This window comes from Coregonus lavaretus (genome assembly GCF_964263955.1).
Source record: "Coregonus lavaretus genome assembly, contig: HAP1_SCAFFOLD_2943, whole genome shotgun sequence".
Taxonomy (NCBI): Eukaryota; Metazoa; Chordata; class Actinopteri; order Salmoniformes; family Salmonidae; genus Coregonus; species Coregonus lavaretus.
The window spans coordinates 1-71,169 of NW_028156399.1; the positions used below are offsets into that span (position 1 = coordinate 1).

At 47.1% G+C, this 71,169-nt stretch overlaps 1 protein-coding gene across 1 annotated transcript; it reads right to left on the reverse strand.

Moving 5' to 3' along the window:
- Positions 1-22,116: 22,116 nt before the first annotated feature.
- cfap299 (cilia and flagella associated protein 299) lies at positions 22,117-59,360 on the reverse strand (the record flags this gene model as incomplete). Its single annotated transcript, XM_084200408.1, has 3 exons — positions 22,117-22,212; positions 27,649-27,778; positions 59,218-59,360. Coding segments are annotated over 3 exons (369 nt in total), but the record flags the coding sequence as incomplete, so codon positions are not given.
- Between the last annotated feature and the right edge of the window lie 11,809 nt (positions 59,361-71,169).

Here is a 71,169-nt window from a genome sequence, read left to right on the forward strand (position 1 = left end):
GAGAGAGAGAGCGAGAGAGAGAGAGAGAGAGAGAGAGAGAGAGAGAGAGAGAAACTGAGAGAGAGAGAGAGAGAGATTTCCTCACTTGTTTCTATAATATAGCCAGTCAATTATACATTTACATTTTCCTTTTTTCATGAGCAATTCCATTATTTATCTAAATTCTCAAAAATCTTACTTTTTTGGTTAATAGTAGCATAGGTTATTGTGGTGTTGAAACGGTCCTGGTAGTTGTGATACACCAACAGAGAGTGTCATCATGTCATCTCAACTGTCAACGTGTGAAACGTACTTCTGCAAAGCGCTGTGTGTCTGGGCGGCGCGCGGAGCTGAATGAAACGGCTTATTGTCGGGTATTAAAGGCTCTCTCCCCTATTTAGGCCAGTTCAATAGAGCTAAGCACACGCATCCTGTATATCACAGTGCAATCCGGATGCTGCAGTGCGACCTCTACACACCAGAGTCATGTAAGGGCTTTAGATGGGGCTACCCAGCCCACCCTGCCCCCCTACCCATCCCACCCTGCCCCCTACCCATCCCCCCCTGCCCCCCTACCCATCCCCCCCTGCCCCCTACCCATCCCACCCTGCCCCCCTACCCATCCCACCCTGCCCCCCTACCCATCCCATCCCACCCTGCCCCCCTACCCATCCCCCCCTGCCCCCTGCCCCCTACCCATCCCCCCCTGCCCCCCTACCCATCCCACCCTGCCCCCCTACCCATCCCACCCTGCCCCCCTACCTATCCCCCCCTGCCCCCTACCCATCCCACCCTGCCCCCCTACCCATCCCACCCTGCCCCCCTACCCATCCCCCCCTGCCCCCTACCCATCCAACCCTGCCCCCTACCCATCCCACCCTGCCCCCTACCCATCCCCCCCTGCCCCCTACCCATCCCACCCTGCCCCCCTACCCATCCCACCCTGCCCCCTACCCATCCCCCCCTGCCCCCTACCCATCCCACCCTGCCCCCTACCCATCCAACCCTGCCCCCTACCCATCCCACCCTGCCCCCTACCCATCCCACCCTGCACCCCTACCCATCCCACCCTGCCCCCCTACCCATCCCACCCTGCACCCCTACCCATCCCACCCTGCCCCCCTACCCATCCCACCCTGCCCCCCTACCCATCCCACCCTGCCCCCCTACCCATCCCACCCTGCCCCCTACCATCCCACCCTGCCCCCTACCCATCCCACCCTGCCCCCCTACCCATCCCACCCTGCCCCCCTACCCATCCCACCCTGCCCCCCTACCCATCCCACCCTGCCCCCCTACCCATCCCACCCTGCACCCCTACCCATCCCACCCTGCCCCCTACCCATCCTCCTGTGATGTCACTGTGGTCTTGTTCTGGGTCACTCGGCAGGAACTGTTTATTTCCCTGTCCGTTCGTCCCATGCTGGACATCTGATGGTAATAATATTAGCTCTCTCTCTCTCTGTTAGGATACACATGCTCTCCATTCCAGATTAGAGAAATACCAGAGGTATTATTGTCATGGACTTACAGTGGAGAAAAAAAGTATTTAGTCAGCCACCAATTGTGCATGTTCTCCCACTTAAAAAGATGAGAGAGGCCTGTAATTTTCATCATAGGTACACGTCAACTATGACAGACAAAATGAGAAGAAAAAAAATCCAGAAAATCACATTGTAGGATTTTTAATGAATTTATTTGCAAATTATGGTGGAAAATAAGTATTTGGTCAATAACAAAAGTTTCTCAATACTTTGTTATATACCCTTTGTTGGCAATGACACAGGTCAAACGTTTTCTGTAAGTCTTCACAAGGTTTTCACACACTGTTGCTGGTATTTTGGCCCATTCCTCCATGCAGATCTCCTCTAGAGCAGTGATGTTTTGGGGCTGTCGCTGGGCAACACGGACTTTCAACTCCCTCCAAAGATTTTCTATGGGGTTGAGATCTGGAGACTGGCTAGGCCACTCCAGGACCTTGAAATGCTTCTTACGAAGCCACTCCTTCGTTGCCCGGGCGGTGTGTTTGGGATCATTGTCATGCTGAAAGACCCAGCCACTTTTCATCTTCAATGCCCTTGCTGATGGAAGGAGGTTTTCACTCAAAATCTCACGATACATGGCCCCATTCATTCTTTCCTTTACACGGATCAGTCGTCCTGGTCCCTTTGCAGAAAAACAGCCCCAAAGCATGATGTTTCCACCCCCATGCTTCACAGTAGGTATGGTGTTCTTTGGATGCAAATCAGCATTCTTTGTCCTCCAAACACGACGAGTTGAGTTTTTACCAAAAAGTTCTATTTTGGTTTCATCTGACCATATGACATTCTCCCAATCCTCTTCTGGATCATCCAAATCCACTCTAGCAAACTTCAGACGGGCCTGGACATGTACTGTCTTAAGCAGGGGGACACGTCTGGCACTGCAGGATTTGAGTCCCTGGCGGCGTAGTGTGTTACTGATGGTAGGCTTTGTTACTTTGGTCCCAGCTCTCTGCAGGTCATTCACTAGGTCCCCCCGTGTGGTTCTGGGATTTTTGCTCACCGTTCTTGTGATCATTTTGACCCCACGGGGTGAGATCTTGCGTGGAGCCCCAGATCGAGGAAGATTATCAGTGGTCTTGTATGTCTTCCATTTCCTAATAATTGCTCCCACAGTTGATTTCTTCAAACCAAGCTGCTTACCTTTTGCAGATTCAGTTTTCCCAGCCTGGTGCAGGTCTACAATTTTGTTTCTGGTGTCCTTTGACAGCTCTTTGGTCTTGGCCATAGTGGAGTTTGGAGTGTGACTGTTTGAGGTTGTGGACAGGTGTCTTTTATACTGATAACAAGTTCAAACAGGTGCCATTAATACAGGTAACGAGTGGAGGACAGAGGAGCCTCTTAAAGAAGAAGTTACAGGTCTGTGAGAGCCAGAAATCTTGCTTGTTTGTAGGTGACCAAATACTTATTTTCCACCATAATTTGCAAATAAATTCATTAAAAATCCTACAATGTGATTTTCTGGAGAAAAAAATTCTCAATTTGTCTGTCATAGTTGACGTGTACCTATGATGAAAATTACAGGCCTCTCTCATCTTTTTAAGTGGGAGAACTTGCACAATTGGTGGCTGACTAAATACTTTTTTTCCCCACTGTATGTCGCGCAATAAAATGCAAATTAATTACTTAAAAAATCATACAATGTGATTTTCTGGATTTTTGTTATAGATTCCGTCTCTCACAGTTGAAGTGTACCTATGATAAAAAATTACAGACCTCTACATGCTTTGTAAGTAGGAAAACCTGCAAAATCGGCAGTGTATCAAATACTTGTTCTCCCCACTGTATATATACGTGTTTGTTTTGGGCTTCGTCCCCGTCGTTGTTCATGACGAAAAAACTGTGGAGAACGTTGAACACTATTATGGGTAGGAATTGGAACATGTCCACCTCTTTTGTTGAATCAGAGGGTATATTTATTACAAAACCACACGACATCGCAAACTACTTTAATGAATATTTTACAGGCGAAGTGGACAAGTTGAGGAATGCCACGAGTCCGACTGATGGCTCCATGTCATATACCCTTATAAAAGACTGTTTCATGAAGGAGGGGCAATGCATGTTCGAATTTCACCAAGTAGAAAGGGAAAAGGTTGAAAGGATGCTGTTGTCTCTTCCCTCTCATCTAGTGTTGCTAGATTTCAGTGCTGCTGATATACAGTTGAAGTCGGAAGTTTACATACACCTTAGCCAAATACATTTAAACTCAGTTTTTCACAATTCCTGACATTTAATCCTAGTAAAAATTCCCTGTCTTAGGTCAGTTAGGATCACCACTTTATTTTAAGAATGTTAAATGTCAGAATAATAGTAGAGAGAATGATTTATTTCAGCTTTTATTTCTTTCATCACATTCCCATTGGGTCAGACGTTTACATACACTCAATTAGTATTTGGTAGCATTGCCTTTAAATTGTTTAACTTGGTTCAAACGTTTCGGGTAGCCTTCCACAAGCTTCCCACAATAAGTTGGGTGAATTTTGGCCCATTCCTCCTGACAGAGCTGGTGTAACTGAGTCAGGTTTGTAGGCCTCCTTGCTCGCACACGCTTTTACAGTTCTGCCCACACATTTTCTATAGGATTGAGGTCAGGGCTTTGTGATGGCCACTCCAATACCTTGACTTTGTTGTCCTTAAGCCATTTTGCCACAACTTTGGAAGTATGCTTGGGGTCATTGTCCATTTGGAAGACCCATTTGAGACCAAGCTTTAACTTCCTGACTGATGTCTTGAGATGTTGCTTCAATATATCCACATAATTTTCCTTCCTCATGATGCCATCTATTTTGTGAAGTGCACCAGCCCCTCCTGCAGCAAAGCACCCCCACAGCATGATGCTGCCACCCCCGTGCTTCACGGTTGGGATGGTGTTCTTCGGCTTGCAGGCGACCCCCTTTTTTCCTCCAAACATAACGATGGTCATTATGGCCAAACAGTTTTATTTTTGTTTCATCAGACCAGAGGAGATTTCTCCAAAAAGTACGATCTTTGTCCCCATGTGCAGTTGCAAACCGTAGTCTGGCTTTTTTATGGTGGTTTTGGAGCAGTGGCTTCTTCCTTGCTGAGCGGCATTTCAGGTTATGTCCATATAGGACTCGTTTTACTGTGGATATAGATACTTTTGTACCTGTTTCCTCCAGTCTCTTCACAAGGTCCTTTGCTGTTGTTCTGGAATTGATTTGCACATTTCGCACCAAAGTACGTTCATCTCTAGGAGACAGAACACGTCTCCTTCCTGAGCGGTATGACAGCTGTGTGGTTCCATGGTGTTTATACATGCATATTATTGTTTGTACAGATGAACGTGGTACCGTTCGGGCATTTGGAAATTGCTCCCAAGGATGAACCAGACTTGTGGAGGTCTACAATTTTATTTCTGAGGTCTTGCCTGATTTCTTTTGATTTTCCCATGATGTCAAGCAAAGAGGCACTGAGTTTCAAGGTATGCCTTGAAATACAGCCACAGGTACACCTCCAATTGACTCAAATTATGTCAATTAGCCTATCAGAAGCTTCTAAAGCCATTACATAATTTTCTGGAATTTTCCAAGCTGTTTAAAGGCACACTCAACTTAGTGTATGTAAACTTGTGACCCACTGGAATTGTGCTACAGTGAATTATAAGTGAAATAATCTATCTGTAAACAATTGTTGGAAAAATTACTTGTGTCATGCACAAAGTAGATGTCCTAACCGACTTGCCAAAACTATAGTTTGTTAACAAGAAATGTGTGGAGTGGTTGAAAAACAGGTGTATGTAAACTTCCGACTTCAACTGTAGTAGCCATATCTAGGAAAACCACAGTTCCAAAGGCTGGGCCTAATATTTGTTGGTCCGTGGTGTGTAATGAGGAGCAAACAGACACATTTATGAAATTGCTTATTCCAGTTACTAATAAGCATGCACCCATTAAGAAAATGACTGTAAAAACTGTTAAATCCCTGTGGATTGATGAGGAATTTAAAAATTGTATGATTGAGATGGATTAGGCAAAAGGAATGGCAAATAAGTCTGGCTGCACAACCGATTGGCAAACGAAAATCTCTCATGTCTCAAAGTGGAAGAGGGATTGACTTCATCACTACTTGTTTTTGTAAGAGGTGTTGACAAGCTGAATGCACCGAGCTGTCTGTTCAAACTACTATCACACAGCTCAGACACCCATGCATACCCCACAAGACATGCCACCAGAGGTCTCTTCACAGTCCCCAAGTCCAGAACAGACTATGGGTGGTGCACAGTACTACATAGAGCCATGACTACATGGAACTCTATTCCACATCAGGTAACTGATGCAAGCAGTAGAATCAGATTTAAAAAACAGGTAAAAATACACCTTATGGAACAGGGGGGACTGTGAAGAGACACACATACAGGCACAGACACACATGATAAGACATGCACTCTACACACACGTACAAATTGATTTTATATTGTAGATATGTGGTAGTAGAGTAGTGGCCTGAGGGATGACACTTAATGTGTTGTGAAATGTAATATCATGTAATATTTTTAATTGTATATAACTGCCTTAATGTTGCTGGACCCCAGGAAGAGTAGCTGCTGCCTTGGCAGGAACTAATGGGGATCCATAATAAACCCCAGGAAGAGTAGCTGCTGCCTTGGCAGGAACTAATGGGGATCCATAACAAACCCCAGGAAGAGTAGCTGCTGCCTTGGCAGGAACTAATGGGGATCCATAATAAATACACATACAAATACAAACAAGTTTAAAATATATCCCAGGTCTAAATCAGAGCAGAAAGCCTCTCCATCCCAGTATGGAAGTTGTAGACTTTCTCTTCAATTCATCTCCAACTAGAAGTCCTTCTCTGACCTAAATTCACCTCTTCACTTGGTGACATCTAGTAGCAGCCACCCTGCATCTTAAACGTCCAATAAAAGAGAAGGGAAACAGCCATTTAATTCAGACTTTATTGTTACAATCATTGCTATTTTAGTAAAAGCCTCGTGACCAATATTTAATGGAATATGTGATGACCCATCCTGGTTGTTGTTCTTTGGTAATTAAACATCACAGCCACATCTCCTACAGGCTGTTTCAGAGTGATCTACAATCAAAGCTAAGGAAACAGCGAACTGAAAACACTTCAAACTAACAGAACAAACAGCGAACTGAAAACACATCAAACTAACAGAACAAACAGCGAACTGAAAACACATCAAACTAACAGAACGGGTGCAGCGAACTCAAATGAGCCACCCGCCCGCCACCGCAACAAATATTTCTCTAGTCAATTATTTGTAAACTCCCCATTCTCTCTCTCTGTGGACTGGAAATAGTCATTAAATGAGTGATTTGTAAATGATAGAGGGCTTTGATGTAGCTAGTAAACGAGTGGTCTGTCCCAAATGGCACCCTATTCAACAGTAGTGCACTATATAGGGAATAGGATCCCATTTGGGACGCACCCAGGTCTGCCTGGCATCTGGGAGGGATGGAGGGATGGAGGGAGGGAGGGAGGGCGTGAGGGAGGAGGAGGAAGAATGCCTGGAGCATTTCCCTCGCTTCCTTTCTCGTTGTGGAGATGGGCAGGCAGCATTCTTCAGATCCGATTGGATCAGCCTGAGGGGCTGCCCCGTCTCTCAGAGCTCTTCCGTCTTTAATTTGTTTAGACAAACAGCTATAAACATGTAGAGAGCAGCAGAGCAGGGTGAAACTAAACTAAAGTAGAGTAGACTAGCCTCCAGGCCTCATGTCCTCTTACAGCAGGGTGAAACTAAGCTAAAGTAGAGTAGACTAGCCTCCAGGCCTCATGTCCTCTTACAGCAGGGTGAAACTAAGCTAAAGTAGAGTAGACTAGCCTCCAGGCCTCATGTCCTCTTACAGCAGGGTGAAACTAAGCTAAAGTAGAGTAGACTAGCCTCCAGGCCTCATGTCCTCTTACAGCAGGGTGAAACTAAGCTAAAGTAGAGTAGACTAGCCTCCAGGCCTCATGTCCTCTTACAGCAGCAGGGTGAAACTAAGCTAAAGTAGAGTAGACTAGCCTCCAGGCCTCATGTCCTCTTACAGCAGCAGGGTGAAACTAAGCTAAAGTAGAGTAGACTAGCCTCCAGGCCTCATGTCCTCTTACAGCAGGGTGAAACTAAGCTAAAGTAGAGTAGACTAGCCTCCAGGCCTCATGTCCTCTTACAGCAGCAGGGTGAAACTAAGCTAAAGTAGAGTAGACTAGCCTCCAGGCCTCATGTCCTCTTACAGCAGGGTGAAACTAAGCTAAAGTAGAGTAGACTAGCCTCCAGGCCTCATGTCCTCTTACAGCAGGGTGAAACTAAGCTAAAGTAGAGTAGACTAGCCTCCAGGCCTCATGTCCTCTTACAGCAGGGTGAAACTAAGCTAAAGTAGAGTAGACTAGCCTCCAGGCCTCATGTCCTCTTACAGCAGGGTGAAACTAAGCTAAAGTAGAGTAGACTAGCCTCCAGGCCTCATGTCCTCTTACAGCAGGGTGAAACTAAGCTAAAGTAGAGTAGACTAGCCTCCAGGCCTCATGTCCTCTTACAGCAGGGTGAAACTAAGCTAAAGTAGAGTAGACTAGCCTCCAGGCCTCATGTCCTCTTACAGCAGCAGGGTGAAACTAAGCTAAAGTAGAGTAGACTAGCCTCCAGGCCTCATGTCCTCTTACAGCAGGGTGAAACTAAGCTAAAGTAGAGTAGACTAGCCTCCAGGCCTCATGTCCTCTTACAGCAGGGTGAAACTAAGCTAAAGTAGAGTAGACTAGCCTCCAGGCCTCATGTCCTCTTACAGCAGCAGGGTGAAACTAAGCTAAAGTAGAGTAGACTAGCCTCCAGGCCTCATGTCCTCTTACAGCAGGGTGAAACTAAGCTAAAGTAGAGTAGACTAGCCTCCAGGCCTCATGTCCTCTTACAGCAGGGTGAAACTAAGCTAAAGTAGAGTAGACTAGCCTCCAGGCCTCATGTCCTCTTACAGCAGGGTGAAACTAAGCTAAAGTAGAGTAGACTAGCCTCCAGGCCTCATGTCCTCTTACAGCAGGGTGAAACTAAGCTAAAGTAGAGTAGACTAGCCTCCAGGCCTCATGTCCTCTTACAGCAGCAGGGTGAAACTAAGCTAAAGTAGAGTAGACTAGCCTCCAGGCCTCATGTCCTCTTACAGCAGGGTGAAACTAAGCTAAAGTAGAGTAGACTAGCCTCCAGGCCTCATGTCCTCTTACAGCAGGGTGAAACTAAGCTAAAGTAGAGTAGACTAGCCTCCAGGCCTCATGTCCTCTTACAGCAGGGTGAAACTAAGCTAAAGTAGAGTAGACTAGCCTCCAGGCCTCATGTCCTCTTACAGCAGGGTGAAACTAAGCTAAAGTAGAGTAGACTAGCCTCCAGGCCTCATGTCCTCTTACAGCAGCAGGGTGAAACTAAGCTAAAGTAGAGTAGACTAGCCTCCAGGCCTCATGTCCTCTTACAGCAGCAGGGTGAAACTAAGCTAAAGTAGAGTAGACTAGCCTCCAGGCCTCATGTCCTCTTACAGCAGGGTGAAACTAAGCTAAAGTAGAGTAGACTAGCCTCCAGGCCTCATGTCCTCTTACAGCAGGGTGAAACTAAGCTAAAGTAGAGTAGACTAGCCTCCAGGCCTCATGTCCTCTTACAGCAGGGTGAAACTAAGCTAAAGTAGAGTAGACTAGCCTCCAGGCCTCATGTCCTCTTACAGCAGCAGGGTGAAACTAAGCTAAAGTAGAGTAGACTAGCCTCCAGGCCTCATGTCCTCTTACAGCAGGGTGAAACTAAGCTAAAGTAGAGTAGACTAGCCTCCAGGCCTCATGTCCTCTTACAGCAGGGTGAAACTAAGCTAAAGTAGAGTAGACTAGCCTCCAGGCCTCATGTCCTCTTACAGCAGGGTGAAACTAAGCTAAAGTAGAGTAGACTAGCCTCCAGGCCTCATGTCCTCTTACAGCAGCAGGGTGAAACTAAGCTAAAGTAGAGTAGACTAGCCTCCAGGCCTCATGTCCTCTTACAGCAGCAGGGTGAAACTAAGCTAAAGTAGAGTAGACTAGCCTCCAGGCCTCATGTCCTCTTACAGCAGCAGGGTGAAACTAAGCTAAAGTAGAGTAGACTAGCCTCCAGGCCTCATGTCCTCTTACAGCAGGGTGAAACTAAGCTAAAGTAGAGTAGACTAGCCTCCAGGCCTCATGTCCTCTTACAGCAGGGTGAAACTAAGCTAAAGTAGAGTAGACTAGCCTCCAGGCCTCATGTCCTCTTACAGCAGCAGGGTGAAACTAAGCTAAAGTAGAGTAGACTAGCCTCCAGGCCTCATGTCCTCTTACAGCAGCAGGGTGAAACTAAGCTAAAGTAGAGTAGACTAGCCTCCAGGCCTCATGTCCTCTTACAGCAGGGTGAAACTAAGCTAAAGTAGAGTAGACTAGCCTCCAGGCCTCATGTCCTCTTACAGCAGCAGGGTGAAACTAAGCTAAAGTAGAGTAGACTAGCCTCCAGGCCTCATGTCCTCTTACAGCAGCAGGGTGAAACTAAGCTAAAGTAGAGTAGACTAGCCTCCAGGCCTCATGTCCTCTTACAGCAGGGTGAAACTAAGCTAAAGTAGAGTAGACTAGCCTCCAGGCCTCATGTCCTCTTACAGCAGCAGGGTGAAACTAAGCTAAAGTAGAGTAGACTAGCCTCCAGGCCTCATGTCCTCTTACAGCAGCAGGGTGAAACTAAGCTAAAGTAGAGTAGACTAGCCTCCAGGCCTCATGTCCTCTTACAGCAGGGTGAAACTAAGCTAAAGTAGAGTAGACTAGCCTCCAGGCCTCATGTCCTCTTACAGCAGGGTGAAACTAAGCTAAAGTAGAGTAGACTAGCCTCCAGGCCTCATGTCCTCTTACAGCAGGGTGAAACTAAGCTAAAGTAGAGTAGACTAGCCTCCAGGCCTCATGTCCTCTTACAGCAGGGTGAAACTAAGCTAAAGTAGAGTAGACTAGCCTCCAGGCCTCATGTCCTCTTACAGCAGGGTGAAACTAAGCTAAAGTAGAGTAGACTAGCCTCCAGGCCTCATGTCCTCTTACAGCAGGGTGAAACTAAGCTAAAGTAGAGTAGACTAGCCTCCAGGCCTCATGTCCTCTTACAGCAGGGTGAAACTAAGCTAAAGTAGAGTAGACTAGCCTCCAGGCCTCATGTCCTCTTACAGCAGGGTGAAACTAAGCTAAAGTAGAGTAGACTAGCCTCCAGGCCTCATGTCCTCTTACAGCAGCAGGGTGAAACTAAGCTAAAGTAGAGTAGACTAGCCTCCAGGCCTCATGTCCTCTTACAGCAGGGTGAAACTAAGCTAAAGTAGAGTAGACTAGCCTCCAGGCCTCATGTCCTCTTACAGCAGGGTGAAACTAAGCTAAAGTAGAGTAGACTAGCCTCCAGGCCTCATGTCCTCTTACAGCAGCAGGGTGAAACTAAGCTAAAGTAGAGTAGACTAGCCTCCAGGCCTCATGTCCTCTTACAGCAGCAGGGTGAAACTAAGCTAAAGTAGAGTAGACTAGCCTCCAGGCCTCATGTCCTCTTACAGCAGGGTGAAACTAAGCTAAAGTAGAGTAGACTAGCCTCCAGGCCTCATGTCCTCTTACAGCAGGGTGAAACTAAGCTAAAGTAGAGTAGACTAGCCTCCAGGCCTCATGTCCTCTTACAGCAGCAGGGTGAAACTAAGCTAAAGTAGAGTAGACTAGCCTCCAGGCCTCATGTCCTCTTACAGCAGGGTGAAACTAAGCTAAAGTAGAGTAGACTAGCCTCCAGGCCTCATGTCCTCTTACAGCAGGGTGAAACTAAGCTAAAGTAGAGTAGACTAGCCTCCAGGCCTCATGTCCTCTTACAGCAGGGTGAAACTAAGCTAAAGTAGAGTAGACTAGCCTCCAGGCCTCATGTCCTCTTACAGCAGCAGGGTGAAACTAAGCTAAAGTAGAGTAGACTAGCCTCCAGGCCTCATGTCCTCTTACAGCAGGGTGAAACTAAGCTAAAGTAGAGTAGACTAGCCTCCAGGCCTCATGTCCTCTTACAGCAGCAGGGTGAAACTAAGCTAAAGTAGAGTAGACTAGCCTCCAGGCCTCATGTCCTCTTACAGCAGGGTGAAACTAAGCTAAAGTAGAGTAGACTAGCCTCCAGGCCTCATGTCCTCTTACAGCAGCAGGGTGAAACTAAGCTAAAGTAGAGTAGACTAGCCTCCAGGCCTCATGTCCTCTTACAGCAGGGTGAAACTAAGCTAAAGTAGAGTAGACTAGCCTCCAGGCCTCATGTCCTCTTACAGCAGGGTGAAACTAAGCTAAAGTAGAGTAGACTAGCCTCCAGGCCTCATGTCCTCTTACAGCAGGGTGAAACTAAGCTAAAGTAGAGTAGACTAGCCTCCAGGCCTCATGTCCTCTTACAGCAGCAGGGTGAAACTAAGCTAAAGTAGAGTAGACTAGCCTCCAGGCCTCATGTCCTCTTACAGCAGGGTGAAACTAAGCTAAAGTAGAGTAGACTAGCCTCCAGGCCTCATGTCCTCTTACAGCAGCAGGGTGAAACTAAGCTAAAGTAGAGTAGACTAGCCTCCAGGCCTCATGTCCTCTTACAGCAGGGTGAAACTAAGCTAAAGTAGAGTAGACTAGCCTCCAGGCCTCATGTCCTCTTACAGCAGGGTGAAACTAAGCTAAAGTAGAGTAGACTAGCCTCCAGGCCTCATGTCCTCTTACAGCAGGGTGAAACTAAGCTAAAGTAGAGTAGACTAGCCTCCAGGCCTCATGTCCTCTTACAGCAGCAGGGTGAAACTAAGCTAAAGTAGAGTAGACTAGCCTCCAGGCCTCATGTCCTCTTACAGCAGGGTGAAACTAAGCTAAAGTAGAGTAGACTAGCCTCCAGGCCTCATGTCCTCTTACAGCAGGGTGAAACTAAGCTAAAGTAGAGTAGACTAGCCTCCAGGCCTCATGTCCTCTTACAGCAGGGTGAAACTAAGCTAAAGTAGAGTAGACTAGCCTCCAGGCCTCATGTCCTCTTACAGCAGGGTGAAACTAAGCTAAAGTAGAGTAGACTAGCCTCCAGGCCTCATGTCCTCTTACAGCAGGGTGAAACTAAGCTAAAGTAGAGTAGACTAGCCTCCAGGCCTCATGTCCTCTTACAGCAGGGTGAAACTAAGCTAAAGTAGAGTAGACTAGCCTCCAGGCCTCATGTCCTCTTACAGCAGCAGGGTGAAACTAAGCTAAAGTAGAGTAGACTAGCCTCCAGGCCTCATGTCCTCTTACAGCAGCAGGGTGAAACTAAGCTAAAGTAGAGTAGACTAGCCTCCAGGCCTCATGTCCTCTTACAGCAGGGTGAAACTAAGCTAAAGTAGAGTAGACTAGCCTCCAGGCCTCATGTCCTCTTACAGCAGCAGGGTGAAACTAAGCTAAAGTAGAGTATAGCCTCCAGGCCTCATGTCCTCTTACAGCAGCAGGGTGAAACTAAGCTAAAGTAGAGTAGACTAGCCTCCAGGCCTCATGTCCTCTTACAGCAGCAGGGTGAAACTAAGCTAAAGTAGAGTAGACTAGCCTCCAGGCCTCATGTCCTCTTACAGCAGCAGGGTGAAACTAAGCTAAAGTAGAGTAGACTAGCCTCCAGGCCTCATGTCCTCTTACAGCAGGGTGAAACTAAGCTAAAGTAGAGTAGACTAGCCTCCAGGCCTCATGTCCTCTTACAGCAGCAGGGTGAAACTAAGCTAAAGTAGAGTAGACTAGCCTCCAGGCCTCATGTCCTCTTACAGCAGCAGGGTGAAACTAAGCTAAAGTAGAGTAGACTAGCCTCCAGGCCTCATGTCCTCTTACAGCAGCAGGGTGAAACTAAGCTAAAGTAGAGTAGACTAGCCTCCAGGCCTCATGTCCTCTTACAGCAGGGTGACTAAGCTAAAGTAGAGTAGACTAGCCTCCAGGCCTCATGTCCTCTTACAGCAGGGTGAAACTAAGCTAAAGTAGAGTAGACTAGCCTCCAGGCCTCATGTCCTCTTACAGCAGCGGGTGAAACTAAGCTAAAGTAGAGTAGACTAGCCTCCAGGCCTCATGTCCTCTTACAGCAGCAGGGTGAAACTAAGCTAAAGTAGAGTAGACTAGCCTCCAGGCCTCATGTCCTCTTACAGCAGGGTGAAACTAAGCTAAAGTAGAGTAGACTAGCCTCCAGGCCTCATGTCCTCTTACAGCAGGGTGAAACTAAGCTAAAGTAGAGTAGACTAGCCTCCAGGCCTCATGTCCTCTTACAGCAGCGGTGAAACTAAGCTAAAGTAGAGTAGACTAGCCTCCAGGCCTCATGTCCTCTTACAGCAGCAGGTGAAACTAAGCTAAAGTAGAGTAGACTAGCCTCCAGGCCTCATGTCCTCTTACAGCAGGGTGAAACTAAGCTAAAGTAGAGTAGACTAGCCTCCAGGCCTCATGTCCTCTTACAGCAGGGTGAAACTAAGCTAAAGTAGAGTAGACTAGCCTCCAGGCCTCATGTCCTCTTACAGCAGCAGGGTGAAACTAAGCTAAAGTAGAGTAGACTAGCCTCCAGGCCTCATGTCCTCTTACAGCAGGGTGAAACTAAGCTAAAGTAGAGTAGACTAGCCTCCAGGCCTCATGTCCTCTTACAGCAGGGTGAAACTAAGCTAAAGTAGAGTAGACTAGCCTCCAGGCCTCATGTCCTCTTACAGCAGCAGGGTGAAACTAAGCTAAAGTAGAGTAGACTAGCCTCCAGGCCTCATGTCCTCTTACAGCAGGGTGAAACTAAGCTAAAGTAGAGTAGACTAGCCTCCAGGCCTCATGTCCTCTTACAGCAGGGTGAAACTAAGCTAAAGTAGAGTAGACTAGCCTCCAGGCCTCATGTCCTCTTACAGCAGCAGGGTGAAACTAAGCTAAAGTAGAGTAGACTAGCCTCCAGGCCTCATGTCCTCTTACAGCAGCAGGGTGAAACTAAGCTAAAGTAGAGTAGACTAGCCTCCAGGCCTCATGTCCTCTTACAGCAGGGTGAAACTAAGCTAAAGTAGAGTAGACTAGCCTCCAGGCCTCATGTCCTCTTACAGCAGGGTGAAACTAAGCTAAAGTAGAGTAGACTAGCCTCCAGGCCTCATGTCCTCTTACAGCAGGGTGAAACTAAGCTAAAGTAGAGTAGACTAGCCTCCAGGCCTCATGTCCTCTTACAGCAGCAGGGTGAAACTAAGCTAAAGTAGAGTAGACTAGCCTCCAGGCCTCATGTCCTCTTACAGCAGGGTGAAACTAAGCTAAAGTAGAGTAGACTAGCCTCCAGGCCTCATGTCCTCTTACAGCAGGGTGAAACTAAGCTAAAGTAGAGTAGACTAGCCTCCAGGCCTCATGTCCTCTTACAGCAGGGTGAAACTAAGCTAAAGTAGAGTAGACTAGCCTCCAGGCCTCATGTCCTCTTACAGCAGGGTGAAACTAAGCTAAAGTAGAGTAGACTAGCCTCCAGGCCTCATGTCCTCTTACAGCAGGGTGAAACTAAGCTAAAGTAGAGTAGACTAGCCTCCAGGCCTCATGTCCTCTTACAGCAGGGTGAAACTAAGCTAAAGTAGAGTAGACTAGCCTCCAGGCCTCATGTCCTCTTACAGCAGCAGGGTGAAACTAAGCTAAAGTAGAGTAGACTAGCCTCCAGGCCTCATGTCCTCTTACAGCAGGGTGAAACTAAGCTAAAGTAGAGTAGACTAGCCTCCAGGCCTCATGTCCTCTTACAGCAGCAGGGTGAAACTAAGCTAAAGTAGAGTAGACTAGCCTCCAGGCCTCATGTCCTCTTACAGCAGGGTGAAACTAAGCTAAAGTAGAGTAGACTAGCCTCCAGGCCTCATGTCCTCTTACAGCAGGGTGAAACTAAGCTAAAGTAGAGTAGACTAGCCTCCAGGCCTCATGTCCTCTTACAGCAGGGTGAAACTAAGCTAAAGTAGAGTAGACTAGCCTCCAGGCCTCATGTCCTCTTACAGCAGGGTGAAACTAAGCTAAAGTAGAGTAGACTAGCCTCCAGGCCTCATGTCCTCTTACAGCAGGGTGAAACTAAGCTAAAGTAGAGTAGACTAGCCTCCAGGCCTCATGTCCTCTTACAGCAGGGTGAAACTAAGCTAAAGTAGAGTAGACTAGCCTCCAGGCCTCATGTCCTCTTACAGCAGCAGGGTGAAACTAAGCTAAAGTAGAGTAGACTAGCCTCCAGGCCTCATGTCCTCTTACAGCAGGGTGAAACTAAGCTAAAGTAGAGTAGACTAGCCTCCAGGCCTCATGTCCTCTTACAGCAGGGTGAAACTAAGCTAAAGTAGAGTAGACTAGCCTCCAGGCCTCATGTCCTCTTACAGCAGCAGGGTGAAACTAAGCTAAAGTAGAGTAGACTAGCCTCCAGGCCTCATGTCCTCTTACAGCAGGGTGAAACTAAGCTAAAGTAGAGTAGACTAGCCTCCAGGCCTCATGTCCTCTTACAGCAGGGTGAAACTAAGCTAAAGTAGAGTAGACTAGCCTCCAGGCCTCATGTCCTCTTACAGCAGCAGGGTGAAACTAAGCTAAAGTAGAGTAGACTAGCCTCCAGGCCTCATGTCCTCTTACAGCAGCAGGGTGAAACTAAGCTAAAGTAGAGTAGACTAGCCTCCAGGCCTCATGTCCTCTTACAGCAGGGTGAAACTAAGCTAAAGTAGAGTAGACTAGCCTCCAGGCCTCATGTCCTCTTACAGCAGGGTGAAACTAAGCTAAAGTAGAGTAGACTAGCCTCCAGGCCTCATGTCCTCTTACAGCAGCAGGGTGAAACTAAGCTAAAGTAGAGTAGACTAGCCTCCAGGCCTCATGTCCTCTTACAGCAGCAGGGTGAAACTAAGCTAAAGTAGAGTAGACTAGCCTCCAGGCCTCATGTCCTCTTACAGCAGGGTGAAACTAAGCTAAAGTAGAGTAGACTAGCCTCCAGGCCTCATGTCCTCTTACAGCAGGTTCCTGGTTCCCGCTCCAAGGCATCCTATTCTCTATGTACTGTAGTGCACTACTTTTGACCAGAGCCCTGGTAGTGCACTACAGAGAAAATAGGGTGCCATTTGGGACGTGCCCTTAAAACAATCTGGGACTGCCTTTACTACGGGGAATACAAACAATCTGGGACTGCCTTTACTACGGGGAATACAAACAATCTGGGACTGCCTTTACTACGGGGAATACAAACAATCTGGGACTGCCTTTACTACGGGGAATACAAACAATCTGGGACTGCCTTTACTACGGGGAATACAAACAATCTGGGACTGCCTTTACTACGGGGAATACAAACAATCTGGGACTGCCTTTACTACGGGGAATACAAACAATCTGGGACTGCCTTTACTACGGGGAATACAAACAATCTGGGACTGCCTTTACTACGGGGAATACAAACAATCTGGGACTGCCTTTACTACGGGGAATACAAACAATCTGGGACTGCCTTTACTACGGGGAATACAAACAATCTGGGACTGCCTTTACTACGGGGAATACAAACAATCTGGGACTGCCTTTACTACGGGGAATACAAACAATCTGGGACTGCCTTTACTACGGGGAATACAAACAATCTGGGACTGCCTTTACTACGGGGAATACAAACAATCTGGGACTGCCTTTACTACGGGGAATACAAACAATCTGGGACTGCCTTTACTACGGGGAATACAAACAATCTGGGACTGCCTTTACTACGGGGAATACAAACAATCTGGGACTGCCTTTACTATGGGGAATACAAACAATCTGGGACTGCCTTTACTACGGGGAATACAAACAATCTGGGACTGCCTTTACTATGGGGAATACAAACAATCTGGGACTGCCTTTACTACGGGGAATACAAACAATCTGGGACTGCCTTTACTACGGGGAATACAAACAATCTGGGACTGCCTTTACTACGGGGAATACAAACAATTAAGGCCCCACCAAGAGAGGACAGCGGGGCTTGACTGGCTGCACTCAAAACACTCTGACTGGCTGCACTCAAAACACTCTGACTGGCTGCACTTTAAAACACACTGACTGGCTGCACTCAAAACACACTGACTGGCTGCACTCAAAACACACTGACTGGCTGCACTCAAAACACACTGACTGGCTGCACTCAAAACACACTGACTGGCTGCACTCAAAACACACTGACTGGCTGCACTCAAAACACTCTGACTGAGTTAGTATAACTCTGCATCCCAACATCATAACACTCGGCCCCTAGGTTTACCTGCAGTGTTGCTGGAGTTTACATCTGAACAAGGAGACGAGACCAAGCTCCCCAACTGTCTGTCTACCGAACACAAATCTACATAACAGCTCATAAAGTCTCCGATGGATTGGGATTATTTGTATATATTGATGAACTATCTCTAACTGGGGATAGACTTGATCATAACATCTGACTGGGGATAGACATGATCCAAGATAAGAGTTTACCAGCGGTGAAGTCTACCACAAGGTCTGATTGTATGTTATTTTGTTGTTTGGCTTTTCCATGGGACATTCAGTGTGCAGCCTTTCTCCCTCCAGGATGGCTCCACCGTCATCAGTCCCAGATGGAGAGGCTTTATAGCAAGAGGCAGGAGTAGCAGCACATCATGAACCTTTATTACATCAAATTAGAGGCTTCCAGTGAGTTACAATATGTGTTTCATAGCAGTGTGAGGTGAGGTGGTGGTAGCAGGGAGGGGGACAGGGGAGCGGTTAGGTCTAGGTGATTAATAGCAGTGTGAGGTGGTGGTAGCAGGGAGGGGGACAGGGGAGCGGTTAGGTCTAGGTGATTAATAGCAGTGTGAGGTGGTGGTAGCAGGGAGGGAGACAGGGGAGCGGTTAGGTCTAGGTGATTAATAGCAGTGTGAGGTGAGGTGGTGGTAGCAGGGAGGGGGACAGGGGAGCGGTTAGGTCTAGGTGATTAATAGCAGTGTGAGGTGGTGGTAGCAGGGAGGGGGACAGGGGAGCGGTTAGGTCTAGGTGATTAATAGCAGTGTGAGGTGGTGGTAGCAGGGAGGGGGACAGGGGAGCGGTTAGGTCTAGGTGATTAATAGCAGTGTGAGGTGAGGTGGTGGTAGCAGGGAGGGAGACAGGGGAGCGGTTAGGTCTAGGTGATTAATAGCAGTGTGGGGTGGTGGTAGCAGGGAGGGGGACAGGGGAGCGGTTAGGTCTAGGTGATTAATAGCAGTGTGAGGTGGTGGTAGCAGGGAGGGGGACAGGGGAGCGGTTAGGTCTAGGTGATTAATAGCAGTGTGAGGTGGTGGTAGCAGGGAGGGGGACAGGGGAGCGGTTAGGTCTAGGTGATTAATAGCAGTGTGAGGTGGTGGTAGCAGGGAGGGAGACAGGGGAGCGGTTAGGTCTAGGTGATTAATAGCAGTGTGAGGTGAGGTGGTGGTAGCAGGGAGGGAGACAGGGGAGCGGTTAGGTCTAGGTGATTAATAGCAGTGTGAGGTGGTGGTAGCAGGGAGGGAGACAGGGGAGCGGTTAGGTCTAGGTGATTAATAGCAGTGTGAGGTGAGGTGGTGGTAGCAGGGAGGGAGACAGGGGAGCGGTTAGGTCTAGGTGATTAATAGCAGTGTGAGGTGGTGGTAGCAGGGAGGGAGACAGGGGAGCGGTTAGGTCTAGGTGATTAATAGCAGTGTGAGGTGGTGGTAGCAGGGAGGGGGACAGGGGAGCGGTTAGGTCTAGGTGATTAATAGCAGTGTGAGGTGAGGTGGTGGTAGCAGGGAGGGAGACAGGGGAGCGGTTAGGTCTAGGTGATTAATAGCAGTGTGAGGTGGTGGTAGCAGGGAGGGAGACAGGGGAGCGGTTAGGTCTAGGTGATTAATAGCAGTGTGAGGTGAGGTGGTGGTAGCAGGGAGGGAGACAGGGGAGCGGTTAGGTCTAGGTGATTAATAGCAGTGTGAGGTGGTGGTAGCAGGGAGGGGGACAGGGGAGCGGTTAGGTCTAGGTGATTAATAGCAGTGTGAGGTGAGGTGGTGGTAGCAGGGAGGGGGACAGGGGAGCGGTTAGGTCTAGGTGATTAATAGCAGTGTGAGGTGGTGGTAGCAGGGAGGGAGACAGGGGAGCGGTTAGGTCTAGGTGATTAATAGCAGTGTGAGGTGAGGTGGTGGTAGCAGGGAGGGGGACAGGGGAGCGGTTAGGTCTAGGTGATTAATAGCAGTGTGAGGTGGTGGTAGCAGGGAGGGGGACAGGGGAGCGGTTAGGTCTAGGTGATTAATAGCAGTGTGAGGTGGTGGTAGCAGGGAGGGGGACAGGGGAGCGGTTAGGTCTAGGTGATTAATAGCAGTGTGAGGTGGTGGTAGCAGGGAGGGGGACAGGGGAGCGGTTAGGTCTAGGTGATTAATAGCAGTGTGAGGTGAGGTGGTGGTAGCAGGGAGGGGGACAGGGGAGCGGTTAGGTCTAGGTGATTAATAGCAGTGTGAGGTGAGGTGGTGGTAGCAGGGAGGGGGACAGGGGAGCGGTTAGGTCTAGGTGATTAATAGCAGTGTGAGGTGAGGTGGTGGTAGCAGGGAGGGGGACAGGGGAGCGGTTAGGTCTAGGTGATTAATAGCAGTGTGAGGTGGTGGTAGCAGGGAGGGGGACAGGGGAGCGGTTAGGTCTAGGTGATTAATAGCAGTGTGAGGTGGTGGTAGCAGGGAGGGGGACAGGGGAGCGGTTAGGTCTAGGTGATTAATAGCAGTGTGAGGTGGTGGTAGCAGGGAGGGGGACAGGGGAGCGGTTAGGTCTAGGTGATTAATAGCAGTGTGAGGTGGTGGTAGCAGGGAGGGGGACAGGGGAGCGGTTAGGTCTAGGTGATTAATAGCAGTGTGAGGTGAGGTGGTGGTAGCAGGGAGGGGGACAGGGGAGCGGTTAGGTCTAGGTGATTAATAGCAGTGTGAGGTGGTGGTAGCAGGGAGGGGGACAGGGGAGCGGTTAGGTCTAGGTGATTAATAGCAGTGTGAGGTGGTGGTAGCAGGGAGGGGGACAGGGGAGCGGTTAGGTCTAGGTGATTAATAGCAGTGTGAGGTGAGGTGGTGGTAGCAGGGAGGGGGACAGGGGAGCGGTTAGGTCTAGGTGATTAATAGCAGTGTGAGGTGGTGGTAGCAGGGAGGGGGACAGGGGAGCGGTTAGGTCTAGGTGATTAATAGCAGTGTGAGGTGGTGGTAGCAGGGAGGGGGACAGGGGAGCGGTTAGGTCTAGGTGATTAATAGCAGTGTGAGGTGGTGGTAGCAGGGAGGGGGACAGGGGAGCGGTTAGGTCTAGGTGATTAATAGCAGTGTGAGGTGAGGTGGTGGTAGCAGGGAGGGGGACAGGGGAGCGGTTAGGTCTAGGTGATTATTAGCAGTGTGAGGTGGTGGTAGCAGGGAGGGGGACAGGGGAGCGGTTAGGTCTAGGTGATTAATAGCAGTGTGAGGTGGTGGTAGCAGGGAGGGGGACAGGGGAGCGGTTAGGTCTAGGTGATTAATAGCAGTGTGAGGTGAGGTGGTGGTAGCAGGGAGGGGGACAGGGGAGCGGTTAGGTCTAGGTGATTAATAGCAGTGTGAGGTGAGGTGGTGGTAGCAGGGAGGGGGACAGGGGAGCGGTTAGGTCTAGGTGATTAATAGCAGTGTGAGGTGGTGGTAGCAGGGAGGGGGACAGGGGAGCGGTTAGGTCTAGGTGATTAATAGCAGTGTGAGGTGGTGGTAGCAGGGAGGGGGACAGGGGAGCGGTTAGGTCTAGGTGATTAATAGCAGTGTGAGGTGAGGTGGTGGTAGCAGGGAGGGGGACAGGGGAGCGGTTAGGTCTAGGTGATTAATAGCAGTGTGAGGTGGTGGTAGCAGGGAGGGGGACAGGGGAGCGGTTAGGTATAGGTGATTAATAGCAGTGTGAGGTGGTGGTAGCAGGGAGGGGGACAGGGGAGCGGTTAGGTCTAGGTGATTAATAGCAGTGTGAGGTGGTGGTAGCAGGGAGGGGGACAGGGGAGCGGTTAGGTCTAGGTGATTAATAGCAGTGTGAGGTGAGGTGGTGGTAGCAGGGAGGGGGACAGGGGAGCGGTTAGGTCTAGGTGATTATTAGCAGTGTGAGGTGGTGGTAGCAGGGAGGGGGACAGGGGAGCGGTTAGGTCTAGGTGATTAATAGCAGTGTGAGGTGGTGGTAGCAGGGAGGGGGACAGGGGAGCGGTTAGGTCTAGGTGATTAATAGCAGTGTGAGGTGAGGTGGTGGTAGCAGGGAGGGGGACAGGGGAGCGGTTAGGTCTAGGTGATTAATAGCAGTGTGAGGTGGTGGTAGCAGGGAGGGGGACAGGGGAGCGGTTAGGTCTAGGTGATTAATAGCAGTGTGAGGTGGTGGTAGCAGGGAGGGGGACAGGGGAGCGGTTAGGTCTAGGTGATTAATAGCAGTGTGAGGTGAGGTGGTGGTAGCAGGGAGGGAGACAGGGGAGCGGTTAGGTCTAGGTGATTAATAGCAGTGTGAGGTGAGGTGGTGGTAGCAGGGAGGGAGACAGGGGAGCGGTTAGGTCTAGGTGATTAATAGCAGTGTGAGGTGGTGGTAGCAGGGAGGGGGACAGGGGAGCGGTTAGGTCTAGGTGATTAATAGCAGTGTGAGGTGAGGTGGTGGTAGCAGGGAGGGGGACAGGGGAGCGGTTAGGTCTAGGTGATTAATAGCAGTGTGAGGTGAGGTGGTGGTAGCAGGGAGGGGGACAGGGGAGCGGTTAGGTTTTCCTCCTGGTGATGTGGTCATAGATGATGACCTGGCTGTAGAGGTCAGACTGGAGGGGAGTCCTGGAGGAGTTGTCCCCTGGTGAGGCCTAGAGAGGAGAGTAACAGAGTTAGAGAGGAAACAAACAGCAGGTGAAGCCTACAGACAGGAAGGAGAAACACTGTTGGGAAATATCCGGAAGATCTTTGAACTAGCATCCTTTGTTTATTACCTAAATTATTAGATTATTCAATTAACTAAATGATCTCAACATAATTGTTTTAGAATGTACAACGTGTGTGTTTAAAATCCAACAAGGTCCAAAAGCCAGAAACAACCTGTATCCTAGTTAGAGGATGTCATCGGACACGGCTCTAGTTTAACAGAACATCCCGCTTTTTAAAGACTTAGGAGTTTCTGGGCGTGCCTGAACTTACATTCCAGTCGGACTGCGGCCCTTCCACCAAGATTACACAAGGCGGTGTGTGCGTGGGAGCAGCTGTGGTTCTTTATTAAAGGCTCACTCTGTCAGAAGGTTTCAGAGGGAGTGGACACTCAGCCCAGCCACCCATTACTACCACAACACTTTTACCTCAAATGACACTTACGTAGGTGTCTTATTCAGTACCACAGCCTTCTGGTGGCCAAGTTCAAAATACCAAATAAGGACCAATTAAAATGGCTGCATCATACAGATCTCATGAGAGGTGTATGGGAAAAAAATAGAACATGTTTCGCATGTATTTTTACGTATGAAATTAAACATATATAATTTCTTCCATTACATCTTCTGGACTGTTCGACATTTTCGCAGGTTTATGCTAAAATGACTAATTCAAAAGGGAGAAATACTTTTTAAAGCACACATCGAAAACATTGAGAGAAAACAAGATTGTTTCATGTCAACGAAATTACTTCCAAACTTCAGTAAAATGCCAAAAGCCAAAGATTATTGGCTTGAGCAGACACACTGGTCATAGTATGACAAAGAGAGAACAAGAAACAACCCAGCAAACCGAAATTGGTTCTCTGAAAGTTCCCAGAACATTCGTTAGGTCGCGGCGAATGTTCTCATAACACAAAAACTGTCCAGTCGTGCTAATTATTGTAGAATGTTCGTATAAAACATTAGTCTGATGTTAAAAGAACGTTCCCAGAACACATTTAATCCGTTTTTTAAAGTTTCCCAGAATGTTTCATTAGGTTGTGGCAACAGTTTGGTGAGAACATTGTGGGGACATCACAAAAGATATGTTCCCAAAACACAAAAACTGTCCAGTTGTGCAGATGATTCTACAATGTTTCTTTTAGGGTGCAAAAAACATTCACCTGATGTTACAAGAACGTTCCCAGAACACATTTTGTCTGTTCTTTAAAGGTTCCCAGAATGCTTCTTTAAGCAACATTGTGGGGATATGACAAGAGATATGTTCCCAAAACAATACAACTGTCCAGTTATGCTGAATTTCAGATAATGTTTGAATCAGGGTGCACAAAACATTTATTTGATGCAAGAATGCTGACAAAACAGCCTTTCTGAGTTCTTTAAAGGTTCCCAGAACATTTAATTAAGTTATGGGAGTTGTCTGGGATGTTGCAAGAATATTCTTGTGATATTCACATAAGTTGCACAGAACATTCCCACTAACCAGATTTCCATCCAACCTTTCTATGCGAGTAAAGTACGTTGGATACAAAATGTCACGACAGGCCTGATAAAAACAGCAAATTTGTCAGTAAACTTCCAAATGTCGACAAAACAAAATACACTAGAAAAGGTGGGCTCTGTTTGTGTCAGTAAAATTAATTATGTGAGAAATGACAGTTGAAAACTCCTTTATACACAAATATTGATATAATAACCATCATATCGTTTTAAACTTGGGAGTCACGCGATGACATGTTGTGTGGTCTTCCCAATATGACTTGGGAAAGCATGCAGTTTATAAAAGGCTACAGATGAAATAAGTTATGATGAACTTCACAGGGTGGTGAAAGTGCCAAGGTTAAAACAGGAAGCATAGAATTCCTGATTGACCGTCCTGCCATGGCAACCATACTGCCATGGCAACCATACTGCCATGGCAACCATACTGCCATGGCGACCATAATGTCATGGCTTTATGGTTGCCATGGCAGTATGGTTGATATAATAACCACATTTGTGTATAAAGGAGTTTTCAACTGTCTGCTAAATGACGTTAATGTGCCCTTGAGCAAGGCACTTAACCCTAATTGCTCCTGTAAGTCGCTCTGGATAAGAGCGTCTGCTAAATGACTAAAATGTAAATGTAAATGGCTATATACTGAAAAAAGACAATGCAAGAGAGCATCCCTGGTGACGCAGAGGATAGAAGACCTGGCTTGGGAACCAAACATCGCAGGTTCGAACCCCAGATTGTCAATAAATGAAGTGTAGAAAGTATGGTTGCGTTTGTGTCATTAAATGCTGTTAAAATGTCCTGTGAGTGAAATAAAAGTGCCATGTGGCTCTATGTCACCTGCAATAAAGTCCTCAGATGTGAATTGCCATTTCAATCTAGAGAGAAACACAGTGGGGAAGTATTTCATCCTGCTTCCTGATGCTTTAAGGAGCTACACGCTGAGAATGTTGTGGTAATATTAGGTCAAACTTAAATATAACATTTTCTAAATGTTCTGAGGACCTCCAAGACAAGGTCAAATGTAGATTGTGTGAACATTAATGGGATATTATGTTAAACCCAAAACAAACATTCTATGAATGTCATAAAAATGGCCTTTTTTGGAAATTGTGGAACATTGTGCAACACTGTGGGAATGTTCTCCGCAACCTTCATGAATATCACACAAATATTCTTGCAACATCCCAGACAACTCCCATAACTTAATTAAATGTTCTGGGAACCTTTAAAGAACTTAGACCATGTGTTCTGTCAACATTCTTATAACATTAAGGGAATGTCCTGTGCAACCTAACTTAAATATATGAATGTCATCACAACTGAGCATATTTTGTGTTTTGGCAACCTATCTCTTGTAATGTACCCACACTGTTCCCACAACCCATTACATGTTCTGGGAATCTTTAAAGAACTCAGAAAGGCTGTTCTGTCAACGTTCTTGCAACATCAAAGGAATGTTGTGTGCACCCTGATACAAACATTATAAATATTAGCAAAACTCGACAGTTTTAGTGTTTTGGGAATCTATCTCTTGTCATATCTCCACAATGTTCCCACAACATAAAGAAACATTTTAGGAACTTTAAAAGAACATAAAACATTTGTTCTGGGAATGTTTTTGTATCATCAGGTAAACATTGTTTGCACCCTAAAATAAACATTGTATAATCATCCACACAACTGGACAGTTTTTATGTTTTGGGAACATATCTTTTGTGATGTCCCCACAATGTTCCCACCAGACTGTTCCCACAACCTAATGAAACATTCTGGGAATCTTTAAAGAACAGACAAAATGTGTTTTGGGAACGTTCTTGCAACTTAGACAAATGTTTTATACAAACATTGTATAATCATCAGCACGACTCGGTGGTGCTTTGCCAGGGCTGGGTCTGTGCTTTGCTGGGTTGAGCTGGGCAGTGCCATGCTGTTCAGGGCTAGGCTGGGTTCTGGGCATGTGGGTGGTTGCGGGTTGCTCTGTCTGGCTTCCAGTGCCTCCTCTAGTGTTTTTAATTGGCAGCCTGGTCTGCTCTACTCTACTCTACGCTGCTCTGCTCTGGTCGGGGCTGGGCGGTGCTCGACCGCAGCTGGAACGCACAACTGAGATTTTGATTTCGCCCTCAACAGCGCAGCAGAACTCAATATGTCCCCAAAGCTCAGTTTGCAACTCATGTTCAAAATAGTTCTGCTACTCCACAAAGCTCCTTCTCTCCGACACCGCCCCCAGCAGAGAGGACAGAGATGTGAACACCCAGAACTAGCAGCCACTGGATTAGGCTGTTGTTAGTTTGTAGAACCCTTGTCCCTCCTGTTCAGTGTTTAATGAGAGTCAGCAGGTGAACTCTGACAGCAGCACCATCTCTCTCTCTCTCTGTCTGTCTGTCCGTCTGACAGCAGCACCATCTCTCTCTCTGTCTGTCCGTCTGTCTGACAGCAGCACCATCTCTCTCTCTCTCTGTCTGTCTGTCTGACAGCAGCACGATCTCTCTCTCTGTCTGTCCATCTGTCTGACAACAGCACCATCTCTCTCTCTCTCTGTCTGTCTGACAGCAGCACCATCTCTCTCTCTCTGTCCATCTGTCTGACAGCAGCACCATCTCTCTCTCTGTCCGTCTGTCTGACAACAGCACCATCTCTCTCTCTCTGTCCATCTGTCTGACAACAGCACCATCTCTCTCTCTCTCTGTCCATCTGTCTGACAACAGCACCATCTCTCTCTCTGTCCGTCTGTCTGACAACAGCACCATCTCTCTCTCTGTCCGTCTGTCTGACAACAGCACCATCTCTCTCTCTGTCTGTCCATCTGTCTGACAACAGCACCATCTCTCTCTCTCTCTGTCTGTCTGACAGCAGCACCATCTCTCTCTCTGTCCGTCTGTCTGACAACAGCACCATCTCTCTCTCTCTCTGTCTGTCTGACAGCAGCACCATCTCTCTCTCTGTCCGTCTGTCTGACAACAGCACCATCTCTCTCTCTCTGTCCATCTGTCTGACAACAGCACCATCTCTCTCTCTCTCTGTCCATCTGTCTGACAACAGCACCATCTCTCTCTCTCTCTGTCCATCTGTCTGACAACAGCACCATCTCTCTCTCTGTCCGTCTGTCTGACAACAGCACCATCTCTCTCTCTGTCCGTCTGTCTGACAACAGCACCATCTCTCTCTCTGTCTGTCCATCTGTCTGACAACAGCACCATCTCTCTCTCTCTCTGTCTGTCTGACAGCAGCACCATCTCTCTCTCTCTGTCCATCTGTCTGACAGCAGCACCATCTCTCTCTCTGTCCGTCTGTCTGACAACAGCACCATCTCTCTCTCTCTGTCCATCTGTCTGACAACAGCACCATCTCTCTCTCTCTCTGTCCATCTGTCTGACAACAGCACCATCTCTCTCTCTGTCCGTCTGTCTGACAACAGCACCATCTCTCTCTCTGTCCGTCTGTCTGACAACAGCACCATCTCTCTCTCTGTCTGTCCATCTGTCTGACAACAGCACCATCTCTCTCTCTCTCTGTCTGTCTGACAGCAGCACCATCTCTCTCTCTGTCCGTCTGTCTGACAACAGCACCATCTCTCTCTCTCTCTGTCTGTCTGACAGCAGCACCATCTCTCTCTCTGTCCGTCTGTCTGACAACAGCACCATCTCTCTCTCTCTGTCCATCTGTCTGACAACAGCACCATCTCTCTCTCTGGGAAACAACAACCAAAAGGCCTTGCAGAGGAGAGCACACACACACCATCACACACACACACACACCATCACACACACACCATCACACACACACACACACAAACACACCATCACACACACCATCACACACACACACACACACCATCACACACACACACACACACACACACACCATCACACCACACAGCCTACCTTAGGGTCCACGTTGAGGATCTTTCTGTCCGTCTTGTTCTTAAAGAGCAGACCGCTGGAGTTCTCAGCTATCACCTGGTAGTTAGTGCTGGCGTTGGACGTGGACACCTGGGTCTCCCAGTTGTAGAAGCTGGCAAAAAAATAGAAAGTGTTAGATAATAAAATAATACCATTTCCTAATCGGTTTCTACAGATGATCAGTAATAGCAGTGTTACGTTTCTTTATCGTCAGAATGAGGTTGATCATGCAGAAAGATTTGCTAGTCATGTTGAACAGATCTATATTCTATATATATATAGCAGTTTACATATTGTAGCTGTTTGAGATAATATATTTACAGTACAGAAAGTGTATCTTTATCGGCTCTGCTCTGCTGGAGGCTTTGGGTGGTCTGGTCTAAAGTAGTGCACTATATAGGGAATAGGGTGCCATTCTCTGGTCTAAAGTAGTGCACTATATAGGGAATAGGATGCCATTCTCTGGTCTAAAGTAGTGCACTATATAGGGAATAGGGTGCCATTCTCTGGTCTAAAGTAGTGCACTATATAGGGAATAGGATGCCATTCTCTGGTCTAAAGTAGTGCACTATATAGGGAATAGGGTGCCATTCTCTGGTCTAAAGTAGTGCACTATATAGGGAATAGGGTGCCATTCTCTGGTCTAAAGTAGTGCACTATATAGGGAATAGGGTGCCATTCTCTGGTCTAAAGTAGTGCACTATATAGGGAATAGGGTGTCATTCTCTGGTCTAAAGTAGTGCACTATATAGGGAATAGGGTGCCATGTGGGACACACCCTTAACCAACCTGCCTGTTCTCCTCCCCTCCCCTGCGTGTGATGTTCAGCACCGTGCAGAGGTCACAACTTAGCACAAAACCACAGGATTATAAAGTATTACATCATCCAGTCCTCCAGCCAGAGTCGTTATTTAACAGCTGGGTATAAAACAAATCTACTTAGTCCATTAATAAAAAAGGAAAGCAAGCAACCACAGCACAAGGGGGAGGAAAACGTTGGAGTGGAGGAGACAGGAGTCTGTTTCCTATTTGATGTGAGGTGCTGTTGGTGAAGAGTAGGAGACAGGAGTCTGTTTCCTATTTGATGTGAGGTGCTGTTGGAGAAGAGTAGGAGACAGGAGTCTGTTTCCTATTTGATGTGAGGTGCTGTTGGAGAAGAGTAGGAGACAGGAGTCTGTTTCCTATTTGATGTGAGGTGCTGTTGGAGTGGAGAAGGAGACAGGAGTCTGTTCGCTATTTGATGTGAGGTGCTGTTGGAGAAGAGTAGGAGACAGGAGTCTGTTTCCTATTTGATGTGAGGTGCTGTTGGTGAAGAGTAGGAGACAGGAGTCTGTTTCCTATTTGATGTGAGGTGCTGTTGGAGAAGAGTAGGAGACAGGAGTCTGTTTCCTATTTGATGTGAGGTGCTGTTGGAGAAGAGTAGGAGACAGGAGTCTGTTTCCTATTTGATGTGAGGTGCTGTTGGAGAAGAGTAGGAGACAGGAGTCTGTTCGCTATTTGATGTGAGGTGCTGTTGGAGAAGAGTAGGAGACAGGAGTCTGTTCGCTATTTGATGTGAGGTGCTGTTGGAGAAGAGTAGGAGACAGGTGTCTGTTCGCTATTTGATGTGAGGTGCTGTTGGAGTGGAGAAGGAGACAGGAGTCTGTTCGCTATTTGATGTGAGGTGCTGTTGGATAACATTCCTCCTAGGCCAAGCTTTAAGGTAAAGCCCTGGCTAAAAACTATCTGAGTCAGGCAAAAATGACCTAAAACAAATGTTATGCAAGGTAGATGTACATTTTTCGTAACTAGCTAGCTACCAATTCTTCATGGCTAGTTAGCTAGCCAGTTAGCCCTATTGACTTACTATGGACTTACCCATTCACTGAACCTTCTTCCAGCCAGGACAATGGCAATAGAGACATAACAAGATATGCACAGAGCAAATAATTTTACTTCAGAACTATCAGCTAGTTATATGTGAATCTAAATAAAGTAGCTAACCAGACCTAAAACTAATGGGTGGATGTCAATTCTTCGTGGGTAGCAACCTAGCTAACAGTTCTTCGTGGCTATCTGGCTAGCTAAAAGTAGTAGCTAGCTAACAGTAGTAGCTAGCCAGTTAGCCCTATTGACTTACTATGTGCAGGTAAACTTGCCAAAATGAACACATCATGTATTTATTAACGTATCAGGATAAAATATTGTAGTCAGGCAACATATGAGATGTGAATAGGCAACATTTCATTCCGAAGTCGGACTGCATTTCTTCTCGCTACAGCTCAAATAATGTCCGCCATTGATTGAAAAAAATATTGCGTCATATTTTGTATGGTTGCGTCATATTTCTATGCATACTTTCCGTTGAAGTGCGCATCGATGCATGCTTCAAAATATGTACAAACGGAGTACGCATTCGAGAAGTGCCCTCTTTGCTCCGTTTCACATACTTTGATTTGGACTCCGACCCTCCCGGGCTCCCATTTGCGTGTTCGGAGCATTTTGGGGAACACCTGTAGTGTTCACTCCTTGGTTATGATAGTTTAGTCTAATGTAGTGTTCACTCCTTGGTTATGATAGTTTAGTCTAATGTAGTGTTCACTCCCTGGTTATGATAGTTTAGTCTAATGTAGTGTTCACTCCTTGGTTATGATAGTTTAGTCTAATGTAGTGTTCACTCCTTGGTTATGATAGTTTAGTCTAATGTAGTGTTCACTCCCTGGTTATGATAGTTTAGTCTAATGTAGTGTTCACTCCCTGGTTATGATAGTTTAGTCTAATGTAGTGTTCACTCCCTGGTTATGATAGTTTAGTCTAATGTAGTGTTCACTCCCTGGTTATGATAGTTTAGTCTGAGCTAACAGTAACACTTTACAGTAGCATTTTGTTGCAATGGATGGATTGTTGTCTCTCCTTGTCCGTGTACTGATTTAAAGGTCCATGGAATGCCTTCAACTTATGGAACCTGCCAGACACACGGCAGCCTCTATAAAAGCCTGGTGGTAACAGGGCTGACTATAATTACAACAGTCTAGTTCCATATCAGTGGAACCGCTTTAGAACTGATCTGGAACCGCTATAACCACTGTTTAGATGTTTCCGTCGCTAGCTCCAGAGGTTCTCACTCCAGAGGTTCTAGCTCCAGTGGTTCTAGCTCCAGAGGTTCTAGCTCCAGTGGTTCTAGCTCCAGAGGTTCTAGCTCCAGAGGTTCTAGCTCCAGAGGTTCTAGCTCCAGTGGTTCTAGCTCCAGAGGTTCTAGCTCCAGTGGTTCTAGCTCCAGAGGTTCTAGCTCCAGAGGTTCTAGCTCCAGAGGTTCTAGCTCCAGTGGTTCTAGCTCCAGAGGTTCTAGCTCCAGAGGTTCTAGCTCCAGAGGTTCTAGCTCCAGAGGTTCTAGCTCCAGAGGTTCTAGCTCCAGTGGTTCTAGCTCCAGAGGTTCTAGCTCCAGAGGTTCTAGCTCCAGAGGTTCTAGCTCCAGAGGTTCTAGCTCCAGTGGTTCTAGCTCCAGAGGTTCTAGCTCCAGAGGTTCTAGCTCCAGTGGTTCTAGCTCCAGAGGTTCTAGCTCCAGAGGTTCTAGCTCCAGAGGTTCTAGCTCCAGAGGTTCTAGCTCCAGTGGTTCTAGCTCCAGAGGTTCTAGCTCCAGAGGTTCTAGCTCCAGAGGTTCTAGCTCCAGAGGTTCTAGCTCCAGAGGTTCTAGCTCCAGAGGTTCTAGCTCCAGAGGTTCTAGCTCCAGAGGTTCTAGCTCCAGTGGCTCTAGCTCCAGTGGTTCTAGCTCCAGTGGTTCTAGCTCCAGAGGTTCTAGCTCCAGAGGTTCTAGCTCCAGAGGTTCTAGCTCCAGTGGTTCTAGCTCCAGAGGTTCTAGCTCCAGAGGTTCTAGCTCCAGAGGTTCTAGCTCCAGTGGTTCTAGCTCCAGAGGTTCTAGCTCCAGTGGTTCTAGCTCCAGAGGTTCTAGCTCCAGTGGTTCTAGCTCCAGAGGTTCTAGCTCCAGAGGTTCTAGCTCCAGTGGTTCTAGCTCCAGAGGTTCTAGCTCCAGAGGTTCTAGCTCCAGAGGTTCTAGCTCCAGAGGTTCTAGCTCCAGTGGTTCTAGCTCCAGTGGTTCTAGCTCCAGTGGTTCTAGCTCCAGAGGTTCTAGCTCCAGTGGTTCTAGCTCCAGTGGTTCTAGCTCCAGTGGTTCTAGCTCCAGAGGTTCTAGCTCCAGTGGTTCTAGCTCCAGTGGTTCTAGCTCCAGAGGTTCTAGCTCCAGTGGTTCTAGCTCCAGTGGTTCTAGCTCCAGTGGTTCTAGCTCCAGTGGCTCTAGCTCCAGTGGTTCTAGCTCCAGTGGTTCTAGCTCCAGTGGCTCTAGCTCCAGAGGTTCTAGCTCCAGAGGTTCTAGCTCCAGTGGTTCTAGCTCCAGTGGTTCTAGCTCCAGTGGTTCTAGCTCCAGTGGCTCTAGCTCCAGAGGTTCTAGCTCCAGAGGTTCTAGCTCCAGTGGTTCTAGCTCCAGTGGTTCTAGCTCCAGTGGTTCTAGCTCCAGAGGTTCTAGCTCCAGTGGTTCTAGCTCCAGAGGTTCTAGCTCCAGAGGTTCTAGCTCCAGAGGTTCTAGCTCCAGTGGTTCTAGCTCCAGAGGTTCTAGCTCCAGAGGTTCTAGCTCCAGAGGTTCTAGCTCCAGAGGTTCTAGCTCCAGTGGTTCTAGCTCCAGAGGTTCTAGCTCCAGAGGTTCTAGCTCCAGAGGTTCTAGCTCCAGAGGTTCTAGCTCCAGTGGTTCTAGCTCCAGAGGTTCTAGCTCCAGAGGTTCTAGCTCCAGTGGTTCTAGCTCCAGAGGTTCTAGCTCCAGAGGTTCTAGCTCCAGAGGTTCTAGCTCCAGTGGTTCTAGCTCCAGAGGTTCTAGCTCCAGAGGTTCTAGCTCCAGAGGTTCTAGCTCCAGAGGTTCTAGCTCCAGTGGTTCTAGCTCCAGAGGTTCTAGCTCCAGTGGTTCTAGCTCCAGAGGTTCTAGCTCCAGTGGTTCTAGCTCCAGAGGTTCTAGCTCCAGAGGTTCTAGCTCCAGTGGTTCTAGCTCCAGAGGTTCTACCTCAGAGGTTCTAGCTCCAGAGGTTCTAGCTCCAGTGGTTCTAGCTCCAGTGGTTCTAGCTCCAGTGGTTCTAGCTCCAGAGGTTCTAGCTCCAGTGGTTCTAGCTCCAGTGGTTCTAGCTCCAGTGGTTCTAGCTCCAGAGGTTCTAGCTCCAGTGGTTCTAGCTCCAGTGGTTCTAGCTCCAGTGGTTCTAGCTCCAGTGGTTCTAGCTCCAGTGGTTCTAGCTCCAGTGGTTCTAGCTCCAGTGGTTCTAGCTCCAGTGGTTCTAGCTCCAGTGGCTCTAGCTCCAGAGGTTCTAGCTCCAGAGGTTCTAGCTCCAGTGGTTCTAGCTCCAGTGGTTCTAGCTCCAGTGGTTCTAGCTCCAGTGGCTCTAGCTCCAGAGGTTCTAGCTCCAGAGGTTCTAGCTCCAGAGGTTCTAGCTCCAGTGGTGCTGTGCTGGCCAGCTGCCCAACAATAACACAACTCCAAATGTCACACTTTGAGGCGCTGGAGGTTGTAGTCTGTAGTGTAGTGGACCCCCTCTCATCTCTCCGCTCCTCTCCTTTAAGTCTCCACTCCTCACCTCTCAGTCTCCTCTCTACTGTCTCCTCTCCTTCTCCTCTCAGTCTCATCTCAGTCTCCTCTCAGTCCCCTCTCCCCTCAGTCTCCTCTCCTCTCAGTCCCCTCTCCTCTCATTCTCCTCTCCTCTCAGTCCCCTCTCCTCTCATTCTCTTCTCCTCTCAGTCCCCTCTCCTCTCATTCTCTTCTCCTCTCAGTCTCCACTCCACTCCTCTCCTCTAATCTCCTCTTCTTCAGTCTCCTCTCGTCTCTTGCCAGTCTCCTCTCTTCTCAGACTCCTCTCCTCTCGTATCCTCCCCTCAGTCTCTACTCCTCTCCCCTCAGTCTCTACTCCTCTCCCCTCAGTCTCTACTCCTCTCCCCTCAGTCTCTACTCCTCTCCCCTCAGTCTCTACTCCTCTCCCCTCAGTCTCTACTCCTCTCCCCTCAGTCTCTACTCCTCTCCCCTCAGTCTCTACTCCTCTCCCCTCAGTCTCTACTCCTCTCCCCTCAGTCTCTACTCCTCTCCTCTCAGTCTCTACTCCTCTCCCCTCAGTCTCTACTCCTCTCCTCTCAGTCTCTACTCCTCTCCCCTCAGTCTCTACTCCTCTCCCCTCAGTCTCTACTCCTCTCCCCTCAGTCTCTACTCCTCTCCTCTCAGTCTCTACTCCTCTCCCCTCAGTCTCTACTCCTCTCCCCTCAGTCTCTACTCCTCTCCCCTCAGTCTCTACTCCTCTCCCCTCAGTCTCCGCTCGTTTCCTCTCAGTCTCTACTCCTCTCCCCTCAGTCTCCGCTCGTTTCCTCTCAGTCTCTACTCCTCTCCCCTCAGGTGAGACGAGTGTTCAGGCTATGGGTGAGACGAGTATTCAGGCTATGGGTGAGACGAGTGTTCAGGCTATGGGTGAGACAAGTATTCAGGCAATGGGTGAGACGAGTATTCAGGCTATGGGTGAGACGAGTATTCAGGCTATGGGTGAGACGAGTATTCAGGCTATGGGTGAGACGAGTATTCAGGCTATGGGTGAGACGAGTATTCAGGCTATGGGTGAGACGAGTATTCAGGCTATGGGTGAGACGAGTGTTCAGGCTATGGGTGGGACGAGTGTTCAGGCTATGGGTGAGACGAGTGTTCAGGCTATGGGTGAGATGAGTATTCAGGCTATGGGTGAGACGAGTGTTCAGGCTATGGGTGAGACGAGTATTCAGGCTATGGGTGAGACGAGTGTTCAGGCTATGGGTGAGACGAGTATTCAGGCTATGGGTGAGACGAGTATTCAGGCTATGGGTGAGACGAGTGTTCAAGCTATGGGTGAGACGAGTATTCAGGCTATGGGTGAGACGAGTATTCAGGCTATGGGTGAGACGAGTGCTCAGGCTATGGGTGAGACGAGTGCTCAGGCTATGGGTGAGACGAGTGTTCAGGCTATGGGTGAGACGAGTATTCAGGCTATGGGTGAGACGAGTATTCAGGCTATGGGTGAGACGAGTATTCAGGCTATGGGTGAGACGAGTATTCAGGCTATGGGTGAGACGAGTGTTCAGGCTATGGGTGAGACGAGTATTCAGGCTATGGGTGAGACGAGTGTTCAGGCTATGGGTGAGACGAGTATTCAGGCTATGGGTGAGACGAGTATTCAGGCTATGGGTGACACAATAAGAGAATGACATTTCCCACAGAACGAAAAACCAGTTTCAAGCCAAATCCACCTGTTGTCCGCCCAGATACGGAAATCCCTCCTTGGAAACAGACTGCTGATTGGTGGAAAAAGATGTCTCAGATCCTGAATAAGACATGAGAATAAAGAGTCTACAATCACTGGATGAATAAAAAAAATGACTCCACTTTGATTGTGTGAATCTGATAAGGGCTGTGGTTCTGGTAAACAGGGATGATTATGTGAATGAGATCAGGGGACAATTGAACAACACCACTTTCTATCAGAAACTGTCACGTGACTCCCACACCACTGTTCAAAGATGAGATTCACTGCAAGCTGAAGTCTCTTGTTGAAAGTGGATGACAAAAATAATATGAGTTAATGAAAGTAGACCATCCAATCACGAGCGTTATCCATGCCTTACCAAAAATCCTAATGATTGGATACGCCATTAGAGAGACTGTGGTTCATTGACTTTAGACATTTCAGCTTTTAGAGATTAGTTTCTAAAACCAAGTGTGGTGTCACTCCCCACATATGTACGTGATTCTATGAACATGATTAACACCCTTAAGACAATGGACAACATTGATGAGGAGATGATTATGACTTGTTTTATGTTGAATCTCTGTATATTAACATCCCCCACCAGGGAGGCCTAGAAGCTATGGCATACTGTCTTAGCCAACGACCCACTGGCACACTGTCTTAGCCAACGACCCACTGGCACACTGTCTTAGTCAACGACCCACTGGCACACTGTCTTAGCCAACGACCCACTGGCACACTGTCTTAACCAACGACCCACTGGCACACTGTCTTAGCCAACGACCCACTGGCACACTGTCTTTGCCAACGACCCACTGGCACACTGTCTTAGCCAACGACCCACTGGCACACTGTCTTAACCAACGACCCACTGGCACACTGTCTTAGTCAACGACCCACTGGCACACTGTCTTAGTCAACGACCCACTGGCACACTGTCTTAGCCAACGACCCACTGGCACACTGTCTTAGCCAACGACCCCCTGGCACACTGTCTTAGCCAACGACCCACTGGCACACTGTCTTTGCCAACGACCCACTGGCACACTGTCTTAGTCAACGACCCACTGGCACACTGTCTTAGTCAACGACCCACTGGCACACTGTCTTAGTCAACGACCCACTGGCACACTGTCTTAGCCAACGACCCACTGGCACACTGTCTTAGCCAACGACCCACTGGCACACTGTCTTAGCCAACGACCCACTGGCACACTGTCTTAGCCAACGACCCACTGGCACACTGTCTTAGCCAACGACCCACTGGCACACTGTCTTAGTCAACGACCCACTGGCACACTGTCTTAGCCAACGACCCACTGGCACACTGTCTTAGTCAACGACCCACTGGCACACTGTCTTAGCCAACGACCCACTGGCACACTGTCTTAGCCAACGACCCACTGGCACACTGTCTTAGTCAACGACCCACTGGCACACTGTCTTAGCCAACGACCCACTGGCACACTGTCTTAGCCAACGACCCACTGGCACACTGTCTTAGTCAACGACCCACTGGCACACTGTCTTAGCCAACGACCCACTGGCACACTGTCTTAGCCAACGACCCCCTGGCACACTGTCTTAGCCAACGACCCACTGGCACACTGTCTTAGCCAACGACCCACCGGCACACTGTCTTAACCAACGACCCACTGGCACACTCCCTACCACTAACTATACTGTTGAACTGGCTGAGATTGTTATGACTAAGAACTTTTTCATGTTTGAAAATGACCTGTTCATTCAACAGAAGGGGTAGTAAAATGGCACTGAATTATGTCGATCTGTATGTGGGGTTGTTTGAGAAGAATGTGATTTTCAGCCCTAACAATCGATTATTGTGCCATATTAAGCTCTGGAAACACTTCATGAATGACATATTCCTTCTATTCCAGTGCCCAGCAGAGGAACTTCATCAATTCCACTCCTTCATCAATATAAGCGGTGAACATCTGCAATTCACGCTCACTTTTGACGCGCATGAAACAAGTTTTCTGGACATTTTGATAAAGAGCAGGTGGGGGGGGGGGGGCTTTAGCACAGACCTATACAGGAAGTCGTCGGACAGGAATTTCCTGTTACGCAGAGACAGCTTCCACCACACACCCTTGAAAAAGAGCCTCCCTTTCAGCCGATATAGTCGCATACACAGGATCTGTAGTACACAGAGTGACTATGATAAACATGCACACTGTCTGGAGGACCGTTTCAGACAGCAGGGTTACCCAGAGGAATGGCTACATGACACAACGGACCGTTACAAAAAATATGACCCAGAATGACAGCCTCACACCCAAACCACCATGCCCTCCTGACCAACGAGTCCAATGCTTCCTCCAATCCTCCCCACTTGGCAAATAGTTTCGACCACATCATTAAAAAAACACTGGCACATCTTGAGCACTGATCCACAACTGGAAAAGACGTTTAAGGAACCCCCGCCGGTACTTTTCAGACACGACGACCCCAACATCAGTCAAACGGTGGTGAGGTCCGATCTTCCACCGGTGCCACGTAGCACCTTCCTAGACAATGTGCCGGATGGTAATTACAGATCTGGCCGATGTACCCAGTGTAACTTTACCAACAAATGCACAATGTTCAATCCCCCTATCACAGGCAGGGCCATTAAGATTAGGGGCATCATTACGTGTTCTACAGAAGAGGTGGAATACCTGATCCAGTGTATTTGTGGTCTATGCTATGTAGGAAAAACAAGCTCTGAAAACAAGGACAGCAGAACATCAGGAGTAATATCAGGATCCTTGACCAGAGAAACCCTGTGGCCGCGCATTTCATGAACGCTCGTCACAACATCAGGTCTCCGAGATATCGAACACGTTGGAGATCCTGCTAATCTATTACTGAGAAGAGAACTGAATTGGATTCACCGTATGTACGCCACGTCTCCAAAAAGGTCTGAACCAGGAGTTTCTTACGCTAGGCCACCTTCTCACAAATGATCCCAAAAATATAAAAATTAAATAAAGTTGGTTCAACACAGTGGCGGGTCATTTTGACCCTAGGACAACGGGAGGGTTAAACATTTTTGTTTAAAATCTGGATATTTGTATTTTTGTATTTTATGTCTTACCGTGTTCTGACCATAAAAATGTTAAGGAGATTATTTTACAAACACTTCCTCATATGTCATTGAAACCAGTATTTCTGTCATGTTCTCAACTTTCTTTCATTGTCCAGCAGCCAAAGACACCATCCTAGCCATATTAACAACCATCCTAGCCATATTAACAACCATCCTAGCCATCTTAACAACCCATGCTAGTTGTTGCATCTTTAGAGGTTCTCTCTTTCAACATTTCTAAAGGATATTTTCATCTCTGTCATATTAAACCGCTGGCATTTGCTGTGTTTTCCCGCTAATTGCATTTGGGAACATTCCCGCTTATAACCTCATGCCGTGAGCGCATTGCTGCGCTTATAATGTGAAGAAATAGCCTAATAGTTTAGCAACGTTTTAAGCTAATCATTCTGATCTGGGGTTTTTTATGTACAGTGGTTGTATTCATTTGGGATGTATTGTCCCACAACTGTCCCAGAGTCTGTTTGGAATATAAAGTAATTCTGAAAAAGACACAGTGAAGGAATACACTTTTTGGCCTAAATGCAAAGCCTCATGTTTGGGCCAATTCCAACAAAACACATCACTGCCTCCTTATTTTCAAGCATGGTGGTCGCTGCATTATGTTATGGGTATGCTTCACATAAGCAAAGACTGGGGAGTTTTTCAGGATAAAAATAAATGGGATGGAGATGAGCACAGGCAAAATCCTAGAGGAAAACCTGGTTCAGTCCGCTTTAAACCAGACACTGGGAGAGGAATTCACCTTTCAGCAGGACAATAACCTACAACACAAGGCCAAATCTACACTGGAGCTGCTTACCAAGAAGACAGTGAATGTTCCTGAATGGCCGAGTTACAGTTTTGACTTAAATCTGCATCAAAATCTATGGCAAGACCTGAACATTACCGTCTAGCCAGGATCCCCAACACCTTGACAGAGCCTGAAGAATTTTGAAAATAATAATGTGCAAATATTGTACGATCCAGGTGTGCGAAGCTCTTACAGACTTCCTCAAAAAGACTCACAGCTGTAATCGCTGCCAAAGGTGTTTCTAACATGTATTGACTCAGGTGGGTGAAAACGAATATAATCTAATCAAGGTATATTAGTGTTTTTTTTTTATTTATCTTTAAAAAATGTTAGTATTTTTCTTCCACTTTAACATTAGAGAGTATTTTGTGAATATTACAATTCAATCCATTTTAATCCCTTTTTTTTTTTTTGGGACTGAAGAACTCCAAGGGGTCTAAACACTTATAAGCGCTGTACATCATCTCTAAATGAACTTGGAGATTATACCGTGTTTATCCAAGACAGAAGAGAGGTCACACAGTAACGTCTGTTTGCTGCTGGTTTCCCAGCAACCAGTTGAATTACCGGACAGTTTCTGGTAGCTGTAAATCAGCTGGTTGTGGGGTTAGAGTTACACTCTTAGAAAAAGAAAGGTGCTGTCTAGAACCTAAAAGGGGTTCTTCGGCTGTCCCCATAGGAGAACCCTATGAAGAACCCTTTTTGGTTCCAGGTAGAACCGTTTTGGTTCTAGGTAGAACCCTTTTGGGTTCCATGTAGAACCCTTTCTAAAGAGGGTTCTACATGGAACCCAAAATAGTTTTACCTGGAAACAAAATGGGTTCTGCCTGGAACCAAAAAGGGTTCTTCATAGGGTTCTCCTATGGGGACAGCCGAAGAACCCTTTTGGAACACTTTTTTCTAAGAGTGTAGGAGGGTTGGTGCCATTAGAGAAGCTCCAAAAAAAAAAGATTTACCCCCAAAAATACGTCTCTCTCTCTAACTTCCCGAAATACGTCTCTCTCTCTAACTTCCCGAAATACGTCTCTCTCTCTAACTTCCCGAAAGTTCAGATTCCAGAGACACCCTCTATTTGCCATCTGGTTCCACTGAAGGGTTTTCTAACTTCTCCTGTCAGCATTCTGAGTGACAGACTGCCTGCATCCCAAATGGCACCCTATTCCCTATGGGCTCTGGTCTAAAGTAGTGCACTACATAGGGAATAGGGTGCCATTCTCTGGTCTAAAGTAGTGCACTATATAGGGAATAGGGTGCCATTCTCTGGTCTAAAGTAGTGCACTATATAGGGAATAGGGTGCCATTCTCTGGTCTAAAGTAGTGCACTATATAGGGAATAGGGTGCCATTCTCTGGTCTAAAGTAGTGCACTATATAGGGAATAGGGTGCCATTCTCTGGTCTAAAGTAGTGCACTATATAGGGAATAGGGTGCCATTCTCTGGTCTAAAGTAGTGCACTATATAGGGAATAGGGTGCCATTCTCTGGTCTAAAGTAGTGCACTATATAGGGAATAGGGTGCCATTCTCTGGTCTAAAGTAGTGCACTATATAGGGAATAGGGTGCCATTCTCTGGTCTAAAGTAGTGCACTATATAGGGAATAGGGTGTCATTCTCTGGTCTAAAGTAGTGCACTACATAGGGAATAGGGTGCCATTCTCTGGTCTAAAGTAGTGCACTATATAGGGAATAGGGTGCCATTCTCTGGTCTAAAGTAGTGCACTATATAGGGAATAGGGTGCCATTCTCTGGTCTAAAGTAGTGCACTATATAGGGAATAGGGTGCCATTCTCTGGTCTAAAGTAGTGCACTATATAGGGAATAGGGTACCATTTGGGAGGCATCCCCAGTCTGCTGTTTTAGTAAAGACAGGAAGCATCTCCAGTCTGCTGCTATAGTAAAGACAGGAAGCATCCCCAGTCTGCTGTTTTAGTAAAGACAGGAAGCAGCCCCAGTCTGCTGCTATAGTAAAGACAGGAAGCATTCCCAGTCTGCTGCTATAGTAAAGACAGGAAGCTTCCCCAGTCTGCTGCTATAGTAAAGACAGGAAGCATCCCCAGTCTGCTGTTTTAGTAAAGACAGGAAGCAGCCCCAGTCTGCTGCTATAGTAAAGACAGGAAGCATCCCCAGTCTGCTGCTATAGTAAAGACAGGAAGCTTCCCCAGTCTGCTGCTATAGTAAAGACAGGAAGCATCCCCAGTCTGCTGTTTTAGTAAAGACAGGAAGCTTCCCCAGTCTGCTGCTATAGTAAAGACAGGAAGCATCCCCAGTCTGCTGCTATAGTAAAGACAGGAAGCATCCCCAGTCTCTGTGACAGGGGCCTGCAGGGCTACCGGACACATGAAAGTATTAGACAGTATTAGGTAAGACAGGACGACCAGAGGCCTTGAGCTGCAGTCTGCTGTGTAGCACAGACAGGGCACTGCCAACAGAGCTGAGCAACACAGCCTAGCTAGCCTCCATTCAGAATAGACTGTTTCAATGTTCCAATTATAAAATTACAAACTGAGGTTTTACCCACTCCGACTTTCACCACCGGGGTCTTTTTCTAGATATTAAGAGAAAACTAGATGGTCATTTTCCATGAAGAAAAAGTATTTTTGTGGTAGTGGAAGAAGTTTAAAATGTTTTACTTAAGCCAAGCAGTTTAATATAGCAGTTAAATATAATATTAGTCTGATTACTTTAATAGACTACAATATGAACCTTATTACTTTGGGTTGTGGGGCAGTTAGATCACATCTTTCAACACAAATAACTACACTCAGACTACTACACTTTTATCCAGTCTCCTACTAGACTACCACAGTATATAAACCTGTACTAGTAGAGTACAGAAGACAAGGAGGCATTGTTGAAGTTTAAAATACATTTTAAAATGGTATGTTATCCCAAGCTGTTTATCCCTTACTTCAACCATACATTAATGTCTTAATCAAATGATGAAGCTGTTAAAAGAAAGTTATGACTGGACAGATAAATAAATGGCTGATAAATGAATTAAGGATACAGGGATGGAAGACCTAATGGTGGAGGGATGAAGACCTAATGGTGGAGGGATGAAGACCTAATGGTGGAGGGATGGAGACCTAATGGTGGAGGGATGAAGACCTAATGGTGGAGGGATGAAGACCTAATGGTGGAGGGATGGAGACCTAATGGTGGAGGGATGAAGACCTAATGGTGGAGGGATGAAGACCTAATGGTGGAGGGATGAAGACCTAATGGTGGAGGGATGGAGACCTAATGGTGGAGGGATGGAGACCTAATGGTGGAGGGATGAAGACCTAATGGTGGAGGGATGGAGACCTAATGGTGGAGGGATGAAGACCTAATGGTGGAGGGATGAAGACCTAATGGTGGAGGGATGAAGACCTAATGGTGGAGGGATGAAGACCTAATGGTGGAGGGATGGAGACCTAATGGTGGAGGGATGGAGACCTAATGGTGGAGGGATGAAGACCTAATGGTGGAGGGATGGAGACCTAATGGTGGAGGGATGAAGACCTAATGGTGGAGGGATGGAAGACCTAATGGTGGAGGGATGAAGACCTAATGGTGGAGGGATGAAGACCTAATGGTGGAGGGATGGAGACCTAATGGTGGAGGGATGGAGACCTAATGGTGGAGGGATGGAGACCTAATGGTGGAGGGATGAAGACCTAATGGTGGAGGGATGAAGACCTAATGGTGGAGGGATGGAAGACCTAATGGTGGAGGGATGGAAGACCTAATGGTGGAGGGATGGAGACCTAATGGTGGAGGGATGAAGACCTAATGGTGGAGGGATGAAGACCTAATGGTGGAGGGATGGAAGACCTAATGGTGGAGGGATGAAGACCTAATGGTGGAGGGATGAAGACCTAATGGTGGAGGGATGAAGACCTAATGGTGGAGGGATGAAGACCTAATGGTGGAGGGATGAAGACCTAATGGTGGAGGGATGGAGACCTAATGGTGGAGGGATGGAGACCTAATGGTGGAGGGATGAAGACCTAATGGTGGAGGGATGGAAGACCTAATGGTGGAGGGATGAAGACCTAATGGTGGAGGGATGGAGACCTAATGGTGGAGGGATGGAGACCTAATGGTGGAGGGATGGAAGACCTAATGGTGGAGGGATGAAGACCTAATGGTGGAGGGATGAAGACCTAATGGTGGAGGGATGGAGACCTAATGGTGGAGGGATGAAGACCTAATGGTGGAGGGATGAAGACCTAATGGTGGAGGGATGAAGACCTAATGGTGGAGGGATGAAGACCTAATGGTGGAGGGATGGAGACCTAATGGTGGAGGGATGAAGACCTAATGGTGGAGGGATGGAAGACCTAATGGTGGAGGGATGAAGACCTAATGGTGGAGGGATGAAGACCTAATGGTGGAGGGATGGAGACCTAATGGTGGAGGGATGGAGACCTAATGGTGGAGGGATGGAGACCTAATGGTGGAGGGATGAAGACCTAATGGTGGAGGGATGAAGACCTAATGGTGGAGGGATGGAAGACCTAATGGTGGAGGGATGAAGACCTAATGGTGGAGGGATGAAGACCTAATGGTGGAGGGATGAAGACCTAATGGTGGAGGGATGAAGACCTAATGGTGGAGGGATGAAGACCTAATGGTGGAGGGATGGAGACCTAATGGTGGAGGGATGGAGACCTAATGGTGGAGGGATGGAAGACCTAATGGTGGAGGGATGGAAGACCTAATGGTGGAGGGATGAAGACCTAATGGTGGAGGGATGGAGACCTAATGGTGGAGGGATGGAGACCTAATGGTGGAGGGATGGAAGACCTAATGGTGGAGGGATGAAGACCTAATGGTGGAGGGATGGAGACCTAATGGTGGAGGGATGGAGACCTAATGGTGGAGGGATGGAGACCTAATGGTGGAGGGATGGAGACCTAATGGTGGAGGGATGAAGACCTAATGGTGGAGGGATGAAGACCTAATGGTGGAGGGATGAAGACCTAATGGTGGAGGGATGGAAGACCTAATGGTGGAGGGATGGAGACCTAATGGTGGAGGGATGAAGACCTAATGGTGGAGGGATGGAGACCTAATGGTGGAGGGATGGAAGACCTAATGGTGGAGGGATGGAAGACCTAATGGTGGAGATATGGAAGACCTAATGGTGGAGGGATGGAAGACCTAATGGTGGAGATATGGAAGACCTAATGGTGGAGGGATGGAGACCTAATGGTGGAGGGATGAAGACCTAATGGTGGAGGGATGGAAGACCTAATGGTGGAGGGATGGAAGACCTAATGGTGGAGGGATGAAGACCTAATGGTGGAGGGATGGAGACCTAATGGTGGAGGGATGGAGACCTAATGGTGGAGGGATGAAGACCTAATGGTGGAGGGATGGAGACCTAATGGTGGAGGGATGGAAGACCTAATGGTGGAGGGATGAAGACCTAATGGTGGAGGGATGGAAGACCTAATGGTGGAGGGATGGAAGACCTAATGGTGGAGGGATGAAGACCTAATGGTGGAGGGATGGAGACCTAATGGTGGAGGGATGGAGACCTAATGGTGGAGGGATGAAGACCTAATGGTGGAGGGATGGAGACCTAATGGTGGAGGGATGGAAGACCTAATGGTGGAGGGATGAAGACCTAATGGTGGAGGGATGGAAGACCTAATGGTGGAGGGATGAAGACCTAATGGTGGAGGGATGGAGACCTAATGGTGGAGGGATGGAAGACCTAATGGTGGAGGGATGGAAGACCTAATGGTGGAGGGATGGAAGACCTAATGGTGGAGGGATGAAGACCTAATGGTGGAGGGATGGAGACCTAATGGTGGAGGGATGGAGACCTAATGGTGGAGGGATGGAAGACCTAATGGTGGAGGGATGGAAGACCTAATGGTGGAGGGATGGAAGACCTAATGGTGGAGGGATGAAGACCTAATGGTGGAGGGATGGAGACCTAATGGTGGAGGGATGAAGACCTAATGGTGGAGGGATGGAGACCTAATGGTGGAGGGATGGAGACCTAATGGTGGAGGGATGGAGACCTAATGGTGGAGGGATGAAGACCTAATGGTGGAGGGATGAAGACCTAATGGTGGAGGGATGGAGACCTAATGGTGGAGGGATGAAGACCTAATGGTGGAGGGATGAAGACCTAATGGTGGAGGGATGGAAGACCTAATGGTGGAGGGATGGAAGACCTAATGGTGGAGGGATGGAGACCTAATGGTGGAGGGATGGAGAGAGGTTCAGTTGGACTGATTGGTATGATGAAGGAATTCATCTAAGGTTGAAGGGAGTTTGAAGGTGTGGATGTGTGTGTGTGTGTGTGTGTGTGTTGAAGGTGTGGATGGTGAGTGTGTGTGTGTGTGTGTGTGTTGAAGGTGTGGATGGTGAGTGTGTGTGTGTGTGTGTGTGTGTGTGTTGAAGTTGTGGATGGTGAGTGTGTGTGTGTGTGTGTGTGTTGAAGGTGTGGATGGTGTGTGTGTGTGTGTGTGTGTGTGTGTGTTGAAGGTGTGGATGGTGTTTACTCATTGTTTAGTCAATGTGCTCCCCCATTGTTATAATTGGAATGTTCTGAAAACTTCCATGGCAGTTAATTCAACAGCGGGAAGTTAGCTAAATGAGTTGATGTGGTTACTAAAACAGCTGTACCTCGATTGGTAGTAGATATTTCCGTTCTTATTTCAGGTTTGAATAGCACAGAAATAGACCAAGATGTCATAACCTTTAACGTTACGTCTAACTTGTTGGGATAGTGGTGAAAGTAGCTGATTTGTGTCAAATGTTACATTGTTTACAGTGAATTTTGGAAGCCATGATGTCACAATGGGCCCTTTAGAATGTTGAGGAAATCCCATGAAAGTGGACGAGGACAAAAAGAGGAGAAGAGTAGCATGCTAAATAATAATAATAATAATAATAATAATAATAATAATAATAATAATAATAATAATAATAATAATAATAAAAAGTCAGAAGTATGACGAAGATTTAAAGTCGGGACTTTTGCTTCGCAAGTCCCACCAAATGATATTGTCTACACTTACACACATGCACACTTCCTCTCCTCTCTTTTCTCCTCTGTTTGACGGTCTGTTCAGGTCCTATTTATACCAAAATGCCATACTGCAATTAACATTTTTCGGGTTGACCACTTTTATGGCATGGTGAACCATTGGTAGAAAAATAGGATGGGGAGAGATACTTTAACACTGAACATGAAAAGAGACGGAGAGAAAGTGTTTACCGTAAGCAGGCTGAAATGCAGTGTTATTGACCTTTCATTGATGTTGCAGTATACCATTCTTCTATACTGCACCAGCTGTAGAGTCCCTTCTTTGTTACATTGACACTGTTTAAAAGGTGTTTGGTGAACATTAAATAATCAAACGTGTTATTAAATTGTATTTGTCACATGCGCCGAATACAACAGGTGTAGACCTTACAGTGAAATGCTTACTTATTAGCCCTTGACCAACAATGCAGTTTTAAGAAAAATAAGTGTTAAGTAAAAAATTACTAATAATTAAAGAGCAGCAGTAAAATAACAGTAGCGAGGCTATATACAGGGGGTACCGGTACAGAGTCAATGTGCGGGGGCACCGGTTAGTCAAGGTAATTGAGGTAATATGTACATGTAGGTATAGTTAAAGTGACTATGCATAGATAATAAACAGAGTAGCAGCAGCGTAAAAGAGGGGGATGGGGTGGGGGGACAATGCAAATAGTCTGGGTAGCCATTTGATTAGCTGTTCAGGAGTCTTATGGCTTCGGGGTAGAAGCTGTTAAGAAGCCTTTTGGACCTAGACTTGGCGCTCCGGTACCGCTTGCCGTACGGTAGCAGAGAGAACAGTCTATGACTAGGGTGGCTGGAGTCTTTGACAATTTTTAGGGCCTTCCTCTGACACCGCCTGGTATAGAGGTCCTGGATGGCAGGAAGCTTGGCCCCAGTGATGTACTGGGCCGTACGCACTACCCTCTGTAGTGCCTTGCGGTCGGAGGCCGAGCAGTTCCCATACCAGGCAGGGATGCAACCAGTCAGGATGCTCTCGATGGTGCAACTGTATAACTTTTTGAGGATCTGAGGACCCTTGCCAAATCTTTTCAGTCTCCTGAGGGGGAATAGGCTTTGTTGTGCCCTCTTCATGACTGTCTTGGTGTGTTTGGACCATGATAGTTCGTTGGTGATGTGGACACCAAGGAAGTTGAAGCTCTCAACCTGCTCCACTACAGCCCCGTCGATGAGAATGGGGGCGTGCTCGGTCCTTCTTTTCCTGTAGTCCAAAATCATCTCCTTCGTCTTGATCACGTTGAGGGAGAGGTTGTTGTCCTGGCACCACACGGCCAGGTCTCTGACCTCCTCCCTATAGGCTGTCTCATCGTTGTTGGTGATCAGTCCTACCACTGTTGTGTCGTCGGCAAACTTAAAGATGGTGTTGGAGTCGTGCCTGGCCATGCAGTCATAGGTGAACTGGGAGTACAGGAGGGGACTGAGCACGCACCCCTGAGGGGCCCCCGTGTTGAGGATCAGCGTGGCAGATTTGGTGTTACCTAACCTTACCACCTGGGGGCGGCCCGTCAAGAAGACCAGGATCCAGTTGCAGAGGGAGGTGTTTAGTCCCAGGGTCCTTAGCTTAGTGATGAGCTTTGAGGGCACTATGGTGTTGAACGCTGAGCTGTAGTCAATGAATAGTATTCTCACATAGGTGTTCCTTTGTCCAGGTGGGAAAGGGCAGTGTGGAGCGCAATAGAGATTGCATCATCTGTGGATCTGTTGGGGCGGTATGCAAATTGGAGTGGGTCTAGGGTTTCTGGGATAATGGTGTTGATGGTGTTGATGTGAGCCATGACCAGCCTTCCAAAGCACTTCATGGCTACAGATGTGTAGTCATTTAGGCAGGTTACCTTAGTGTTCTTGGGCACAGGGACTATGGTGGTCTGCTTGAAACATGTTGGTATTATAGACTCAGTCAGGGACAAGTTGAAAATGTCAGTGAAGACACTTGCCAGTTGGTAATCCATCCTGGTAATTCGTCTGGCCCTGCAGCCTTTTGAATGTTGACCTGTTTAAAGGTCTTACTCACATCGACTACGGAGAGCGTGATCACACAGTCGTCCGGAACAGCTGGTGCTCTCATGCATGCTTCAGTGTTGCTTGCCTCGAAGCGAGCATAGAAGTGATTTAGCTCTTCTGGTAGGCTCGTGTCACTGGGCAGCTCGCGGCTGTGCTTCCCTTTGTAGTCTGTAATAGTTTTCAAGCCCTGCCACATCCGACGAGCGTCAGAGCCGGTGTAGTACGATTCAATCTTAGTCCTGTATTGACGCTTTGCCTGTTTGATGGTTCGTCTGAGGGCATAGCTGGATTTCTTATAAGCGTCCGGGTTAGAGTCCCGCTCCTTAAAAGCGGCAGCTCTACCCTTTAGCTCAGTGCGGATGTTGCCTGTAATCCACTAGTAATAACCATAACAAGAGAAATGATTCCACTAGTAATAACCATAACAAGAGAAATGATTCCACTAGTAATAACCATAACAAGAGAAATGATTCCACTGGTAATAACCATAACAAGAGAAATGATTCCACTGGTAATAACCATAACAAGAGAAATGATTCCACTGGTAATAACCATACCAGGAGACATTTGGGGTGTATTTTATGAGGCTGATTTCCACTTCGATGTTGGCCACTGTTATACGTCCACTTTTTATATGGCCACCATCAAGCCATTACATCACAATTACATGGTTGATAGTGGTGGTTCAGCTGCTACAGATACAGAGTTATAGTCTCTTTGATCTGTCTGACTTGGCAGGACGCCTCAGATCTCATAGATTAAGTCTGATAGCGTCTTCCAGTTCATCTGTCAGGACACAGATTCAAATGACACATCAACACCAGGAACAAATAGCTCATTAGAATCTGCTGCTCTGCATATGGGACTAGTATGGAGGGACATGGGCTGCATCCCAACTAGCAAATAGCTCATTAGAATCTGCTGCTCTGCATATGGGACTAGTATGGAGGGACATGGGCTGCATCCCAACTAGCAAATAGCTCATTAGAATCTGCTGCTCTGCATATGGGACTAGTATGGAGGGACATGGGGTGCATCCCAACTAGCAAATAGCTCATTAGAATCTGCTGCTCTGCATATGGGACTAGTATGGAGGGACATGGGGTGCATCCCAACTAGCAAATAGCTCATTAGAATCTGCTGCTCTGCATATGGGACTAGTATGGAGGGACATGGGCTGCATCCCAACTAGCAAATAGCTCATTAGAATCTGCTGCTCTGCATATGGGACTAGTATGGAGGGACATGGGGTGCATCCCAACTAGCAAATAGCTCATTAGAATCTGCTGCTCTGCATATGGGACTAGTATGGAGGGACATGGGGTGCATCCCAACTAGCACCTTATTCCCTACATAGTGAACTACTTTTGACCAGAGCCTTATGCCCACCATCTCAGTCTGATAGAGCCTTATGCCCACCATCTCAGTCTGATAGAGCCTTATGCCCACCATCTCAGTCTGATAGAGCCTTATGCCCACCATCGCAGTCTGATAGAGCCTTATGCCCACCATCTCAGTCTGATAGAGCCTTATGCCCACCATCTCAGTCTGATAGAGCCTTATGCCCACCATCTCAGTCTGATAGAGCCTTCCAGTTGTCTCATAGTCTGATAGAGCCTTCCAGTTGTCTCATAGTCTGATAGAGCCTTCCAGTTATAATAATAATAATATGCCATTTAGCAGACAGACACAACGTCCCCTACCCCCTCCAGCACAGACACAATGTCCCCTACCCCCTCCAGCACAGACACAATGTCCCCTACCCCCTCCAGCACAGACACAATGTCCCCTACCCCCTCCAGCACAGACACAATGTCCCCTACCCCCTCCAGACACAACATCCCCTACCCCCTCCAGCACAGACACAATGTCCCCTACCCCCTCCAGCACAGACACAATGTCCCCTACCCCCTCCAGACACAATGTCCCCTACCCCCTCCAGACACAGACACAATGTCCCCTACCCCCTCCAGCACAGACACAATGTCCCCTACCCCCTCCAGCACAGACACAATGTCCCCTACCCCCTCCAGCACAGACACAATGTCCCCTACCCCCTCCAGCACAGACACAATGTCCCCTACCCCCTCCAGCACAGACACAATGTCCCCTAGCCCCTCCAGCACAGACACAATGTCCCCTACCCCCTCCAGCACAGACACAATGTCCCCTACCCCCTCCAGCACAGACACAATGCTTGAGACCAACCTAATAATTCATCTCAGGAGCGGGAACCGCTTTCTCCTCCATATTAAACATGTATAAAGAAGGACACCAATGCAAATATTTTCACAGTGGCAAACGAAGCCAGACACACAGGTGCATTGCAGCAGGAGCAGAGCAGAGCGGAGAGAGTCGAGCAGCGAGGACGGACTGACTGAAGGAGGAGGACTGGAGGCAATATGGTTTTGGCACAACGTGATTTTTCTTTCAGCGCCAAAAATCCTTCAAGTTCAATGTTTCATAGTCGCAAACACACATAGCTAGGATCCCACTAGCACGCAGGCTAGCTACCTGAGCCTCTACGTTACACAGCTAGGATCCCACTAGCACGCAGGCTAGCTACCTGAGCCTCTACGTTACACAGCTAGGATCCCACTAGCACGCAGACTAGCTACCTGAGCCTCTACGTTACACAGCTAGGATCCCACTAGCACGCAGGCTAGCTACCTGAGCCTCTACGTTACACAGCTAGGATCCCACTAGCACGCAGACTAGCTACCTGAGCCTCTACGTTACACAGCTAGGATCCCACTAGCACGCAGGCTAGCTACCTGAGCCTCTACGTTACACAGCTAGGATCCCACTAGCACGCAGGCTAGCTACCTGAGCCTCTACGTTACACAGCCCTCTGTATGTTCAGCTTACCCTGCAAAGAGGATGGTCAGGACCATCTGTGCCTGGTTGTTCAGATCTCATTGACTGAATGAGAAACAATGGAACCTGTGTTTAGAGACCTATAGGAACCACTATACACATCAGATCAATGCATCTCATCCATCAAGAGTGACACAGACATTTACAGTAGGTTGACTCCTGCCTTTTAAGACTTTTGACACACTGACCGACAGAGGGTTGAAAAGTAAACCAAGTCAATCATCACCTGCATGAGAGAGAGAGAGAGAGAGAGAGAGAGAGAGAGAGAGAGAGAGAGAGAGAGAGAGAGAGAGAGAGAGAGAGAGAGAGAGAGAGAGAGAGAGAGAGAGAGAGAGAGAGAGAGAGAGAGAGAGAGAGAGAGAGAGAGAGAGAGAGAGAGAGAGAGAGAGAGAGAGAGAGAGAGAGAGAGAGAGAGAGAGAGAGAGAGAGAGAGTGAGTGAGTGAGAGAGAGAGAGAGAGAGAGAGAGAGCAGAGAGAGAGAGAGAGAGAGAGAGAGAGAGAGGGGGAGAGAGAGAGAGAGAGAGAGAGAGAGACACTAATCCCCTCTGTCTGTCCACCACAGTCAGTGGAATTCTCAAATTGGGGGATAGTCTTCTGTTAACAAGGAAAGGCACTCCAGTCCAAGACCGGTGTCTGTCCTGGGCTCTGCGCTGTGTTCCTGGGCTGTGGTACGGTGCAGCGTGGTTGGTCAGGAGGGTTGTGGAGGGATGTGGAGGGTTAGGAAGGTTGTGGAGTGTTAGGAGGGATGTGGAGGGTTAGGAGGGTTGTGGAGGGTTAGGAGGGATGTGGAGGGTTAGGAGGGATGTGGAGGGTTAGGAGGGATGTGGAGGGTTAGGAGGGATGTGGAGGGTTAGGAGGGTTGTGGAGGGTTAGGAGGGTTGTGGAGGGTTAGGAGGGTTGTGGAGGGTTAGGAGGGATGTAGAGGGTTAGGAGGGATGTGGAGGGTTAGGAGGGATGTGGAGGGTTAGGAGGGATGTAGAGGGTTAGGAGGGATGTGGAGGGTTAGGAGGGATGTGGGGGGTTAGGAGGGATGTGGAGGGTTAGGAGGGGTGTGGGGGGTTAGGAGGGATGTAGAGGGTTAGGAGGGATGTGGAGGGTTAGGAGGGATGTGGAGGGTTAGGAGGGATGTGGAGGGTTAGGAGGGATGTGGGGGGTTAGGAGGGATGTGGAGGGTTGTTGAGGGATGTGGAGGGTTAGGAGGGTTGTGGAGGGTTAGGAGGGATGTGGAGGGTTAGGAGGGTTGTGGAGGGTTAGGAGGGATGTGGAGGGTTAGGAGGGATGTGGAGGGTTAGGAGGGATGTGGAGGGTTAGGAGGGATGTGGGGGGTTAGGAGGGATGTGGAGGGATGTGGAGGGTTAGGAGGGATATGGGGGGTTAGGAGGGATGTGGAGGGTTGTGGAGGGATGTGGAGGGTTAGGAGGGATGTGGGGGGTTAGGAGGGATATGGAGGGTTAGGAGGGATGTGGAGGGTTAGGAGGGATGTGGGGGGTTAGGAGGGATGTGGAGGGTTAGGAGTGTTGTGGAGGGTTATGAGGGATGTGGAGGGTTAGGAGGGATGTGGAGGGTTAGGAGGGTTGTGGAGGGTTAGGAGGGATGTGGAGGGTTAGGAGGGATGTGGAGGGTTAGGAGGGATGTGGAGGGTTAGGAGGGATGTGGAGGGTTAGGAGTGATATGGGGGGTTAGGAGGGATGTGGAGGGTTAGGAGGGATGTGGAGAGTGTGGAGGGTTAGGAGGGTTGTGGAGGGTTGGGAGGGTGTTGAGTATTATGAGGGTTGTGGGGGTTTAAAGGGTTGTGGAGGGTTGGGAGAGTTGTGGAAGATTGGGGAGCGTGGAGGGTCAGGAGGATAGTGGAGGGTTAGGAGGGTTGGGAGAGTGTGGAGGGTTAGGAGGGTTGTGGAGGGTTGGGAGGGTGTGGAGGGTTAGGAGGGTTGTGGCTGGTTGGGAGGGTGTTGAGGGTTAGGAGGGTTGTGGAGGGTTGGAAAGTGTTAAGGGTTAGAAGGGTTGGGAGAGTGTGGAGGGATAGGAGGGTTGTGGCTGGTTGGGAGAGTGTTGAGGGTTAGGAGGGTTGTGGAGGGTTGGGAGAGTGTTGAGGGTTAGGAAGGTTGTGGAGGGTTGGGAGAGTGTGGAGGGTTAGGAGGGTTGTGGAGGGTTGGGAGAGTGTTGAGGGTTAGGAAGGTTGTGGAGGGTTGGGAGAGTGTGGAGGGTTAGGAGGGTTGTGGAGGGTTGGGAGAGTGTTGAGGGTTAGGAGGGTTGTGGAGGGTTGGGAGAGTGTGGAGGGTTAGGAGGGTTGTGGATGGTTGGGAGAGTGTTGAGGGTTAGGAAGGTTGTGGAGGGTTGGGAGAGTGTGGAGGGTTAGGAAGGTTGTGGAGGGTTGGGAGAGTGTGGAGGGTTAGGAAGGTTGTGGAGGGTTGGGAGAGTGTGGAGGGTTAGGAAGGTTGTGGAGGGTTGGGAGAGTGTTGAGGGTTAGGAGGGTTGGGAGAGGTTGGTTCCACCACATGTACTGTATGTCATTGGGACCATATGGAAAGGCTGTTTTTCTATTTCTGTTGAACTGGTCATTGATGCAGAGAGTAGAGGAACAATAGAGGACCTGGTCATTGATGTACCCCCTGTATATAGCCTCTGTACCGGTACCCCCTGTATATAGCCTCTGTACCGGTACCCCCTGTATATAGCCTCTGTACCGGTACCCCCTGTATATAGCCTCTGTACCGGTACCCCCTGTATATAGCCTCTGTACCGGTACCCCCTGTATATAGACTCTGTACCGGTACCCCCTGTATATAGCCTCTGTACCGGTACCCCCTGTATATAGACTCTGTACCGGTACCCCCTGTATATAGCCTCTGTACCGGTACCCCCTGTATATAGACTCTGTACCGGTACCCCCTGTATATAGCCTCTGTACCGGTACCCCCTGTATATAGCCTCTGTACCGGTAACCCCTGTATATAGACTCTGTACCGGTACCCCCTGTATATAGCCTCTGTACCGGTACCCCTGTATATAGACTCTGTACCGGAACCCCTTGTATACTCCTGAGTGCCGCAGTGGTCTAAGGCACTGCCTCGCAGTGCTAACTGTGCCACTAGAGATCCTGGTTCGAATCCAGGCTCTGTCGCAGACGGCCGCGACCGGGAGACTCATGGGGCGGCGCACAATTGGCCCAGCGTCGTCCAGGGTAGGGGAGGGAATGGCCGGCAGGGATGTAGCTCAGCTGATAGAGCATGGCGTTTGCAACGCCAGGGTTGTGGGTTCGATCCCCACGGGGGGTCAGTATAAAAAAATATATAAAAAAAAGATGTATTCACTAACTGTTAGTTGCACTGGATAAGAGCGTCTGCTAAATGACTAAAATGTAAATGTATATAGCCTCTGTACCGGTACCCACTGTATATAGACTCTGTACCGGTACCCCCTGTATATAGCCTCTGTACCGGTACCCCCTGTATATAGACTCTGTACCGGTACCCCCTGTATATAGACTCTGTACTGGTACCCCCTGTATATAGCCTCTGTACCCCCTGTATATAGCCTCTGTACCGGTACCCCCTGTATATAGACTCTGTACCGGTACCCCCTGTATATAGACTCTGTACAGGTACCCCCTGTATATAGCCTCTGTACCGGTACCCCCTGTATATAGCCTCTGTCCCGGTACCCCCTGTATATAGCCTCTGTACCGGTACCCCCTGTATATAGCCTCTGTACCGGTACCCCCTGTATATAGCCTCTGTACCGGTACCCCCTGTATATAGCCTCTGTACCGGTACCCCCTGTATATAGCCTCTGTACCGGTACCCCCTGTATATAGACTCTGTACTGGTACCCCCTGTATATAGCCTCTGTACTGGTACCCCCTGTATATAGACTCTGTACCGGTACCCCCTGTATATAGACTCTGTACCGGTACCCCCTGTATATAGACTCTGTACCGGTACCCCCTGTATATAGCCTCTGTACCGGTACCCCCTGTATATAGACTCTGTACCGGTACCCCCTGTATATAGACTCTGTACCGGTACCCCCTGTATATAGCCTCTGTACCGGTACCCCCTGTATATAGACTCTGTACCGGTACCCCCTGTATATAGACTCTGTACCGGTACCCCCTGTATATAGCCTCTGTACCGGTACCCCCTGTATATAGACTCTGTACCGGTACCCCCTGTATATAGACTCTGTACCGGTACCCCCTGTATATAGCCTCTGTACCGGTACCCCCTGTATATAGCCTCTGTACCGGTACCCCCTGTATATAGCCTCTGTACCGGTACCCCCTGTATATAGCCTCTGTACCGGTACCCCCTGTATATAGCCTCAGTACCGGTACCACCTGTATATAGCCTCAGTACCGGTACCACCTGTATATAGCCTCAGTACCGGTACCACCTGTATATAGCCTCTGTACCGGTACCCCCTGTATATAGACTCTGTACAGGTACCCCCTGTATATAGCCTCTGTACCGGTACCCCCTGTAAATAGCCGGTACCCCCTGTATATAGCCTCTGTACCGGTACCCCCTGTATATAGACTCTGTACCGGTACCCCCTGTATATAGCCTCTGTACCGGTACCCCCTGTATATAGTCTCTGTACCGGGACCACCCATACACAAAAATGTATGCACGCATGACTGTAAGTCGCTTTGGATAAAAGCGTCTGCTAAATGGCATATTATTATTATTATTATTATTTATATAGACTCTGTACCGGTACCCCCTGTATATAGCCTCTGTACCGGTACCCCCTGTATATAGCCTCTGTACCGGTACCCCCTGTATATAGCCTCTGTACCGGTACCCCCTGTATATAGCCTCTGTACCGGTACCCCCTGTATATAGCCTCAGTACCGATACCACCTGTATATAGCCTCAGTACCGGTACCACCTGTATATAGCCTCTGTACCGGTACCCCCTGTACATAGACTCTGTACCGGTAACCCCTGTATATAGCCTCTGTACCGGTAACCCCTGTATATAGCCTCTGTACCGGTACCCCCTGTATATAGCCTCTGTACCGGTACCCCCTGTATATAGCCTCTGTACCGGTACCCCCTGTATATAGCCTCTGTACCGGTACCCCCTGTATATAGCCTCTGTACCCCCTGTATATAGCCTCTGTACCGGTACCCCCTGTATATAGCCTCTGTACCGGTACCCCCTGTATATAGCCTCTGTACCGGTACCCCCTGTATATAGCCTCTGTACCGGTACCCCCTGTATATAGCCGGTACCCCCTGTATATAGCCTCTGTACCGGTACCCCCTGTATATAGCCTCTGTACCGGTACCCCCTGTATATAGCCTCTGTACCGGTACCCCCTGTATATAGACTCTGTACCGGTACCCCCTGTATATAGCCTCTGTACCGGTACCCCCTGTATATAGCCTCTGTACCGGTACCCCCTGTATATAGCCTCTGTACCGGTACCACCTGTATATAGCCTCTGTACCGGTACCCCCTGTATATAGACTCTGTACCGGTACCCCCTGTATATAGCCTCTGTACCGGTACCCCCTGTTTATAGCCTCTGTACCGGTACCCCCTGTATATAGCCTCAGTACCGGTACCACCTGTATATAGCCTCAGTACCGGTACCACCTGTATATAGCCTCAGTACCGGTACCACCTGTATATAGCCTCTGTACCGGTACCCCCTGTATATAGACTCTGTACCGGTACCCCCTGTATATAGCCTCTGTACCGGTACCCCCTGTATATAGCCGGTACCCCCTGTATATAGCCTCTGTACCCCCTGTATATAGCCTCTGTACCGGTACCCCCTGTATATAGCCTCTGTACCGGTACCCCCTGTATATAGCCTCTGTACCGGTACCCCCTGTATATAGCCTCTGTACCGGTACCCCCTGTATATAGCCTCTGTACCGGTACCCCCTGTATATAGCCTCTGTACCGGTACCCCCTGTATATAGCCGGTACCCCCTGTATATAGCCGGTACCCCCTGTATATAGCCGGTACCCCCTGTATATAGCCGGTACCCCCTGTATATAGCCTCTGTACCAGTACCCCCTGTATATAGCCTCTGTACCCCCTGTATATAGCCTCTGTACCGGTACCCCCTGTATATAGCCTCTGTACCGGTACCCCCTGTATATAGCCTCTGTACCGGTACCCCCTGTATATAGCCGGTACCCCCTGTATATAGCCTCTGTACCGGTACCCCCTGTATATAGCCTCTGTACCGGTACCCCCTGTATATAGCCTCTGTACCGGTACCCCCTGTATATAGACTCTGTACCGGTACCCCCTGTATATAGCCTCTGTACCGGTACCCCCTGTATATAGCCTCTGTACCGGTACCCCCTGTATATAGCCGGTACCCCCTGTATATAGCCGGTACCCCCTGTATATAGCCGGTACCCCCTGTATATAGCCGGTACCCCCTGTATATAGCCGGTACCCCCTGTATATAGCCGGTACCCCCTGTATATAGCCTCTGTACCGGTACCCCCTGTATATAGCCTCTGTACCCCCTGTATATAGCCTCTGTACCGGTACCCCCTGTATATAGCCTCTGTACCGGTACCCCCTGTATATAGCCTCTGTACCGGTACCCCCTGTATATAGCCGGTACCCCCTGTATATAGCCTCTGTACCGGTACCCCCTGTATATAGCCTCTGTACCGGTACCCCCTGTATATAGCCTCTGTACCGGTACCCCCTGTATATAGACTCTGTACCGGTACCCCCTGTATATAGCCTCTGTACCGGTACCCCCTGTATATAGCCGGTACCCCCTGTATATAGCCGGTACCCCCTGTATATAGCCGGTACCCCCTGTATATAGCCGGTACCCCCTGTATATAGCCGGTACCCCCTGTATATAGCCGGTATCCCCTGTATATAGCCTCTGTACCGGTACCCCCTGTATATAGCCTCTGTACTGGTACCCCCTGTATATAGCCTCTGTACCGGTACCCCCTGTATATAGCCTCTGTACCGGTACCCCCTGTATATAGCCTCTGTACCGGTACCCCCTGTATATAGCCTCTGTACCGGTACCCCCTGTATATAGCCTCTGTACTGGTACCCCCTGTATATAGCCTCTGTACCGGTACCCCCTGTATATAGCCTCTGTACCGGTACCCCCTGTATATAGCCTCTGTACCGGTACCCCCTGTATATAGCCTCTGTACCGGTACCCCCTGTATATAGCCTCTGTACTGGTACCCCCTGTATATAGCCTCTGTACCGGTACCCCCTGTATATAGCCTCTGTACCGGTACCCCCTGTATATAGCCTCTGTACCGGTACCCCCTGTATATAGACTCTGTACCGGTACCCCCTGTATATAGCCTCTGTACCGGTACCCCCTGTATATAGCCTCTGTACCGGTACCCCCTGTATATAGCCTCTGTACCGGTACCCCCTGTATATAGCCTCTGTACCGGTACCCCCTGTATATAGCCTCTGTACTGGTACCCCCTGTATATAGCCTCTGTACCGGTACCCCCTGTATATAGCCTCCCTACTGTTATTTTACTTGTATTTGTTATTTTTTACTTAACTATTTTTTACTTAACACATTTTTTATTTTCTTAAAAACTGCATTGTTGGTTAAGGGCTTGTAAGTAAGCATTTCACTGTAAGGTCTACACCTGTTGTATTCGGCGCATGTGGCAAATACAATTTGATTTGGTTTTGATTTTATTTGATTTGTGATTTGATTGCCGTTACCGCAGTTCCACCTCTCATAGTGTAAACATTCTACAAGTCAAGTTCAGTGCGATAATCTGCGGTGGTTTGAATCCCGGCCAAAGTTGAAAGTTCATGGGTTGACCTATTGTTAATGTTCTGTATTGTTGTCATGTCTGACAAGTGTGCTAAGCTAAGGGGAAACCCACGCCTTCTTTCCTCTCCAGGTGTGTTTGTCCTCCAGGGGTTTCTAGCGTATCTCTGAGATGTAGAGAATGTCAGCGTGTGAGGAGACAGAACATGTGGAATGTAGGGAGGGTTCTGGGTTCTGCTTCCAATAGTTACCTGCTGCCAGGTGTGTGTGTGTGTGTGTGTGTGTGTGTGTGTGTGTGTGTGTGTGTGTGTGTGTGTGTGTGTGTGTGTGTGTGAGTGTGTGCTTCCCTCAAGGACAGACATTGGTTCCAGCAGACATCCCTGATGTGTTCAATCCAATTAGGATATTGGAAAACATTGAAATAACACGACAAGGGAAAGGTTATTCTGTGTGACGGGGAGGGTTGGTGCCCCGACAGCGTCCAAGCCACAACCACTGACACTGGACTTTGACCACAGAGTCTTTCTTTAGCTAAAACCCTGTCCCAACCCATCGACTGGCCTCTCACATCAACTCACATCAACGTTGTGGATCTTCAACACCAGACAAAGACATTTCCTCACCCTTCCAACCTTATCCTGATAGCTCCAGGCCCCTCTAACCAACATGGCGGTTTTACACTATTACAATAAGAAATGGGTTCACCTTAAATCTGTAGGTCTTGGCAACAGCCTCTTCTTGCCGTTGAAGTATGGATCAAATCCCTCTGTCTTCAGTCTGTGGGAGTAGTCGATATATCCAGAGATCTCCTGTCCAAGAGCGTTACGGTCCCTTATGAAAATAATAGACTGGAGGAAAGAGAGGAGGAAACAGTGTGTAAATGATCAGGAGAGAAAGAGAGGAGTGATATGATATCAATAATTAATTATGGGGAGATAGAGGGGTATAGGTTACTGTTCCTCTACTCCCACTATGGCACATGTTGCTCTATGACTCAAACCAGAGTCTATATAACTACAACTGGTGTGAGTGTGTGTGTGTGTGTGTGTGTGTGTGTGTGTGTGTGTGTGTGTGTTTGTAGGCCATGGGTGAGTGTGTTTGCTGGTGTGAGCCTGTGTGTGAGGGGTCGCGTGAGTTGGGCTGCCGACATAATCATCTACGCAGACGGTGTGTGGGACACAGGTCGAAAGAGATGTGATTTTACCTCTGGTCTATGATGAGTAACTGGCTTTGATTTGACTAGCTTTTCAGTTCTCCTCCAGGACACGTACACTAGTAACAGTAAAGGGATTCAACCAATCAGCACCATTAGGAGTTGTTTGAAGTCTAAAAGTAAAGGGCATTTCCATGGTAACGGAATTGCACTGAGACGCAGACTATTCACTTAAAATGTATGCCAAAAAAACATTCATTTAAAAGTTTAAAAACCATACAACTCTATGCACAAGGACTACTTTTAAATGAACAAGGACTACTTTTTAAATGAACATTTTACAAAAACAGATTTACTGAAAGAACTGTTCAGATGCAAAGTTTGGTAACAGAATCTTTGTAAAATCTCCCTCAGTTTTCTATGTGACCACGTTTTCCAAAAACTCTTAAATATCTGCTCCGAATTAAGATTCAAAGATGTCTGCAGAAAGAATGGGGTGTCGGCTATGACAAAATCTATTTTGGATATTGAACTACAGTAAGTGAAGTGAATTTACGGTAACAGAATTGCAGTAACAGAATTTCATCATGGGTCCCTGATCTGTACAACACAGAAATGCATAATGAAGATTTAAAAGTCGTGCTCTTCATGGGGATGTATCCTGAATAGGAACACAAAGGTAGAAATATACAATATCCTCATTTGCATATTTGGGTATTATTCTACACACTGGCTATTATTTTAATGAGCTCCGCCCCCAAACAAGACCAAATTGGGTTGGTCCGGACCAAATCTGAACCAATCATAGACGTCTATGTTTAACAAGTTTGGACATCAAAGTACAGCACAGCAAAGTACAAGAATCGGGTTCAGTACAGCATAGATAAGTAGAGTTCAGTACAGTAAAGTAGATTATAGTTCAGTACAGTAAAGTAGATTATAGTTCAGTACAGTAAAGTAGATTATAGTTCAGTACAGTAAAGTAGATTATAGTTCAGTACAGTACATGGGTGGTCCTGTGTAGCTCAAATGGGTGGTCCTCTGTAGCTCAATTGGTAGAGCACGGCGCTTGTAACGCCAGGGTAGTGGGTTCGATCCCAGGGACCACCCATACGTAAAAATGTATGAGCACATGACTGTATGTTGCTTTGGATAAAAGCGTCTGCTAAATGGCATATTTTAATTATTATTACAGTAGAGCTCAGTACAGTAAAGTAGATTATAGTTTAGTTCAGTACAGTTCAGGACAGTAAAGTAGATTATAGTTTAGTTCAGTACAGTTCAGTACAGTAAAGTAGATTATAGTTTAGTTCAGTACAGTAGAGTTCCGTTTCAGTAAAGTACAGTGCATTAGGAAAGTATTCAGACCCATTGACTTTTTCCACATTTTGTTACGTTACAGCCTTATTCTAAAATGTATTAAATACATTTGTTTTCCTCAATCTACACACAATACCCCATAATGACAAAGCGAAAACAGGTTTTTAGAAATGTTTGCCAATTTATCACAAATAAAACAGTAATACCTTATTTACATAAGTATTCAGACGCTTTGCTATGAGACTCGACATTGAGCTCAGGTGCATCCTGTTTCCATAGATCATCCTTGAGATGTTTCTACAACTTGATTGGAGTCCACCTGTGGTAAATTCAATTGATTGGACATGATTTGGAAAGGCACACACCTGTCTATATAAGGTCCCACAGTTGACAGTGCATGTCAGAGCAAAAACCAAATTCCAAATTCTTAGGATGGAAAATGGTTGAAAATGTACATGAGTGTGCAAAGCTGTCAGCAAGGCAAAGGGTGGCTATATTTTAATTTGTTTAACACTTTTTTGGTTACTACATGATTCCATATGTGTTATTTCATAGTTTTGATGTCTTCACTATTATTCTACAATGTAGAAAATAGTAAAAATAAAGAAAAACCCTGGAATGAGTAGGTGTGTCCAAACTTTTGACTGGTACTGTATCTATGCCTTAATTTCTAAAACAAAATGTCCTCTTAACTTTCATTTCACCCAATTTGACATGCTCCTATGAACTTCACATGGTGGTGCATCATGGGTCCTTTCACATGGAAACGACCTAAACTTAAACCACGTGTATGGTGGTGCATCATGGGTCCTTCTGTCTGTGTAGAACCTAAACAATGTAAACTCGATAAGAGATGATAAACTGACTCAGACTGGGAACATGAAAGGCTTGTGGTTGTCCATATACCTCCAGGTGACAGGAACATGAAAGGCTTGTGGTTTTCCATATACCTCCAGGTGACAGGAACATGAAAGGCTTGTGGTTGTCCATATACCTCCAGGTGACAGGAACATGAAAGGCTTGTGGTTGTCCATATACCTCCAGGTATATGATCTTCTCCAGTCCATTGGATGGTACAAATAACAATCAGTTGTTAACAGGTTGTTTTGTCTGCTTCCACCAGGATAAAAGGCTGCTAAATAAAACATGAAGAAGCTTTGGTGTCATCTGGCTCTTCTGTCTTCTGGGTACTCTTCTGTGTATGTGTGTGTGTGTGTGTGTGTGTGTGTGTGTGTGTGTGTGTGTGTGTGTGTGTGTGTATGCTAGCATCTGTGTAAGAGTATCCAGGCTGATTAGCTCAGCGGCTGATATCACATTTGTATGACTTTCAGGATTGACTGGGGCCATCTGTAGATCCCCTTACTATAGACACACAGTGTGAGAGGAGAGGAGAGGATGATGACATGCATACCCATAACATGATGCAGCCACCACCATGCTTGAAAATATGGAGAGTGTTATTCAGTGATGTGTTGTGTTGGATTTGCCCCAAACATAATGCTTTGAATTCAGGACATTAAGTTAATTGCTTTGTCACATTCTTTGCAGTTTTACTTTAGTTCCTTGTTGCAAACAGGATGCATGTTTTGGAATATTTTTACTCTGTACAGGCTTCCTTCTTTTCACTCTGTCATTTAGGTTATTATTGTGGAGTAACTACAATGTTGTTGATCCATCCTCAGTTTCTTCCTATTACAGCCATTAAACTCTGTAACTGTTTGAATCCCTAAGCAGTTTCCTTCCTCTCTGGCAACTGAGTTAGGGAAGATGCCTGTATCTTTGTAGTGTCTGGGTGTATTGATACACCATCCAAAGTGTAATTAATAACTTCACCATGCTAAAAGGGACATTCAATTTGTGCTTCTTTTATTTTTACCCACCTACCAAAAGGTGCCCTTTGCGAGGAATTGGAAAACCTCCCTCCCTCCCTCCCTCCCTCCCTCCCTCCCTCCCTCCCTCCCTCCCTCCCTCCCTCCCTCCCTCCCTCCCTCTCTATCTATCTATCTATCTATCTATCTATCTATCTATCTATCTATCTATCTATCTATCTATCTATCTATCTATCTATCTATCTATCTATCTATCTATCTATCTATCTATCTATCTATCTATCTATCTATCTATCTATCTATCTATCTATCTATCTATCTATCTATCTATCTATCTATCTATCTATCTATCTATCTATCTATCTATCTATCTATCTATCTATCTATCTATCTATCTATCTATCTATCTATCTATCTATCTATCTATTGGGACAGTGAAGCATTTGTCTTCTTTTGGCTCTGTACTCCAGCACTTTGGATTTGAGGTTAAAGTGCAGACTATCAGGTTTAATTTGAGGTATTTTCATCCATATCGGGTGAACAGTTTAGAAGTTACAGCACTTTTTGTAAATAAGAATAGAATGTTTCTAAACACTTCTACATTCATGTGGATGCTACCATGGTTATGGATAATCCTGAATGAATTGTGAATAATGATGAATGACAAAGTTAGACGCACAAATATCATACCCCCCAGAAATGCTAACCTCCCCTGTTCTTGTAATGGTGAGAGGTTAGCATGTCTTAGGGTATGATATTTGTAATGGTGAGCTGTTAGCATGTCTTGGGGTATGCTATTTGTAATGGTGAGAGGTTAGCATGTCTTGGGGTAGGATTTTTAAAATGCTGAGAGGTTAGCATGTCTTGGGGTATGATATTAGTAATGGTGAGAGGTTAGCATGTCTTGGGGTATGATATTAGTAATGCTGAGAGGTTAGCATGTCTTGGGGGATGATATTAGTAATGCTGAGAGGTTAGCATGTCTTGGGGGATGATATTAGTAATGGTGAGAGGTTAGCATGTCTTGGGGTATGATATTAGTAATGCTGAGAGGTTAGCATGTCTTGGGGTATGATATTAGTAATGGTGAGAGGTTAGCATGTCTTGGGGTATGATATTAGTAATGCTGAGAGGTTAGCATGTCTTGGGGGATGATATTAGTAATGGTGAGAGGTTAGCATGTCTTGGGGGATGATATTAGTAATGGTGAGAGGTTAGCATGTCTTGGGGGATGATAATAATTATAATAATAATTGGTCATTTAGCAGACGCTCTTATCCAGAGCGACTTACAGGAGCAATTAGGGTTAAGTGCCTTGCTCAAGGGCACATCGACAGATGTTTCACCTAGTGGGCTCGGGGATTAGAACCAGCGACCTTTCGGTTACTGGCACAATGCTCTTAACCACTAAGCTACCTGATATTAGTAATGGTGAGAGGTTAGCATGTCTTGGGGGATGATATTAGTAATGGTGAGAGGTTAGCATGTCTTGGGGGATGATATTAGTAATGGTGAGAGGTTAGCATGTCTTGGGGGATGATATTAGTAATGCTGAGAGGTTAGCATGTCTTGGGGGATGATATTAGTAATGCTGAGAGGTTAGCATGTCTTGGGGGATGATATTAGTAATGGTGAGAGGTTAGCATGTCTTGGGGGATGATATTAGTAATGGTGAGAGGTTAGCATGTCTTGGGGGATGATATTAGTAATGGTGAGAGGTTAGCATGTCTTGGGGGATGATATTAGTAATGGTGAGAGGTTAGCATGTCTTGGGGGATGATATTAGTAATGGTGAGAGGTTAGCATGTCTTGGGGGATGATATTAGTAATGGTGAGAGGTTAGCATGTCTTGGGGGATGATATTAGTAATGCTGAGAGGTTAGCATGTCTTGGGGGATGATATTAGTAATGGTGAGAAGTTAGCATGTCTTGGGGGATGATATTAGTAATGGTGAGAGGTTAGCATGTCTTGGGGGATGATATTAGTAATGGTGAGAAGTTAGCATGTCTTGGGGGATGATATTAGTAATGGTGAGAGGTTAGCATGTCTTGGGGGATGATATTAGTAATGGTGAGAGGTTAGCATGTCTTGGGGGATGATATTAGTAATGGTGAGAAGTTAGCATGTCTTGGGGGATGATATTAGTAATGGTGAGAGGTTAGCATGTCTTGGGGGATGATATTAGTAATGGTGAGAGGTTAGCATGTCTTGGGGGATGATATTAGTAATGGTGAGAGGTTAGCATGTCTTGGGGGATGATATTAGTAATGCTGAGAGGTTAGCATGTCTTGGGGGATGATATTAGTAATGGTGAGAGGTTAGCATGTCTTGGGGGATGATATTAGTAATGGTGAGAGGTTAGCATGTCTTGGGGGATGATATTAGTAATGGTGAGAGGTTAGCATGTCTTGGGGGATGATATTAGTAATGGTTAGCATGTCTTGGGGGTTGATATTAGTAATGGTGAGAGGTTAGCATGTCTTGGGGGTTGATATTAGTAATGGTGAGAAGTTAGCATGTCTTGGGGGTTGATATTAGTAATGGTGAGAGGTTAGCATGTCTTGGGGGATGATATTAGTAATGGTGAGAGGTTAGCATGTCTTGGGGGATGATATTAGTAATGGTGAGAGGTTAGCATGTCTTGGGGGATGATATTAGTAATGGTGAGAGGTTAGCATGTCTTGGGGGATGATATTAGTAATGGTGAGAGGTTAGCATGTCTTGGGGGATGATATTAGTAATGGTTAGCATGTCTTGGGGGTTGATATTAGTAATGGTGAGAGGTTAGCATGTCTTGGGGGATGATATTAGTAATGGTGAGAGGTTAGCATGTCTTGGGGGATGATATTAGTAATGGTGAGAGGTTAGCATGTCTTGGGGGATGATATTAGTAATGGTGAGAGGTTAGCATGTCTTGGGGGATGATATTTGTAAAGGTGAGAGGTTAGCATGTCTTGGGGGATGATATTAGTAATGGTGAGAGGTTAGCATGTCTTGGGGGATGATATTAGTAATGGTGAGAGGTTAGCATGTCTTGGGGGTTGATATTAGTAATGGTGAGAGGTTAGCATGTCTTGGGGGTTGATATTAGTAATGGTGAGAAGTTAGCATGTCTTGGGGGATGATATTAGTAATGGTGAGAGGTTAGCATGTCTTGGGGGATGATATTAGTAATGGTGAGAGGTTAGCATGTCTTGGGGGATGATATTAGTAATGGTGAGAGGTTAGCATGTCTTGGGGGATGATATTAGTAATGGTGAGAGGTTAGCATGTCTTGGGGGATGATATTAGTAATGGTGAGAGGTTAGCATGTCTTGGGGGATGATATTAGTAATGGTGAGAGGTTAGCATGTCTTGGGGGATGATATTAGTAATGGTGAGAGGTTAGCATGTCTTGGGGGATGATATTAGTAATGGTGAGAGGTTAGCATGTCTTGGGGGATGATATTAGTAATGGTGAGAGGTTAGCATGTCTTGGGGGATGATATTAGTAATGGTGAGAGGTTAGCATGTCTTGGGGGATGATATTAGTAATGGTGAGAGGTTAGCATGTCTTGGGGGATGATATTAGTAATGGTGAGAGGTTAGCATGTCTTGGGGGATGATATTAGTAATGGTGAGAGGTTAGCATGTCTTGGGGGATGATATTAGTAATGGTGAGAGGTTAGCATGTCTTGGGGGATGATATTAGTAATGGTGAGAGGTTAGCATGTCTTGGGGGATGATATTAGTAATGGTGAGAGGTTAGCATGTCTTGGGGGATGATATTAGTAATGGTGAGAGGTTAGCATGTCTTGGGGGATGATATTTGTGCGTCTGACTTTCTTACTCATCTTTATTCACGATTCATTCAGGATTATCCATAATCATGGCAGCATCCACATTAATGTAGAAGTGTTTAGAAACATTTATATTCTTATTTACAGTGAGGGAAAAAAGTATTTGATCCCCTGCTGATTTTGTACGTTTGCCCACTGACAAAGAAAGGATCAGTCTATAATTTTTAATGGTAGGTTTATTTGAACAGTGAGAGACAGAATAACAATAATAATAATAATAATATGCCACTTAGCAGACGCTTTTATCCAAAGCGACTTACAGTCATGCGTGCATACATTTTTGTGTATGGGTGGTCCCGGGGATCGAACCCACTACCTTGGCGTTACAAGCGCCGTGCTCTACCAGCTGAGCTACAGAGGACCACCAACATTTTTTATGAAGAACGCATGTCAAAAAATTTATAAATTGATTTGCATTTTAATGAGGGAAATAAGTATTTGACCCCCTCTCAATCAGAAAGATTTCTGGCTCCCAGGTGTCTTTTATACAGGTAACGAGCTGAGATTATGAGCACACTCTTAAAGGGAGTGCTCCTAATCTCAGCTTGTTACCTGTATAAAAGACACCTGTCCAAAGAAGCAATCAATCAATCAGATTCCAAACTCTCCACCATGGCCAAGACCAAAGAGCTCTCCAAAGATGTCAGGGACAAGATTGTAGACCTACACAAGGCTGGAATGGGCTACAAGACCATCGCCAAGCAGCTTGGTGAGAAGGTGACAACAGTTGGTGCTATTATTCGAAATGGAAGAAACACAAAACAACTGTCAATCTTCCTCGGCCTGGTGCTCCATGCAAGATCTCACCTCGTGGAGTTGCAATGATCATGAGAACGGTGAGGAATCAGTCCAGAACTACACGGGAGGAGCTTGTCAATGATCTCAAGGCAGCTGGGACCATAGTCACCAAGAAAACAATTGGTAACACACTACGCCGTGAAAGACTGAAATCCTGCAGCGCCCGCAAGGTCCCCCTGCTCAAGAAAGCACATATACAGGGCCATCTGAAGTTTGCCAATGAACATCTGAATGATTCAGAGGAGAACTTGGTGAAAGTGTTGTGGTCAGATGAGACCAAAATCGAGCTCTTTGGCATCAACTCAACTTGCCGTGTTTGGAGGAGGAGGAATGCTGCCCATGACCCCAAGAACACCATCCCCACCGTCAAACATGGAGGTGGAAACATTATGCTTTGGGGGTGTTTTTCTGCTAAGGGAACAGGACAACTTCACTGCATCAAAGGGACGATGGACGGGGCCATGTACCATCAAATCTTGGGTGAGAACCTCCTTCCCTCAGCCAGGGCATTGAAAATTAGTTGTGGATGGGTATTCCAGCATGACAATGACCCAAAACACACGGCCAAGGCAACAAAGGAGTGGCTCAAGAAGAAGCACATTAAGGTCCTGGAGTGGCCTAGCCAGTCTCCAGACCTTAATCCCATAGAAAATCTGTGGAGGGAGCTGAAGGTTCGAGTTGCCAAACGTCAGCCTCGAAACCTTAATGACTTGGAGAAGATCTGCAAAGAGGAGTGGAACAAAATCCCTCCTGAGATGTGTGCAAACCTGGTGGCCAACTACAAGAAACGTCTGACCTCTGTGATTGCCAACAAGGGTTTTGCCACCAAGTACTAAGTTATGTTTTGCAGAGGGGTCAAATACTTATTTCCCTCATTAAAATGCAAATCAATTTATAACATTTTTGACATGTGTTTTTCTGGATTTTTCTGTCTCTCACTGTTCAAATAAACCTACCATTAAAATTATAGACTGATCATGTCTTTGTCAGTGGGCAAACGTACAAAATCAGCAGGGGATCAAATATTTTTTTTTCCCTCAATGTACAATAAAAGTGACTCCAAAATGACACAATACATTATTTACCATTCAACTAGGTTAGCATTGCCACTTTCAAGGAGCGGGACTCTAATCCCGCTACATCCTCAGATGAACCATCAAACAGGCAAATACGGGACTAAAATGTAATCCTACTACACCGGCTCTGTCGCTGGTCGGATGTGGAGGGTTTGGGATTACAAAGGGAAGCCCAGCCGCGAGCTAACACCCCACTAACCTACTGTACAGCCAGATGTTGATCTGGATACCTAATGTACATGTACAGTTGAAGTCTGAGGTTTACATACACCTTAGCCAAATACATTTAAACTCTGTTTTTCACAATTCCTGACATTTAATCCTAGCAAAAAAGCAATTTTGCCACAATTTTGGAAGTATGCTTGGGGTCATTGTCTATTTGGAAGACCCATTTGCGACCAAGCTTTAACTTCCTGACTGATGTCTTGAGATGTTGCTTCAATATATCCACATGATTTTCCTTCCTCATGATGTCATCTATTCTGTGAAGTGCACCAGTCCCTCCTGCATTAAAGCACCCCCACAGCATGATGCTGCCACCTCCGTGCTTCATGGTTGGGATGGTGTTCTTCGGCTTGCAAGCACCCCCTTTTTCCTCCAAACATAACGATGGTCATTATGGCCAAACAGTTCTATTTTTGTTTCATCAGACCAGAGGAGATTTCTCCAAAAAGTACGATCTTTGTCCCCATGTGCAGTTGCAAACCATAGTCTGGCTTTTTTATGGCGGTTTTGGAGCAGTGGCTTCTTCCTTGCTGAGCGGCCTTTCAGGTTATGTCGATATAGGACTCGTTTTACTGTGGATATAGATACTTTTGTACCTGTTTCCTCCAGCATCTTCACAAGGTCCTTTGCTGTTGTTCTGGGATTGATTTGCACTTTTCTCACCAAAGTACGTTCATCTCTAGGAGACAGAACGCGTCTCCTTCCTGAGCGGTATGATGGCTGCGTGGTCCCATAGTGTTTATACTTGCATACTACTGTTTGTACAGATGAACGTGGTACCTTCAGCCGTTTGGAAATTGCTCCCAAGGATGAACCAGACTTGTGGAGGTCTACAATTTTTTTCCTGAGGTCTTGGCTGATTCCTTTTGATTTTCCCATGATGTGAAGCAAAGAGGCACTGAGTTTGAAGGTAGGCCTTGAAATACATCCACAGGTATATCTCCAATTGACTCAAATTATGTCAATTAGCCTATCAGAAGCTTCAAAAGCCATGACATCATTTTCTGGAATTTTCCAAGCTGTTTAAAGGCACAGTCAACTTAGTGTATGTAAACTTCTGACCCACTGGAATTGTGATACAGTGAATTATAAGTGAAATAATCTGTCTGTAAACAATTGATGGAAAAATTACTTGTGTCATGCACAAAGTAGATGTCCTAACCGACTTGCCAAAACTATAGTTTGTTAACAAGAAATGTGTGGAGTGGTTGACAAACTAGTTTTAATGACTCCAACCTAAGTGTATGTAAACTTCCGACTTCAACTGTATGTACGAAGGCTTTATGAAACCATTTTGTTGCAGCATGGCAGAGCAAAGGGGCAGTGCAGCATGGCAGAGCAAAGGGGCAGTGCAGCATGGCAGAGCAAAGGGGCAGTGCAGCAGGGACAGGTGAGATGTTTGGACTGTGACGTCCTTATGATGCCCTGACCTGTTAGCTCCCCTAACAAAGTCCTTCTGTTTGGACTGACTCTACCCATCCTACCCCTCTCACAGATACGCGGGTGAAGGCTACAAGCTCAGATGCACTGCTTTTAGTATTTTCAAAGTTACGTTGTCCTCCAAGAGTTGCTCTCACAAGCACTGGGCAGTTTACTGTGTTCCTACTTACAGTATTCTTGTGTTTTTCTCCATACATTGGCCTAACATGTTCTTACTTCTGCCCACCACCACCTGTATAAATTATATTTCTGTGTTAATGTTGTACGTCTTATATTTACATTTTTAGACGCTCTTATCCAGAGCGACTTACAGTTAGTGCATAAATTTTTCATACTGGCCCCCCGTGGGAATCGAACCCACAACCCTGGCGTTGGAAACGCCATGCTCTACCAACTGAGCTACATCCCTGCCGACCACCCCCTCCCCTACCCTGGACGACGCTGGGCCAATTGTGCGCCGCCCCATGAGTCTCCCGGTCGCGGCCGGCTACGACAGAGCCTGGATTCGAACCAGGATCTCTAGTGGCACAGCTAGCACTGCAATGCAGTGCCTTAGACCACTGCGCCACTCGGGAGTTTTTTCTTGCTTATCATAAAGGTCTTAAAAGGCCTGATTTTTTATCATAATGGTTTTATCATAATGGTCTTAACAGGCCTGATTTTATCATAATGGTCTTAACGGGCCTGTTTTGATCATAATGGTCTTCACAGGCCTGATTTTATGTGCACATGCATGCAATAAGGATGAAAATAATTAAAAGACGCTGTTTCTTTTTGCTTATAATGATAGGGACAGAGACATAGTCACTAGACAGATCTCTTGGCAGGAGAAACTAAAATGCACAACCAAAAGACTGTCTGCCCTACTCCCTCCGCGGTTACACGTTATATCTGGAGGCTTTAAGAATCATTTCTGAGCAGCATAATGTGTTGGACTGGTGCTTAAAAATAGAAGGGAACATTTTCACAGAGAGAG